General features: G+C 38.0%; 2 protein-coding genes across 3 annotated transcripts; one reads left to right on the forward strand and one right to left on the reverse strand.

The window, feature by feature from the left end:
• Positions 1-1,019: 1,019 nt before the first annotated feature.
• NHLRC2 (NHL repeat containing 2) lies at positions 1,020-37,973 on the reverse strand. Of its 2 annotated transcripts, XM_055719668.1 has the most exons (12): positions 37,623-37,973; positions 35,459-35,611; positions 28,366-28,821; positions 25,907-26,028; positions 23,986-24,115; positions 19,751-19,837; positions 14,512-14,611; positions 13,805-14,036; positions 13,230-13,352; positions 11,961-12,170; positions 10,650-10,875; positions 1,020-9,295 (listed from the first exon to the last, which is right to left on the reverse strand). In XM_055719668.1, exons 1-12 carry the CDS (start codon positions 37,783-37,785, stop codon positions 9,030-9,032), a joined length of 2,268 nt encoding a protein of 755 aa, XP_055575643.1. In that variant the 5' UTR covers positions 37,786-37,973; the 3' UTR covers positions 1,020-9,029. The 2 variants fall into 2 exon arrangements, with proteins under 2 accessions (XP_055575643.1, XP_055575644.1); XM_055719669.1 differs by lacking the exon at positions 19,751-19,837.
• DCLRE1A (DNA cross-link repair 1A) lies at positions 36,904-59,277 on the forward strand. Its single transcript, XM_005443873.4, has 10 exons — positions 36,904-37,163; positions 37,988-39,274; positions 40,645-42,186; positions 44,097-44,230; positions 45,385-45,503; positions 47,193-47,336; positions 48,247-48,392; positions 49,458-49,612; positions 57,699-57,840; positions 58,490-59,277. Exons 2-10 carry the CDS (start codon positions 38,857-38,859, stop codon positions 58,654-58,656), a joined length of 2,967 nt encoding a protein of 988 aa, XP_005443930.2. The 5' UTR covers positions 36,904-37,163; positions 37,988-38,856; the 3' UTR covers positions 58,657-59,277.
• Positions 59,278-63,693: the final 4,416 nt, after the last annotated feature.

Here is a 63,693-nt window from a genome sequence, read left to right on the forward strand (position 1 = left end):
GCTAGCTGAGTTAGGCTTGGCAGAAGCTTTAGATGTACTCTGTAACAAAACACAGAAATTGCAAACAAGTTTGTTTGAATGTTTGTCAAATTTACACTCACTGTATCAGGCTAAGCTGATTAATCTGGATGGAATCAAAGAAAGTTAGCGGAGTTTTATAAGTAGCACGTATAAATGTTTTAAGTATTTGAACAGATGAGCAGACATAAGGAATAATCTTTAGCGAAGGAGCTAAAAACATAAAAACCGTAGCTACACTACTATTGCCGGGGCTCACCTACAGTAGATATGCCAGAAGTTTCGGCGTACAATGCTTTCATTATCATACATCATTGTATCAATAAAAACATGATAAGCAGTATAAATAAGGGATTATCTTTACAGGTACGTTGGTATCGGTCCTCAGCTGTATTGGTGAGCATGAGAAGCCTGTATTAGTACTCCGCATCCGTATGTTCTTAGTCAAAGGGGCAAAACTGTTACCAATTAAAACAATTATATATTTTTAGAAGCTGCTGTTAAAATATGGTTTACCGTAATTATTAAACAGGCACCCACATACTTCAAACTGTGGCACAGTTTAGCCACAGCAATACGGCTAACAAACAGTGCTTCCAAGTGGAGCTCATGCAGTGAGATCTATTCCAGTAGCTAAGCTTGCTCTGCGATCTCTGCAATAAACTGAAGGCTACCAAGCAGTCTGTGACTCATGCAGTAGACCATTTCTCATCTCTATGTGCAGAAGTGGAATAAAACCAGATCTCTTGTTTTCAGACCACTGAGTAACCTTGAAGCTGGGGAGTCCTCACAACTGCATGCTCTTTTACCAATCCTCAGGTCACTGAATGGCCGACTTACACTGACGACTGCAGAGCCCTGTGGGAAAGGAGGTGTGAAATGAACAGTACTTGTTAATTAAAGGATTTTTATCAAGCTGTAACCTGGCAGATGCATTTCACAACTTTTGCACCTATGTTCACATAAAGATTGACAGACAAACTCAGCCTGCAAAGAAAAGATAAAATTTTTAATGTTTATTTTTCCATGGAAAAGCTTTACAAGGAGAAAGAGGTTTCACAGGAGAAAGAGTACATTCTTTAATCACTGTTTATTTGTTGAATTGGTATCCGAGGCTGACATTTCTTCTACAGTGTATTTATTTGTTCTCATAATATTACAGGACATTTACCTTTTATTTAAAAAGGATCATAATCCATGAATATTGTTAAGAACGCTATTAGGCAATGCTGTATGTGAAGAATTTACAGTCTAAGCTTCATCAGCTTAGATGAAGTGCCTTCAGTTTTAATTCTTTGCATATTTTGTAGCAACAAATAAAACACATCTTTTAAATGTTCAGATATTTTAAAGGCTTTGCATCATACGTAACAGAAAAACAGAGGTTTAGCATCTCAAAGAGCAGACAAAAACATTCCAATGTTCACAAAGCAACAACGAAGTCCCCAAGGAAAAAAAAAATCCCCATCTTTCCCCTTAAACCATAAGGAGAAATTTATTAAGCTGATTATTAAGTGCTCAAATGTGACTTTCTTCGTTAGTATTATAGTGCTGGGATTTTTAGACATCCCAGCATCAGAACCTAAATGGAGTTACGTGGTTTCACAGCGAGAGAACCTGACCCTTCCCCTAGCTGCCTCTACACACAAGCTTCTGCCATTTAAAGGACCTTTTCTGATCTGTAGAACAGGGGAAAAACCCACCCTAAAACAAAACCCAATCCTCTACCCTTCAAATACCAAGAAGCACCATCCTCCACCTTTCAGATCAATGAACGTGTCACCTTCCATCTCACTTGTACCACGATTTCAGCAAGCCGTTTGAAATCTCCCTGCCAATTTTGTTCTGAAGCATGCAAAAGAGGTAATACTAGTTTCAGAAGTAGATTCATGAGACTGAGAAAAAAATTTTGAAGTACTTTGTAAGAAGAGTAGCTTGAACAACAAGCACCTTAATTTCAACTTAATTCAAAAACATGAAGAGGGAAAACTCTTCACAGTTTCAGAATTAGTAGAATTAAAAACCCCGGAAACTTGCAAAGCATGACTGTCAAATATCTTACTTTAATTACTACTCCAACACTTCTGTAAAGATGCACTTTCAAGGACTGTTATGGAAGGCACCGATTTTTTTTTTCCTTCAGCCATTATGATGTATAAAGAAAACACAGAATTTCTGTCGCACTGGGCTGAACTACTGGCCCTAAAGATATTTGCCACTAACCTTGGAGCACCTGGATTTCACCCAGTTGCAGTTTTACAACTACCTTGTTTTTCTTGATTAATTTATTCATAAAATAACATAGAACCATTACAAGTTTTAATGATATATGATTAATGGTACATTAATAGTAATGATTTACAGAAGTGAAAGTTTTAATGCACAACTTCTCCTTTAAAATTGAAATTGGATAGTTTTGAAGTTAAATAATCAAAACATAAAACATTCAGCAATTCTGTTCCTCCACTTAACTATCAATTCCAAATTTTTCAAATCTAGAAGCCAGTTATCTGATATAGGCAGCCCTCAGAACAGTTTCCTTGAATGTATGGTTCAAAATCAGGTATTTCAATTTAATCAGAAGCTTGAAAAACAAGCTCTTATTCTTTAAAAACATGACTGTAGAATCAAATTGGGAATCATTGTCTTGTTTTCTGTGAAGTCTGACAATGGCCAGATGATTTTAAAAGTGGAGTTTAATACTTAGTCAAAAGGGAAAATAATACAGTGCTTTTCTGAGGCGTGTTGAGTACAGACCATTAAATTAAGGTAGATTTATGAACAAAGTTTTACAAATGACATTTCTTTAGCTCAAAATTGTTAATGTTTCAAAGGAACTAGGCAAGACTTGAAAAATACTTGCAATTCTTTTGCTTAGCCATAGGGCCTGCAACTGGACAAAAAGTTCCCTGGTATGTTTGAAAGCAACAGACCAACGAAGAGATACACTAAGCAATAAGTACTTACAGCTATGCAAACAGTTCTCAACTTATAACCAAGATTTCTAGCTTTTCAGCTGCAATAAAAATGTATTACACTGATAATAATTAAGCACAATGTGCAACAAGGCAGCAAATTACATAATAGCTAAAGTATTTATCTATACTGTCAAAGTTTCCTGAAACCAAGAGCCATCAAAATCCCTGCACAGGCTACTGAAGTTTGATGGGATGCTCTGGGAGATTGAGAAACAAGGTCAGGACCTCACCGGACAGGGCCAGAGGTAAAAGTAAAAATTTTGACAGTAGCTGCATCAGTGTAAAGCTTGACGAAGCTGACCTGAGGACATCATTTTATTCTAATGCTACCTAGGATCACGGGGGAGGGTCCAGATAGGTCCTAGAATCCAGTAATTATTACCAGGTTATCTTAAGAGTACTAATGAATCAATTGATTAAAGATTTTTGCAGGAATAAGGGCAAAATTCTTGCCTTCTTTATAGAGCAAGATTTTAGAGGCCATAAATAGAAGTAGACCTAGGCAGCAGGTAACTCCAGGAAGCCAGTATGCACCAGGGTCTATCCATTTTGAGAATCATCCATTTGAGAATCAGTGTGAACACACAGTGTACCTCATCCTGAAACCCTCACCTCATCTGCATCCTTTCGGAGCGAGCTGCCAGGTAACGTTATCTTCATACGGGACAGCCCTATTGCACTTGCTGTTTTCATCCCCATCCCTAAGACAGGGGAGGGGCAAGGAGCTGGTAGAGGGAATTATCCTACTTGGATACCTCCATGGTAACAAGATACTGGCTGCATTTCATTCTTTGGGAAACTACAGGAAGAAAAAACAGACCAAAAAAAGCTAACTGAAATCCTCCATAATATTGTGACAAAGAAACTAAGATAAACTCAGAAACTCAATCATAGGTGCACTGAATCCTGAACAGCAATGAATCCTAATCCTTAATGAGAGCACTGATTTTACAAATGATAGTACAAAACCTATAAAATATAGAACACCTGCTTCTGATGGAAGACAGTAATCAATTTGGTTAAAAATACCATTTCTAAATTCATGATCTGTTGTAGAATACAAAGACAGATGTGGTCATTTAATTAAAAAAATAACCAGGTCTCACATTTTCAACAACTGTCACATCATTCTTATACTTTGTCTGCTTGGAACAGAAAAGCTCCTCTAATCCCTGATAAACCAATTTCAAGGAACATTTTAATGAATAATTCTAAATACTAAATCTTTGCTAACAAATTGGTAATTTTTAAGTGATTACATGAACAACTGAGCTGGCAAATTTGAGTAGAGAGTTACTGGGGGAATGGCTCATAAGTTGCTGGGCATGGTAAATTCTCAGGTAGCGCAGCTGCAGCCTGGAAGACACAACGTATACAGAACAATCTCTTGCACTTTATGCAAGGAAGAAAACTTACTTTTGAGTTGCATTACAAACTTGATGAACACACTTCTGTGGGAGTTTAGCTGCAAGGTGTCTTTGAGGTAAGTCTTCATGAATAACAGTGAATTAAAAAACCTGCACATCTTAAGAATGTACATACATCTCTGCTATCGGTTGCTAAACTATATGCCATTTTAAACTAGATATGTCACTCACAACTCTACAAAGTCAGACATTTAAAGCTTCCATGTATGTAGAAAACCTTGTTAGGACTCAAAAATTCAAAAGAATTTGTGGTCAATAATACAACTCTCTTTGCTAAAATAAATAATAATTAAAGGAACAGAAGGACATGCCCCTGCACGAGAAGGAAAGTCACTTCATTCTGATCATCCCCCTCCTCTGAGCAAGATGTAAGGAATGTTTTTCTTGACATTCTCATGAAAAATAGTTTTACTCATGATTTGATCTACAAGATTTGCCCACTGGAATAAAAAAGTGCATTAAGAATATATACAATGTAATGGAAGCCATATGCACCTTTTCTCAGGTTAAGCAGATAAGGCATTTACATGACACTACAAAACTACTTTCTCATGTGTTACTCATCTGGTCCGTACTTGGTTTGTATCACATTACAACAGCATTATTCAAACATAATGCTCTACATGTGGAAGACATGAAAGGCAAAACTATGAAGAATTGCATCCAGTAGAAAAGCTCAAAATGACATGCAAGAAACTAACACAAAAGGGAATCAACTAAAAATGTATGCATAAAGTATATGCCCATCAATAGGTTTACACAGTGAGCATCCCTACCCTTTCTTCAACAGAAGGAATAAACTACAGAAAGACACTACTGAATTAAAACAACATGGAGAAGCTATTAAAACAGAGTACGCTCCTTCTTCAAAATCACATTATCTTTTTCCTAGTCTAATGAAGAATATGATACTGTAATTAAATAAAATTTCTAAAAACATCTAAAGGAACTACTAAGATACCCATTCAAAACCAAAAGCTGTTCCAGAAAAGCAAACACTACAACTAAAACCTGCAAATGCCACTGAACTTGTTTCCATTAGACAATACAACCATAACCAATATTCTTTAGAGATTTGCTATAGTAATTTATCACTTTATTAATAAAAAACTTGATGCAAAACCTATTAAAGTCAGTAGAAAGACATGTTCTTAAAAAGTCTTGAAGTACATACTTCTACTGTAAGATCCAAATCTGGGAGTGCTGAGCCATACCAACCTGCTTAGAATTTTTATATCAGGAAACACTAATAAACTAAATTACCATACAAAGAGATAGCAGTCATCAATATATCTGATTTATCAAAATTTAGATTGAGTAGTAACATTTTCTGTTTTTTCTGACTCATAGTTTGAAGATGCTTTCTGGTACTTAGCTGAAATAAATTTCTGTAGCTTGTACATGCTATTCTGTTTGCCTGTCTGGTTACATTTATGGCACTTGTTGCTTTACTGTAAAAGTATCTTGTAAACCCTGGAGGAAGCAATGGAAATAGTATCCTTAAACACCATAAGCTTTAAAAAAAATATTTTTCTAATTATAGAACATTCAAATGTCTGTACACCACAACTAAAACAGAAGGAGTGACTCTGGGAATGTGTATGCTATTCCTTGGACAAACGAAACATAGCGTTAGCTTGATGATTAAAAGCCAATTGCAGTGAATACATAGACTGACCAAACAGCAGAACTCCAGTATACTTGTCAGCGAGAACTGGAGCATACTGGGAATCAGCTGCTCCTAAGATGATGAAGGAGAATGATTAGAGCAGTATCCCTGTGCGATGATATCAGGAAAAGGAGCTCTCCCTTGCAAAAGCTAAAGGGGTTATTGCCTGAAAGGGTTTAGGACTTACTGGATGCAAGGGGAAAACGTTTTGGGATGTATAGCTTTTTTTTGTAGATAATGGATTGTGTGTCATTTTGAGATAGCATCACAACTTCTGCCTCTCCTTTAGCATAAAGCCATCACAGTGCATCAGCAAGGAATGCCCTGAAACTTTGTAGAAAGAGCAATAGTAGCATAGATATAGTATACCACGCTCCACTCCCCTAGTTTATATAAGATTCAGTCATCTGAATAGGGACTTAAAAAATGAAGAAAAAACTGGCTCAAACAGATCCATTCCTGCTCTCCACTAGTAAAGCTGAAACTGTGTTTTTCCTTAAAATATAATTATTTAAACTTTGGCTACAATGATATATTTAAAGGTCCTTTACAGTTTGATCCTGGACTTGTTTGATGCTTATACAGCAGTTTTCCTACAAGCTACTATCACCCTTTCCCAATAAGCTGAGAGTGGTTCTGAGTGTGTCTAAGTATAGTAACTAGAAGTTGAAACTTGAAAACAAAAAGGATGACACTTAAACACACATTTTTGTATGTAGATTTAGAAAACGTATCTACAATACTGTATTTAAACATTACACACTATAGTTAAATAGTCAAGAATACACAGTCTTTTCCCTACAGCAATACATTAAATAAAAAGCGTCAATAAGAAAACAGATCTGTTCACTTTTTTTCCACTGAATACACGCGGAATTTGATGGTCTCATCCAACCGAGACAAACAGAATGTCATTCTAGTTGAAAATGAGAGAAAAAAATCCATCTGCTGAATTATATGTTCAAGGTAACTGTAACAGTTTGGTTTGGTATTTTGAACTTCTGAAAATAATACTTGTTTTTTTTAGCAAGCAAGGGAAAATCTGTGGGCTGTCTAGAAGCTGATCTAAGGTTTCCTGGCTACTACCCAAAGTCAAACAAACAAACAAACACATCTGAAAAAGTGAATTGTACTAAAGAGTAAAAAATTGTAAATGCCCCAACCAGTTAGTTTACTTTCATCCTTCCAATAGCATTTGAAATCTGCGAACAAAAGCAAAGCTTTTTCCTTCTTAAAAATAGAATGTGAGAATTGAGAGGGTTACCAAACGAGCTGAAACATGGAGTTAGAAAAGTTGCTTAAAAAACAAATGCAAGAGAAATAATAGCTCAGCCCTTGCCTTGCTGACAGGTGAGATAACAACCATTTCTGGTACTACAGAGAAAACTCAGAGATAGACTGGCATTTCAATGGAAGGAAAAAACACACCAGTCCATATGGTTCCCTTAAAACAAAAGCCTCTCAGGTTCATGACCAACATTTCTGTCAGCCTTTAAATAAGAAAGAGCAATAACAATCATACTGAGGATTTACTGACAGGTGTGAGGAACAATGGTGATTGTTTTTAAAAAGCCTATATATAAAAATTCTTCCACTACTGTACTTATAATATATGTGAAAACAATATCTTCAAACTTAAAACAAAATCATCTTTTCAGAACTGATCCTCACGACCAGAGCAGAGAGTCTAACCCAATTACCACTTAAGCCCTGTGGAAACTCTTCCCATGGTTCTTGCTACTTATGGCAAACTGAAGGAATTTTACTTGCAAAACACTTAACCACCAAAGACGGAGTTTTGTAATACAGTTTTAAAGCACTTTACTCAAAGAATAAGTTATCAGTTTTCTAGCAAAAACTCAGAATCTCTAAACATGAATGCAAATAATCTATTATTAAATAGACAGTTCTGGTTCAGTGGCCACTATTACAAATCAGGGGACTAACAGTGACTTCAAAAGACTCTGAATCAGACTTCAGGAGTATAATATTCTTGTTAATACTATGTATTTGCAAGACAGAAGTCTTCAGACAAGTCTTCACAAAGAAATCATAAAAGCAGGAAAGTGATTCAGCCTGCTTGAACTGGTTGACATTTAATTTTTGCAGTTTGGATATTCAACCATTATCTACCACTAACTATAAAATGTAAATTGGTATGTACCAGAAAAACTCCAGCATGATTTTGTGGTTCTTTTTTTTTTTATATATATATAAAAATATATATATACACACACACACACACATATTAGAGAGGCACAGTCTTGTTAGAAATCAGCATGAAATTCTTCTGTAGGAACCTGAACACTTTCACAGAAATTTTTTCATAAACTATGCTCTTCAAATAAGGCCATCACATCTAGTTAAGCAAAACACTCAGTCTGCATAAAATTAGAGCTGCACCTAGTTTAAGATGTATTTTCAAAATACATGTGGCATAAATGCCATTACAGAAAAATAAGCAAGACACTTCTTTTACAGCCTGGAGAAAGAAATGATTAGTTTTGACATTCTATTAAAATTTAATAAGGGCACAAAAGGAATCTGTAAGTCCAAAATATCTAGCTATTCTAACAGTGTGTACTGTGCAAAGAACTTACAGTAACATCACAAAATAACATCAACTCTTTTAAAAGGACTCTAAAAATTGTTGCTCATTGCTTAGAATGGCATACATCCAATATATTCACGATTGGCAACAGAATCTAGAGTGTTATAATATCATTGCTGCTACTGTAATGAAAAGAAATGAGGTTGCGATGATAAATTTTCATGTTAAGCTGTAGGGAACTTTACTGCATTTTACCAATCATATTACTTCTTAGCTTTGTCATAAGCTCCAGGAAAATGAAAAACAGAAAAAAAGTTATCTATCGTATTTTCTCCTACAGAAATGGTGGACAGTAAAATAAAAGTATGAAATTAGCTGGCTTTGGGTTAGTTGGTTAAAAATGTGTGTATCAGTTCAATCTGAGTCAGGCTGCCTTGGTTTGTACCACCTATCCATAAAGGCTGACTGAATGAGATTCCTTTCATCATACAGGCACTGCCACCTTTGCTGCAATAGTAGAGGCATGCTTTGATAGCCAGGATAGCTTCAGCTGACTGACAGCTCCTGGGTAACTGAAAGGGAATGATAGTTTGACAGGAAACATCCCTTATTTCTCCAGACAGACACTGTCCTTGAAGCAACCAGGTATTATCTGTAAAAGAAGAACAAGTTTTATCATTAGGATATTTAACATGTCTGAAACCTACAGAAAACACTGATTTTTACCTATATGACAACATGGACTTTCTTTCCATATGCAACGTTAGGGGAAATTTCCTTCCTGATTTTTCCAGTTGTAGACAAAAAAAAATAATTAATTTACAAATGCTTGTTTAGCACCCATTTAAAGATGGAGAGACCCATTGCTTTGCTTCAGAACTATAGGTATATATACAGTACATCTTATTTAAATGCAATGGATCTGCAATTTGTCCTGTATGCTCTTAAGAGGGTATTAAAATTTATTCTAAGTTATGCAAGCAAAACTTAAATTAACAAGCTGCTATATATTTGTATCAGAGGTCTAATACTCCAGGTAAGATATCTGCCATTAATGCATAAAACTTCAAATGAATTATGGCATCTCCAAACAGAAATGTTGGTTTTACAAGTGCGTTGCTGCAATTTAGCCATGTTCGGGCTGACTGTTACAACAGAACTTGAGTTTCCCATTTATTTAAATATTTAAGAGTACATGAACTGAAAAAAGAACAGAACAATAAATGTAACTAGCTCATTGCACTGTATTCTGTATTCTGCTGTGAGATGGATGAAGTGCTCTTTTTGGTGTTTTTCAAAAAATACCTAGAAGTTGGCTCTAGAATTTATGAGCTTGAAATGACTCGTTGAGTTTAGGTTGCTTACATTCTCCCATTTTACTAAACCTCGAAGCTATCACATATATTTTTACTTCAACAGTATTTGGAGATCCTGCAGGCCAAAAAGTGTGTTGACTCTCCTGGAAATAGTTTATTTGTACTCCAAAAATACAAAGTGGGATGACAAACCACTTTAAATCATGAGGCATATAAACAAACTGCAGTGCCTATACAGTATTTGTTCACTGCTTTTAAAAGCAGAAATACAAAAATATGAATTATAATAAAGTAGGTTCAAAGCGGTTAGGTATAAATGTACCTCAAACACTTTTTGAAAGAGACAAAAGCAAAAAAAACCCTGATTCGCTTTCAGGAATATGCTTCAGCTTCACGGTGAGCTTTCTCCCAGAAGCAGATGGTAGTGCTGGGATAAGCTGTTTGTAGAGACAGAGTGGAGGGGGCAAGCATCTACAGGGGGATCAGTGCCTTTGCAAGCCCTCACTGGCAGCTTGTTCCAAGAAAGTTAAAAAAACAAACCAACATGCAGCATGTATTAATTCAAGCAAAAAAGATGCTATCAGGCATTTTGTTTTGCTTTTTCAATCTTAGTACTCCAGCTGTTAAATGTATCAACTCCAGATAACATGTAATGCATCACAAGGTCAAATGGGAACCAGGACACTTTACCTTCTGCTGTGATAAACCAGGAATTGGGTGCTTCTTCATTCAGTTTTGAATCTGGAGGAAGAGTCAACTTTAATAAAAACTGAATTGTCTGGCCAGGAGCTACAGTTAGTGAAGGAAGTTGAACATTTGGTGCAGATTTAGGCAGTTTTGGAAGGTTTGTTATTTTATCCTTTTGCACAGGCAGGTTGTCTGGAACATCGCATGCTTCTGGATGCAGGATAGGCAGCTATCAGCAGAAACCAAACAAAATATTTATTTTTATTTGTACTGAAAGCAAACAGGCTTTCACAATGTAATCACTATTCCAAAGCTGACATGGACTAGGAAAACTAACACATGATAATATGGCTACAGGACTAAAACTTTCTGACAGTGCAACAACACAATGACAAAGAAAAATGACAAAATTATTTTTTAAAATGAAAAAGATAAAACTGATTAATCCAAATAAAATAAGATCTACTATTAAAACCATAAAATCCGTAAGTACTTTAAAGTATCCTTTAATTTTAAATTTTAACAGTTACATTGTATTTTAAAATAAAATTTCTTCTAATCTGGCAGTGAACTGTGTGTTTTGGTAATAAAATCTAAGATTTTAACCATGCAGACTGAACAGTAAAGGATAATTTAACAGAAGAGCCACCAACATGTTATATGATATGAAAATTTAAACACACAAGAAGATCATGTACTATTAAATGCAAGAGACGCACAAGATGACAGTTGGACCATTATGTCATATATATGTGTGTGTATATATATATAGGAAAACATTAAGACATGGTGCCATCATAAGACAGACAGGAGCACAAATTTGGTTTGCCTTCATGTTTATAAGCAAATACAGTAGTGCTCAGTTATGACAGGGGTTTTGATATGACAACTTGGCAGCCCGCTATGTATTTTGCTTTAAGTCACTGACCTCCCAAAATCACATCTTACAGCTTAACTACAGGACTTGGCAATTGATTTCAACTTCCACTTGTTACAAAGTGCTCATGGAATGCTTTTCATACTGAAAAACTGGGCCGTATTTTTTAATAACTCATATTTTTCTATTATTCTTTTCTAGAGGATCATTACTTTCTGTTTTCATGCAAAAGTTGCCTTTCCAAAGACTAAGGCTTTCAACAACTCTGCTAACAGGCAACATTTATTTGCATCATCACAAAACATTCTGTGACTTTAGCTACTCTGTCTACCCAAAAAGTGTATTACTATATGATTTTTATACCACTTGCCAAAGCCTGCAATAGTAATTTATATCAAGAAACACTACCATCAGCCTGTTCGATAAGTATTACTTGCCATGGAAAGAATTTTCGTTTCCAAATCCAACACTTTGATCTGATGATTATTCGTGTCTGCAACATACATCAAGCCGCCACTTTCTTCAACACACAAACCTCCTGGTTCATTAAAAGTTGACTGTGTAAAGCTCGAACCAATAATGTTGCTTGCCTCTCCTGTGCCTGCCAGGGTAGCACAGTTCTTCATCTTGGGATCTACAACCTTTATCTAAGATAAACAAAGACACAAAAAAATTTTTTTCTGAAAAAATCCTACCAGGACTTAGAAGTTCTGCATTATCTTATGCTCCACATTTTCAGAAGCCAGCACTAACCTTGAGTACCCAAGTGTGTGTCCTAGAAGCCAAATTATCATACTGTACCAAATTACATGTCCCACCTTCACCCCTCCCCATTCTCTGCTGGACTTTACTTCTTCCTTTGGTCTTTGTTCAGTGCTCCCTTTCGTAATTTTGAAGGTACCTACCCCTCTGGTATAAAAGTATGATGATTGGCTTGTTTCTCTAATGTTTGTTGCCCTTCTAGAAACATTTGCAATATAGTAAGAGCATAACAAAACCAGTAAGCTAACTTATAATTTTTTTTCTAAAAACAGATGATTTTTTTTCCTTAAAGTAATAGCAAAAAAGTTTAATGTTCTATGCAATACCTGAAACAAAGTTTCATTTGCTACATGAATTTTAGTAAGCACTTAGTGTTATATTCTTTATTCTTCAAATTAAAACATATTACTTTTAATGCATTCAATTGATGTACAGTTAACAACCTTTTAGACATGAAAGCTTCTATAACATCGCATAAGAGCAATCACAAAAACAATCTCTCTTATCTCAGAGTTCCATGGAGGCAACCCACAATACTTCCCAAACCCTGGGTGGCCTTTTTAAGGGAAACCCAAGTCCTCTTGTTCTCCCAGTTTTACCAAACCTGCAGTATTCCTGACTAAACACTTCTAGCTTTTTTGCTCTAGTTCAGCATCTTCGGGAAAACATAAGGAAAGGGTCTTTAGTCTGAATTGTAACTTGGCACTTTAAATTCACCTTTCCCAAGGGACCATTATATCAACACAAAAGCACGTGACATCAAAACAGTGGTAAAGAGAAGGACCTGTAAGGATGGAAGGGAAGAAAAAGAACCTACAAAGAACCCGTATAATTTGTTTCCTCAGCTTAACTGAATCAAACACAATCTTTCCACGTTCCAAAAATAATCCTTCACAGTAGTAAGAACTGTAAAGCCTGCATATAACAAGCTACTATATGCTTACCTTATGATTATAGGAATCTGCCACATAGAGCAGTTTTCTTTTCTTGTCCCATGTTACTCCTAAGGGATGCTGCAGCTTTGCATTTATGCCTGCTCCATCCACATCACCAAAGGCAAACAAATTCTGGAAAAGGATTTTATTAAACTAATTCATTACTCAATGCTGACATGAATTTAAATGACTGTAATTAAATGGAAATTCACTGACTTAGAAAAAAATTTAAAAAATCAAGACAATTTCAAAATAAGAACACTGAAAACCAGGACGTGTGGATGCTAACCATGGAAATGGAAACTCTCACATTTAAGTTATCAATATGAATCCAGCTGACTTTAATGACCACACAATGCCGAATCAAGTTAGCTATTTTAAAAAGAAGTGATTTATTATCTGAGAAGCAACAATCTGCACTACAACCTGAGCGTCACAACTGGCACACATTTGCATTCCAAGCAGTGAAGTTAAGAAATTGATGGCCACGGAAACTGATTTACCCTCTCACCCCAAAAGTGGTTCCTCCAGGTCAGGCTTGAGGAATATTAGTAGGGCAGTGTGGGGAAGTTTGAAGTGATTACCAAAGGATCTCTCTCTCCTCCTACAAGGTGCTTCACCGCTCCGTCTTTCAGAGAGATGGTTCGCACAGTGCTGCTCTCACTATCCGCTACAAAAAGGCAGTTCCATGGTTCCTCAGAAGCCAGACAGAGCCCCGAAGGCTGTGCAAAGCCTGCCTTATGTGGGTACGCATTGTTTCTGTTCTCTTCATTTCCACTCCCAGCAAATCGAAGGCAGACTCCTTTCTTTAAATCACTACAGGAAAATAGTAACCCAAGTTCAAGAATGAGTTTGAAATACTTAAAAGACTTTAGGCATAAACAGAAGCTACAAGACAAGCACTTGGGAGTTATAAAACCAACTATAGGGCAGCACAAGGAATGATTCAATGCCTTTGTGCTAACTTTTATTTCACTTTAGTGTATCATTCATCACCAGGCAATTCAGCAAATGGAATGAAAAGTATCATTCAATTATATGAATGTACCTACCAAGTCATAGTTTTATAGCATAAGTAGTATCTTTATTTTATTTAACAGATGTGGGAAAAAGTAGGCAGACTTTAAAGGACACACACCTTTTAAGTCTGAACAGAAGCAGAAAGCTTCAAGCTAAGTACAGTAGAGAAAAAATATTTTCAGTGTAATTTGATTATCTCTCTCTTTGGGGTTTGAAAGCTGTTTATCAAGACAAACAGCAATTTCACATGTCTCTCATTACAGTTGCTTACCTTCCCTTCGGTAGTTTTCCACCTTCCAACATCAGTGCCCATACCTGATGAATGCCTGCCATTGCTATCCATAAAACGTCATCTTCCTGGGTCCCTGAAACTTTTAAAAATGAACGTATAAAAACATGAAAAAAAACCACTTTGGGCATGCTTCATAAAACAAAGACATAAACAAATCAATCTTGCTGTTCTACCTACTCCAGCTCACCTTTTGCCATGGGGAAGAAAAAAACCCCACAAATTCAACCAAAAAACAGAGCAAGAGAAGGAGAGAGAATGTCTTCCATCTACCAAAAACCTTGATATTTTTCTCCTGTTCTCTTCCCAAGTACACAAAAACTGTGGTTTTGATACTCCTACCTGATAAAAGGGCATACTTCCAATGGGATTTGCTGTTTGCAACTTTTTGCTATTGGGCCCATGTTTCACCTGTTGGTTTTGGATTCATACCAGCCAACAAATATGTATGTATCTTTGCTAAGCATGGTTTTGGGGGGGTGGGGGACGTGTGGTTTGTTTTGTGGTTTTCTACTATGCTAGTGACAAAATTAGATATTCCAAAAAACTACTGGCAGCTGTTTAGAGGTTTTGAGAGAAATAACCATGGCAGTATCATTGTACATTATATAGAAAGGACATAACGTTTTTAAGATAAGGGTAACTGATGCTTGCATTTCATGTAGATTTATGCTCTGGAAAGCAACAACTGCTGTTTATTCAAACATTAGATGCAATGTGGGCAATTACTCATTTCCCCTTCCACTAACCATGCAGTTTTCACGTTGTTCTCCCTATGCACATGTACATGTGGTATCACAAACACAAGATGCAGATCTGCAGAACAGTGATCTTCTGATCAAGAAGTGTCCAAGTACGTGTCAAGCATCTAGGTTTTTCAACTCCACAGATAAAACTACTATCCACCAATCCAAATCTAGAAATTACATGAAGCTTTCCCAGATAATACTTCACAAATATAATTATGCAAATGGAAAGCAAAAAATGTGTAAGTGTTCTATAGCTTTAAACATATCATATTACAGCACAAGAACACATAAGACAAATTGTGAAAGACAATTAAAAAAAACCACCACCCCCCAAATCCAGAAGAAATTTATTTTAGCCTTTTCTGAAAATCTTAAGCAACAGAAAGTTGGTATTTAAAAACTGCATTAAAATGGCAACACTGTTGTTTTCCTAACACCATACTAATCTATGCACACTGTATACAACTGTCCCATCTAGTCAGAGACAACATTAAAATGTTTTTCTGAACGAATGTATCAGGTTTTGGAGTAACTGTTAGGCACTCATCAGAAAAATACCTTCAAATTGCTCACAGGAAGTTTTTATTCACAAGAACTTATAAAATATTATGCATCTCATAGCTGCCCCTGCAAATGATCTGATGGATACCTCCTCCCCATATTCTGGAATTTTAAAATGAAAGCAATTTTATGTAAAATGCTCACAATCACTCTAAACCTGAGAAGTTAGTCCAAATCAGTATTCCTAAAATTAAATTAACACCATTCCCCTACCTGAGATCCTGCTGTTCTTCTTCTAATCCTAAACCTTTCCTTCATTACACACTGCAAGGGGGGGAAAAAAGTATCCTTCTGTCTCCAGATTCAATTTCTCATACTGTGAGCCCTCTTCATAGTAGTACTGGTATCATTTTAACAGTTCGCCTTCAGCCTTTTCTGCTTCTTGGATCAAGATAAAGGTTTCCAACACCGTGATCAAAGGAACTCTGCTGACTCTCTCCTGCACCTCCACGTGGCTCCATATTTTTAAACAAACTAGAGCTCCAAGAACAAAAGTTAAATTGCCAAAGCACCTAAGAGTTCTTGCTTTGCAAATTTGCAAATGAGTTTGAAAACACACATTTTATGAGTCACCAGAGATGTTACCAAAGTACTGGCAATGCCAAAAATACCTGGAATCACCTCTGCTTAGAGCTTGTTTCTAAGAGATTTAAATTGAGAAAATGGCCTATGAAATCATTTCACTACTTCCTATAGAGTACATGTTCCGGTTCAGGATTTTGTTTCCGTGATGCATATCTTGCACTTTCCAGATGCTACTATTCTGAGTATCCCAGACTGAATAATGCTAAAACCATGGTCAGTTCAGAAAGTGAGCTTTTTATCTTGCTATGCTGTGCAGTTCATTCTGAGGGATCACAAAAAGTGCTTTGTTAATTATTTAATATTCACTTCATCCACCAATGAAGTGAAGGAGTAAGACTTGAACTGAGCACTTTAGAAAAATGGGTTCCATTCACCTATCCGATTCTCTAATTCTACCCACTGAAAACTCCCTTGGTGACAGCTACATACTGAAAAATTGAAAAGGTTTCTTACTCTAATTCTGCACACTGAAAGGCTTATCAAATATGAGACACAGGAAAGAAGTATCAATATTAATTTCAAATTTTACTGCATATGTAAGATCAATAAAGAGAAGATCCTTTCTTCAACTAACAGAACAAGACAGGAAAAACAAGGAAGACCTCCATAACCATCATAAATTTTAATGCTACTTAAATATTTTCTACCAGATGGCAATTAGAACAAAGAGAATGGATGCAAGCATGGGAACAGCACAAGCACGCTGAATTGTGGAAAATATATCAGAACTTTAATAAAAATCAAAACCAGAAAAGTAAAAACAATGCCTATAGTTGCACAGTCAAGGTATTTTATCACACAACGGTCCTGACACTACAGAGTTTAATGCTTTACGTTCTGGAACAAAAGACAGAAAAAACTCTTCTTTAAGGACAGAACAGTTTGAGGACATGTCACCACTGTCATCCTTGTACTGTTCTCAGAGGAGAAGGGGCCAGGCAGAACCAGCATGCTAAAATTATGGTAATACCATCATTATCATAACTGCTTATCATCCCTGAATGGAAAAGATTATTTTAAAATAATTTAGTATGAAACAACATAAAAGAACAAAGCAATTCTTTTTACATTTATTCAATTAAGCAGCGCATTCCAACCTATCTCAAGCTGTTTTAAAAACCCAGTGTAGTTTCTCCTTATTAGGGTATGTGCATTCTTATCTTTAGTGCTGCCTCTATCAAAGCAAAGTATAGCTTGCAAATGTGACATACTTCTGTTATAAAGATCCCCTAATAATGAAATAGAGCTCTGAATGCACTGGCATTTTGTATTATACAGTGCTTCAGTTATTATACAATGACTCACTTCCTGAATCTGCCTCTGCTATGTACCTACGTTTTAAGAATACACAGTCCTGTTTGTACACATACACAACTTTAAACAATTCAGTAATACTTTTAACCATTAGCTGCCTGTCAATCTGAACACACAGAAAAGTATTTCACACCAGTCAACAGCAAAATGTATTTGAAGAGATTCCATTCCCAGGACTACCAACACTTGCAGCTTCCTTGTCTGGGGACTGCATGCTTACTCCCAGTCCGGGAATTAAAAGCCTGGGAATCACGTTATATTTTGTGGCTGGCACCACTGACATTTTCTAAATAGACTGAAGTTTGAAAATATTATTCTTGCCTACTAATTTTGTCTTTAAAAAAAATAACAAGGAAGAGGTCTGTTGGTACACTCATCCTCTGAAAAAACACTGGAGGCAAAAAGGGCTATACAATATGCCCTCCGGTTTACAGACAGGCACGCTGCCTATGTACACATGTGAATGTGAGTTTTGCCTTCACTTAAGTCAGTGGAAGTTTAGCCAATTAAATCCAAACCTGATAGAAAAGCTACAGAATCATCACTCTTCCCCAGTGAGACAGAGATAGCAAAGCCTCAAAGGTATGCTTTAGCACCCTAAGTCTGGACTGTCACAAGTACACATCATTCTTTTCAGAGGAATAAAAGTTAATTTTCTTCTTTTTTCCCTATGCTACCTGGCGCTCTTTCACATAGTGTTGCATTGTGAAAACAGGATAACCCTTTATGAAACAAAATGCTTCTGGAATTTTCCTCATTAGTTAACACACCTCCCCCCTCATCAAGGGAAATCCTTGGACATAGATACCAAGGGGCTATCATACAATGGGAGGTAATAGGGAGCATGACTATAATTAAGTATTTTCCCTTTCTTTCCTGAGTTTTCTGATTCAGGCTTTCTGACTGTCATGGCAGCAAATACTTTAAAAAAGATCCAAAGTAATAGCATTTATTAACGTGAAAGAACTATTTAATGTCAGGATACATCACTATAACTAAAAAGCTAAGTCTGGTTATGTGTTTTATTCATTCCTATTTAAGCACAGTAAACGCATACACTTGGGAGTACTTCAGCACCGCAGTTTCCCCTGATCCCCAAAACCCACATTCCATATTTGAAAGCACTTCTAGCATCAAAATGAGAACAGTTAAAAACTGTTATGTTAGGATATGTGAAGATTTCAGTTAAATCTATTTGTGTCTCTCTGTGATTCAGCCAACAGTATGAAGCTGGCTGACCCACTCAGACAATATACAGAGGAACAGCGTGCTTCAGAAGTCCTCCCAAAGCAAGACGAGGTAACGTCCTGCTTCACTGCAGTCCTTCACTGTAACTTCTGAATATCTTATTTCTCAAGAGACTTTTTCTCCTTAAGCAGTTCTAACACAGGAGTAAAATCCTGTAATAAGTCTTCCACTTCAGCTCTATCTTTAATGAAGAAGTTATTTTTCTTTGAAATTTCAAATTTCTTCAATAAAAAATAATGGCCATTTACAAGTATATTTAGGATATAGTTCAAGAAGAAAAGACAGACAATGCTGTTTGATGTCAATGTCATCGCTAACATGATCTTCTGTGGAACTGAACTTGTGTGAGGGCAGACAGCTCAAAGCTCAATGAGGTAGCTTTGAGGAACTGCTAAAGAGATGAGAATGCCTTTTGCATTCCAAGTAAGTTTACATTGCTACATCATGCAGTCATACTACATATGCCACATATGTTTACAGCAACTCAGATTCTGAGTTGTCCAGAAAAACAATTCCTAATTAATCCCCGATGATCACAAAAGCAGGTCTTTTATCTTCAGCTACTACCAAGGAATATTCTTCACAGGACAGTGGAGGCTACAGCTTCAATGCCAGAATGAGACCAGACTAGAAGGAAAAAGAAGAGTAACGTGTAGAAAGCACACGCTCAAGATACAGACAGTTCAGACAAAAACTGTTCATATATGGTCTGAGCTCTCTCAGGAAGTTCTAACTGCTTATTGCTGAAGTGATTATTGCTTTACCTTTTTGTAGAGTTAGGGAAGAATCACCATGGATAATTGAAAAAGAAAAAGTGCTTCCTCTGGAATGCAGTGGTACTACAAAACACTCTAGAAGAAACATGGAGAGGGGGAAAAAAAAATCTTACATACTTTTTCCTTAAAAGGGATATAAAAATTGTACCAGTATGATAAGGTACTGTACTTTCATTTAAATAATATCTACGTAAAACCTAAATTGACGTAAAAATTTCCAATGAGTTTACTGAAAGCATGGTCAATACTGTACTTGGGAGTTTCTATAAATAGATTACAATCATGCATTTTAAGACCAGATTTTGGAATGTGAAACACACAGTTATGTCACCAAGCACAGGTCATTGTCCCGTTCCTTCCAGCAAGAATGCAGCTATCAAGAACATTTCACGCTCAGATCAACTGTGCATTAAGTATCACTTGCTTTCAACACCCACTGCATAAAAATAGAAGGGGACAACAGAGAAAACTAAAAAAGCACACAGCAATTTAATAAAGTATTTTTAAGCTGCTGGCCCTCCCACTGTATTTCCTGCACAATCTGTGTCAATGCAAATTTCAGCACCAGCTTTAACGAAGCCAGAATTTAATCCATGGAGTTCATTCAAGAATTTTGAAGGGGGAGGGTAAAACACAAGCTCAGCGGCCACAACTAAGGAAATAAAAGAGATGACAAGGAAGAATACTGCCTGCCTGAATCCCACCATGTGTTTTGTCTCCATTAACTCCCCTACCTTAGAGACATTTGTGCCAACATTCTTTTAAATGGTATTTCACAATCACTTAGCCTCTTTGCCTCAGGCTTCACATCTGTATAAAATGGGGAAAGAAAAGCCTATTATCTCACAGAATACTATGAGGATGCTTAAAAGCATGCTACTTTGTAGTATCTGTTCTGAGTATTAACTTATCTCTGCCCTCATAAACTTTTTTCTCTATATTTTTAATTTCACAACAAACTATACATTAGCATTTAAAAATGCAAACAATGAAGTTTTTAAATTGATCAATACATACTCTAAACTGTATGTAGGAGTAAACTCAAGAAATATAAATGATACAGAATTTTTTTTTCTCTTAAGAGGTAGCCTTTCCTTTTGAGACTTTGAAAAAGGTCAGCATAAGCTGTTCAATACTATCTAGTGTAGTACATAAACAGCTTAAACTTCTTTTTTTTTCCTCTCTTTCATGTTCTGGATAGCATGGCTTTGGACATTGAAAAGAAAATCACAGAAGGATCACTTGTTTAAAATCCATAAATCCATCTCCTGAAAAGAAAAAATGCCTCTTGTACACAGTTTAAGTTACACAGATCTGAGGAAAATGGGAAAGTGTGATGGTATTTCCCATATGCCACACCAGTTAACAAAAAACTCATAGATTTTGTAATAATGAACCAAAGTTTTTGAAGCATACGTTACCTCCTGCAACTTGCACAGAGATACATACAAGCATACAGTAAAAATGGGCACTGCTGTATGGATGTGAACAAAAGTAATTTTTGAAACTCTCATCAATTACTCCATTCATCCAAAGGCATAGACATCGACATACCAGTTTTAATATACGGACAACAGGGTAGCTACTTGTAGAACAGCACATCGAGGATCACCAACAGAAGGCTGGGTCTCTGCCCAGGACAGTGAAGATTCCCTACAACACTGTGCTCTGCATGCATTTACTGAACAACAAATGCATCCCATGATATACTGGATAGTAACAGAAGATCCTACCAGGCTCAAGCAATTTGCAGTAACAATACAATCTGACAAGCTCTGCTGCAGTGTTGGCAAACTATTTTGATGTCTGGTAACAAACTTTAAGAAGTGACTGCAGCTCATGACAGCGTCTATGCTGTAAACACACTGCAGAGACAGTCCTGGTTCCTTGTGCTCTGGGACAAATTCCTGTTAGCATTCTACTAACTATAACCTTCCATTTTGACAACTCTCTCTGGATACAGTTTTCTAAAGAGTTTTATATAGCTATTACAGTAACTTCCATTTTTCCTAGCTTACTTTACTTACACAAAACCATAATGAACAAAATCTTCCAAAGAAACTGAAAGCCCACCCTCCCCCTACACTCACCCCCCCATTTTATGTATTTGGCCTATTATCCTCTCAAAGAAGGAATTCAAATTGATTTAATCTCTTCATAACTGACAGGTTGTGTTGTATTTTGTAGAGATCTAAAGAGACAGCTGACTGGTAGGTTCTAATTTGAATATGAAAAAATCTATACTGGTCTGGCCAGAGTGCATTCAGAAGATCTGATTTTCATGTAAATACTTATAAAAATTCAGCAGTGTTGAACGGTGCAGATGACTAATCCTCTACAGGTGACTAATTCAGTGATTACTATGTTCATGTTGATAACAATCATATCAATTAACATTTAACAAGCAGAGCTCTCAAAAATATAAAGTATCAACAGATACTCAACTAATGGCAGAAGCAGATGAAAGCATCATGAAAAATGAAAAGTAAAATTATAGGATATTTTGAATAGTTCTGTTAATCAGCTTAAGTTTCTGAAGCACTGATGAGTTATTAGTCTCCTCCTTTGCTGATCTGTGAAACAGCTCTGCAATAACATCCCATGAAGATCAGCTTGCTGGTTCAAGACACCTTGAAAACTATGCCATCTAGTCACACAACGGTCTACTGGCTCACAAAAGGAAAATCAGATTGGATAAAGTTCAGCAGAAGTCACACCTTCATTAACAGCAACTCACACCCAGTGAGATTCTCTTTCAGGTCCTCTTTCTCTTACAAGTGGGATTCTATACGCTTAACACAGATTGTAAGGGTCATTAACAAAGCCTTTGAAAAAAGTGCCTTTTTTTGTTTGTTTGTTTATTGATGTTGTTGTAGAAGACATGTTACTAAAACTGTTAAATCTAAAAATTGTTGCTGGTTGCTTATTTAAGTCATCAAGGCTGCTGGTGGTACACTATCTATACTGACAATGTATTTGTACCAGAAGACTTTTATGCAATCAGCATTTCTGAACTAGCTTCAGGTTCCCTTAAAATTAATCCGAGTGTGTTTTCCTCCTTTGTAACTGATCCAAGACTGTAAGAAATGCTTCCAGGTCACTAAAATGTTTTAATTTACTAATCTTGCAAGCATCTCTCATTTAAAGATATTAGACTTAAATAGTGCTACTTCCCCCCACCATTCATCTGCAGATTCAAGAAATCTCAATACTGGAAGTCAATTTTTATGCCTGAAATACTGACCCAAGGGTTTTACACCACATTAAAGCACTGTTCTGTCATTGCTAAGAAACTGGCACCCACAGATTCTGAATCAGGGGTCCTCAAACTTTTTAACCAGGGGGCCGGCGCGCGGATGCAGTGGCAGGCAGTCATCTGCAGCTGCTTGGTTTCCCCTGCAACCCCTGGTGGGGGGGTCGGGGGTGTCTGTAAATACTGGGGGCCGGATTGAGGACCCTGGGGGGCGGTATCCAGCCCGCGGGCCGTAGTTTGAGGACCCCTGTTCTAAATTATACTGAAATGGAAACACGAGAAAATAGAGTATCAATTCACAGTTAGTAACAGTTGAAAGCACGGCAGTTATGCGATGTCAAGCTCAGGTGTGTTAAGTGAATCAGGAAAGCAAGCTACTTAAATCCTCAGAAGCCGATTCTTGCACCCTATTATTCAAAGATTTAATTTTTATCCCTTCATGCTTGCAAGGTTTTTTCTTAGGTATTCCTCTCCTATCTGATCAACTCTGTCATAATGTAGAGTCTAATGATTTCATGTCACCTAAACAGGAATAAACAGACATCTTCAACTAAAATTATTTTTATTTCCTAAATTCAAATATTTACAAGTGGTTAGACATGTCTGTATAGTCAAGGAAAGGAACTTCTAGACAAAGCTCACTTCCTGTAAAACATAGCTGCTTCTTAAGTGATTCTGGCATTAAGCACCGGCCTAACAAAAGCAATCACAATTGCCTTCTGTATTTGGACCAGTTACATAACTTGATGGAAGAAAAATTCTTTTGTAGCAAGTAACAGTCCACATTTTTTCGGGATCCAAAGCAGAACTGCAGTTATCACTTGCAAATGAAATCACTGTTTTTCAGACTCGGTTGTAAAGTAAACCTGTACTTTTTCGTATCTCAGACTATCACCAAAACAGGAAAACATCTAGTAAACAGTCATGCATGTGTAAATATGAGATGTTAAAAGCTCAACTGATACAATACTTGAATTTCCAAAGACCACATCCCACGGAGAGCTGATAGGCTGTTCTTCTGCTTTTGCTCCACCTTCCTTATCAACACCTTGTATCCCAATGCCTGCAACCGTGGTCACCACCTCTAATTCCAGGTCAATCTACAAGAAGCAAAATTATATACACTGAATGTACAAAATTAACTTGACTGCAATTACAGATAATTCAAGCTAATATCAAAACCGGAGATTTTTTGCTGATAAATAAAGAACAAATTTCAGGTATTTGTTTATGTAGGAAAATAATTAATTTTACCACAACGCTTCCCGATGTGTTGGTGGAGGGGAAGGGGGAAGCAGCAATTAGCGTGAAAAACATGTGCCTGGAATTTTCTTCCACATGCAACAAACATTAACACTGCCCTGTAAAGGTTTGCTGAGCTGTTGTAGAAGAAAGCATCAAAATTTTCTAGAAAAATACTCAGACAATGGATGTGGATGTTTTATTTTAAACTTCTACAGGAATACAACATAAAAATTCAACTAGTGTAACACTATCATCCATTTCTAAATAACCTGTATAAAACATTATTTTTGCAGTTCATTTCATGCCCTAGAGTAAATGTTTATATTTTATTTCATTTCTGCAACCTAAATCCCCTCTGCTTACTTTCTAAGTGACTTCCAATACCTCTCATGAATTTATCGTGAAGCTCATGTAAAAAGGGAGTCTTTCACACACAAAATTTTATAATCTGTAGCTAGACTCTTTTTGCAAGGCCCATGGCCTGCACAAACATTTGAAAGTATGTCCTGTAGCTGTTGTATTACTTTAATTCTTGGATACCCTCATGGCACATTCAATGAGAGGGAATTATCATGAAAAATGCTGAAGCAGTACGACCCAGATCTTCACACGTTTCTGTGCTGTCTTTGCTACCTGCAACACTTCATTTCCTGCAGTCCTTAGGCTACAGTGATGAGGATGACTAAGATAATGACCTAGATGCAAACTACTCATTTTTAGTAACAATGTTTCTTTACCAACAGGGAGCTTGGGTCCTTTCCAGAATAAGACCTGGTAGCCAGCTACAGTGAATACAGTGCAGGGACTTTGTGGACTAGTGCCTTTAAATAAAACACAATGAACATGGCTGACAGTACAAAGGCATGTTAACAGTACAAATTAGGGAAGGATGTACTTCCTCTGATCACAATTCAGACATACTGGTGAGGATCTGAGTACAAAATCTTTTCTGAGACGCATAAAATACTTAATAATGAGGCACTATTATGTTGCTTCAACAAACAACTTCCCATTGCTCTAAATCTGACCTAATCAAATGTAAGATCCAATGACTATATAATCTGAAGCATAACACTCTTACATGATAAGACCTTGCAAACATTTAATCAAAAAAAATCCATATGCAGAGAATTCTGATATTAAAGCAGGTAACTGTACTTTAGATACCCAAACAGCTAACAGAAGTTTAGATATTCACTGAACCATCACAGTACAATAACTTTAGATAAGAATCTGATAGTACTGGAAGTAAAACAAAAACATTTTTTACTTCCAGTACTAAGAATAGATGTTTCTCGTAACAGGAAAGTAAGAGTCACCAGAAAAAAAAAAAAAAAAAAGAAAAATCAGTTATGCTAGAACAAGTAGTGCATATCATATTAATATGAAAGGAAGCACAAAAGTATATGCAGCCCTTTAAAAAACAAACTGTGCAACAGCATTTGTTTATAAGATATTGGGCCAAATTTCCTTCCTGATGTTGAGGGTATTTGGAAAGTGGTCAATTTTCAACAGCATTTATTTATAAGATATTGGGCCAAATTTCCTTCCTGATGTTGAGGGTATTTGGAGAGTAGTCAGTTTTCACCTGTGTAAGTAGAATAAGGTATGAGATTAAATGCTGAAGTTCATTACGGAAAATATACCTTTCTAATTAGGTGATTTTCTGTATCAGCTACATAAATAACATTATTTTTTATAGCAATCCCTTGTGGTGAGTTGAAAGCTGCCTCTGAAAACCTTCCATCTCTCCTTCCACTGTTTGGACCTATAAATGAAACAAAGCAAACTTGAAAGTAATTGTAGAAAAGAAAAATATTATAAAGTGCATACATTTAAACCCATAAGAGAATTACATATTCTAAGAGATGCTTTCACAGCACCTTCTAGAGTTTACATTATTAATACTTTGTGTAGTCTCATTTTAGTCACTGTGGTATGTAATTACAATAGACTGGTACTATGAAGTTTTGAACTCATTCTCCACAACTCCTCTGCTTCTTCAACCTCATCTTCCAAAGAGAAGTCTTAATAGGGGTCTAAACTGTTCCTGTTCCCTTGCACTAAAGGTCAACAGCAACAACAGAAGACAGAAAAGAAAAATTACATCTTTTTTTTTATTCCCAACTACATCAAAGCAAGCCAGCAGGAAAAACTTCAATTTCCGAAGTTCAACTCCATTTCAATGGTTTAGATTTTGATGTAATCACAAATTAAACTAATATTTGATTAGCAGCCTTTTTTCATTAATAATTATGAAAAAGATGACATAGAACTAATTACAGAAAAGAACAGTGAGAATGATGAAGTGAGTCTTCTGCACAGAACAACCAAGAAATAGAAAGGAACATGACGTGAATATAACAGTATGAAGGTAAGCATATTTCAGAGGGAGTAACATTTAAAGTCATTAACAGTACGTGTCAGCAGAAGACATTTAGATATGAGTTATGTGTGCATCATGATTTATGATGCAAATATAGTAATTTCAACCTTTGTGTATGCCCACATTTATTACTGTATTATCAACTTCATTACATTATCTTCTGCCCACTGAATCATTCAACTGAGTCACTGAAATACACAGACTTTTACACCTACTGTCAGAAGACAATTTAGATCTTACAACCACAAAGGACTGAGGTGCTGGTGTGTCAGATTCCAGTACCTCCCCTTGTAAGCGTTAGGGTGCACATCCCCAGGGAAGGGAATAGCACAGAGTGCCACAGAAAGGAGGGGTACCAGTTCAGAGGTTAGGACACTTCCCTCTGAATTGCTGTTTGATGACTATCCCAGAACACTAAAGGGTAGCTTGTCAGCAGAAACCTCATCTCACATATCAAACAGAAACCAAATTCTCACACTTCTGTCATAAGAAATCCTGTCTGCACTTCCCATAGGAGAAGGGTCTTAAGAGTAATGCCTGTATCAGGTTAACTTGTATAATTTGTCTATCCAATGCACTGTTACTTCAAATAGCGAGAAAGTTTCTTCCTTTATTTAAACAGCAGTGCCATTGATATTTTTATCAAGTTTGTAGGATCCTGTCATGGCACAGGCATCGGCCAATACCATACTAAGTAATACAGGACACTTCTGTGTACAGCTTCTGATTCTGAGACATAAATGAACCGCTGGTTTCAAAGATCTGGGGATTCAACCACTTCCTAAATCTGTTTACTACAGTTGCTCGTAAGTGGACTATCCTAACAGCTATGTACTTGGTGCATTAAGATGTAACTTTCACCACTGTACCAATATAAAAAAAGAACAAGTCTGAAAGTTTCATTTATGAAAGAATAAAGCATGCAAATTTTCTTGATTTACATTGTAAAACAGAGAGTAATTTTACAAAAACAGTTAAAGAGTTTTTTAAAGCCTAAATGTTACTAACAAACTTTGTAACAAATGTAACTAAATTTAAAACACTTAACTTTCACTGTTTTCATAACTTGTTTATATGGTACACCTTGTGTGTGAGAACACAGGCCTTTTCATATATACTAAGGCAACTTCATTTTCAGGTGCCTATGTACCAGTTTAATGCCACTGTTCTTAATAATTCTCCCCTTCTCTAAAAACCAGAAGGGAATCCTATAGAAGAATGTTCTTCATCAAGAGAAACCCAAAAACCAAACAATGACCAAATGAAAAAAAACACACCAAAACCCTCCCCACATACCACCACAATTCAACATTCATTTCTTCTATTTGAAAGGCAGGCACTACTTTCTCTTTTCTTTTCCCTACCTTGTTGCTGGATGTTATGTATGTCCTTCAATCTAAACCCATTTGCAACTCTTTCAGAAGAATACAAAATGTATTTTTTGTAATTCATATTGGATATCACATGATAATACAAACTTTAGTCAACAGAACAAAGCCGAAAAATTAGACATCTCAATCAACTGCATTAAGAGTCTCCCACTGACGGTACTATATATACTATATACCCCTCACATCCAGTAAAAGTGATTTTAGTAGAAAAATAATAATCTGGCAATGCTCATAAACTGCTAGGTCCTCTAAGAGAAGAATCAGCCTAGTAGGCCCAGCAAACATACTCTAAACTAAAATTACTGTAATAATATTAATATACCCTTACCTCCAATAGTGTGTAGAATTTGTCCATTTTTTTGAGTAACCAAAATTCTATGATGTCCAGTGTCTGCTATTACAAGCCTTTCTCCTGAATTATCTACGGTCACTTTGCCAGGAAACAGCAGAGGAGAAGGTGGGAGGGAATCTCTGTATAGCTTTATTCCAATGCTGTTATCTTTGATTTGTCCCCTCTCCTTGTAGAATTTCAGCGTCATAGAAGTAAATAAAAACAACTTCTCTCTGTGTCCCTCTCCAACAAGGGAAAACAGCATATTTCCACGAGGCCCGAGAATGACCAGAGTTGGCCAGCAGGACACTTCTAGTTCATGCCACAGTGTTGCATCTGCATCATTTACTACAGGGTGGACAATATTATACCTCAAAACGGCACTTTTAATGTTATCCAGAACTTTTTCATTGGGGAATTTTGCTGAGTGGACACCAACAATAATAAGACCATCTGAAAGGAAAAATAAAGTCATGCATTGAAACATATTTGTATTTGAATAAAAAAAAGTAGTAAAAATGAGGCACAGTGATCTCACAATATGACTGACTGCTTTCCAGAAGGAGAAGACCTGAACAAACAAAAAGGAATTACATCGCAGTAGGAGCACAGATAGCTAGGTGTACAGAATACCAAAACTCTGAAATATTATTTCAGTAAAATTACTGAACTTGAGGACCATTACTTCCCCAGCTGGTTGAGATCTAGTATGTCATAAATTGTTCTTAGCTCCTGAACCTCTACATTCTAAGGTAGAAAATACATTAAAAATAATTTTGGGTAAGTTGTAGCAGGTCAACTGATACTTTCATTTTTTCCAGATGTTTATGATACCTTTTTGTCCTTTGATTCTTATACACAGCTATGGTGTTGTAGGAAATGAATTCTTTTCAACAGTTAACTAGGAATCACAAGTAAACACTGAACTCTCGAAGTCCCAAGTTACCTTGGCATATCTAACTCCAGATAAGCAGTGAAAAAGTATAAACTCTGAAATCATTACAGTATTCTAGATTTCAAATAAAAAGGCAGCACTGACAACTAAGACAAAATGACAAATACCACTTGTTACAAACCAGGCAGGCTTGAACCCTTTTTCTCACACACACACCACACCCAAAAAACCCCAAACCCACCAAAACAAAAACAACAAAAAAACCCCCACAAAAACCAGAAAGAAAGAAAAAAAAGTCAGGAAAAGAGGAGGATTAAATCATTGATTTTTGCCCCTCCCCTTAAAATGTTTAACTTCATTTCTGTATTTGGTTAATAATGAAGAGTTTAGGTTTTCCCACAGCATGGATAATTGCACTTGAAATCCTGGTATGAAGGAATAAGTATAATGTAACATAATTCTGCTTATATACACTGCATACATAATACCAACCTTAAAATTGATCAAACACACATAATTGTGAGCTTCCTTGAATTGTTTGCTTATTTTCTTAGTTTTACAAAATTCAAACACAGAAATAAAAATCTATGGCTCAGACTTCAGCTGCTTTTCCCTTGTGATAAGAAATAAATCTACTTCCACCCCATTTAGACTATTATGTAAACAGCCCCTTCCTATGCAACAAAAAAAGAATGAAGAGCCTGCCTTCAGTCAGGCTGCTTTTCAGTACTTTCTAGGAGCAAAAATACAAGAAAGAAACCCCCCAAAGGGATCTGCATCCTTTTTCAGGGCTTTAAATTATGTTTCACTAGTATAATCTCCAACAAATGAAGTAAACTGCATATCACATCAATACCATACTTCATCTCACTTTGTATTTAAAAAATACTATTAACCATAAGCATAATCTTGTCATAGTCAAAGCAACTTGTCAATTGTAACTGAAGTAAGAAAGGTAACAACAGTACCCATGCAGTCGTAGAAAGCTGCAATAATTTTAAACCACAACTATTAATCTAATGGAAATCCTTAGACACTAACCTTACTACTTATCCAAAAATCAATCATGTTTCTGGATAGTGCAAGTATTTTGTAACCACAAATAACAACTGGGGCCTTTCTACCTTTGTCCAAGTGAAAGTTCTAAATTTTCACATGACCTTTTGTGTTACTTTGAGGATAGGAGTGAAATTAAATGGGCAAGGAAAATATCCTTAGAGTAGACACCCAATTTGAGTTAATTTTGCTGCAGTATTAGAAATTATTTTGACACAACAAAAAAAAAATAGTTTCTCTTTTTTTTTTTTTCACCCAGTCAAGTGGGGAAAAGTATTTATACATTTATTTAGCATTTATAAATGCTTTTATCAGTAGCATTCAATTATCTGTGGCATTTCCTTCCTTCCCACATCACCAATGTCTACAGGTAGATTCCTTACAGTACCATATTTTTCCAGTAATACCAAAAAGCGAAGACTTGGAGTCTGTACAGGGTGGCATGGTGGCAAACTACTCCAATTCTAATGATGCTTATACTCCACAATATGAGTGTAGATCCTTGAAGAACTTCAAAAGGTTCTTAAATCAGAATAATTCGTGCTCAAATACTCACTGCAATGCAAAACACTATATTGTGCTCCTACAGACAAAATAGGCTTTGTTGAAAAGCTACTGAAGTTAGATAAGCAGGATATACTCTAGTTATAAAGGGTAAAGGCAGATGTGCAATGTGCATCTCTAAGTAAGCAAGTTATGTTATTTGGTGCTTACTCTAATATTGTTACGCTTTACCCTAAACAACAGCCAATGGAAATAGCCCTTCTCAAAGGAAACTCATCTGGAAAAGGCAATTCTTTAAATAAATGTTTTCTCAGCAAAGTTTTAAGAAGACTTGAGAGTATGAACTGTTTCAGCTCCTTGTAGTAGCAGAAACAATTTTTAGAAGGCAATTTTGTTCTCATTCAAATATAGCTATTTGTTACAACAGGAAGAGACTTCATCAGTTTATCACGAATCGAACCAGAACATAATCTAAATGTCTTCAGTCACCTTGCTAACAAATTTATTTCTCATCTTCTAGCTTCTCATAGTTGCTAGAACAGTACTCCTCTTTACTCTAGTTTTTCTCTCTTTACTTTTCCAGTTGCAATTATCAAAATCCAGAATTAGTTCCCTGAGAAGGAAAGCCACCCACAGATAACTTTTTGCAGCTTGCATAATGCACCTTTCTCCTAATAAAAGAAAATAAATTTATTTATTTAGCAGTCTAACATTTTCATTTTTAATCCACACGAAGTGTACTTTTTTCCACAATAAGTCCACATATTTTATTTCATTTAGCATCAATTGTTACATGCCACACAACAATTCATTCTAAACGGGAAGTTTACACATCAGATCATTACTGTTATTTGGCATTTACCACCTAATCCATTAAATGGCTTAACTATTTGTAAAACTTCAAGCAAATATGTAAAAATAAGATGCTTTTGTAGAACAGTCCAAAAGCCCTGCAGTTGCAGTCAGTGGAGTTTGCCATTGCAAGAACAGTGAAACCTGTCCTCTGTCAGTGAGGGCCTGAACCAGGGCCCCAAAAGTAACAACTACAACAACTGCGCCCGAGGACATGGTTTGGAATGAAATGTGGTGTTTAATTTCATGCTTTTTCTCCTACCTTCACAGTAGAGGTGCAATCTGGCTAGCTGGACATCTATGTTCTACCCTCACCTCTGGTTTTGTGGTAGAAATGTAAGAAAGGCAAATATTTCAGGTCTTAAATAGTTGTACTATTTGAGCTCGGATGAGTTTGTTTCCTTCTAAAAAAAATAATTTAATCTCAAGTTGTCTTTTTATTCAGTTACAGAGAAACAGAAAACTATTTTTTTCTTTTAGCCCTTCTCCTCAACCATAAAACAGTTAATGGAGAAGAACACCATCTTCAATGTGACAACAGGAAAGGGTAAATAAAGTGCTGCACAATGAAAGACTTGGTTGAATATAACAATTTCACAAATATAGAATTTTAAAAATCACTCTGATACAGCCTTTATCAATCCTATAGGTGCAGCATGATTCAATATCAGACAGCTGAAGTTGTAGCATCATTAATTGTTTAACTCCAAACAGCAGGTCAAATATTTTAACTGTAACAGGATCAGCAGCAGTGCCTATGTTTGCCTTTCAAAAATACCATTAAAGCTAGAAAGACAATTCTATACTTAACACCTAAACAGCACAAGTAAATTAAAACATTCTCTCATGAAGAAAACTCTTGTGGAAACAGACGGATGCTATACTGAGATAAAAGAATATGCACACCGTTTAAAACACTTTCTTTGAAGGATTGTAACAGAGCACAACACTGGATTTAAGCCAAGCTATTTCTGAATATTAAAAAGCACTCCCTCTTATAGAAGTCATTTCTGGACTGCTGATAACATGAACTGAATATGCACTGGGTTTTAAAATAACTTTCTGAATGCCACTTGAAATACAGAAATAGCACCACTGAAGATAGCAGTGAGAACATATCAGATAAAGATGTTAGGTGACATTTGATCCTATGGAAAGCAGTCTTCATTCTGAAACAGACCACCTGAAGTTCCAGACAACAGAACTATGTACATATGTACAATGATACATATAATGGTTTAGGATCACCCTAAAACTACAGTTCCTGGTGTTCAGACTTCTCGTGTCTGATGATCACACTGCTGAAGTTGCAACAGGCTCCATCTAAAAGGGCATTTGAACCACATAAGAAAAGTAATCAAGAGTACCAAAAATGTAAGTACACAACTTACAATCAAAAAAAGACATTATGTCAATATTGAGGTTTGTTCTTAGCTCTGCAGAAAAGTATAGGCAACATTCCTTCAAACATTCAATTAAAGATCCAAATGCATTATGAGAAAGATGCTTTGTCAGAGTTAAGATGCCTGTTTTCATCCTGACATTAATTGTCTGCTAGGTCAGCACCCTCTATCACTTCTATGGCATGGTAAATATATACATGAAATGTGTAAATAAATATCAAAGTGATTAAAACAGAATGAAACTGCAGAATAAGGCTGAATACCAAGATACCTGCACTAATATATCTAGACATTCTTAAAGCACTTTTTGATATGGCTGACATCCTTTCTACTTTAGCTTTATTCTTCAACTTCTATTTTTTGCAAGTTTCTCAAGTCAACAACTCTCCCCTTCTCTTTCTCCTAGTGATTAGGAAATCACATTTGCCTTTGGTGAAGAAGATGCACATTGACATAAGACCATCTACTGAAGGATTTCCCTATGGCTTAAAAAACCACAACCCTTACTGCCTTGATATATCATACATATTATTGTAATGCTAACATTTACACATTTAGCACAGCAGAGAAAGATTAAATAATCTGACAATCAAAACATGAAAACAGCAGAAAACAACCAAAAGGTTGTCTATAGTTATAAAAAGAATATTTTTCTTTTTTGTTTGAACCGTCAAGCACCTTAATCTCTTCCTGAATCTGACCGCTATCCTGTTTCCTAATGGATTAAATTTAAGATTAATGCTGTACACACCTGCTCTTCTTTCCTTTTACCTCCACTCACCCCAAGTATCTTTTTTCTTACACTGGTCCCTGTAGGAAGAGGATAGCTCAAATCCAAAAAGAACTTGTAAGAATAGCTCAAATGCAAAAAGAATTTATCACCTATCAGCAAAGTACTTTCTTTAAGTAATAACTCCTATGACAGGAAGTTTAATACAAGTCAAACAAAACCTCTATCTCCAAGTGGACCTTCAGTTCAGTCCTGAGTGCTGCAGCCTCTTCTACAACAGTATAGAGATGGTCAAATACTTCAAAGAGAAAGCTTGTGGGGAAAGGTTGTTAAAATGAGTATTTTGTTGTCAACTGATTTAACAGCTTTGTCTTAAAAAACAGATTAAGGATATGACAGGTATATTAATACAGTAACACTATAACAAAAATGTTTATAATTTAAAGGTATTAATTCTATGAACGTCAATGTAAGCTTCTGAAATCTCAACCTAGCCCTTCTTCCCAGTATGCCTGATATCCACCACAGTCCACTTACCATTTGCTAACCATCTTCCACTTAAAACTGCCTCCTTCTCAAAAAAATGCCATGAGTTTTTCGTTATTAAAGATCTTCATATCTGAAATATTTTACCAGATCTCAAATTTCTCCAATCAGCTACACTTTCCAAAGTAGAAAAATTTCTTTATGTGAGTCTCCTGTAAGGCACTATGTAAACCTAGCACGTATGTGAACTATTTAAAGAACCTGAAATTTCAAAGACATTGTAATTTCTTTTTCTAGTGAGAGAAGGTAACACATGAAAACAAATGCTGCCAAAATTAAACCCCTTCAGAAATGCCAATAGAGAATCAGAGACTTAAACATTGTAAGATAATGTTATTTACTACATATACATTATATTTAATACAATATTTTTAGGGCTGAAAATAACACTGTTCTTCATCTCACTATTCAGTCTATTAAAATATCCAAGATAAGTGAGTAGCTGATACATTCTGCGCAAGACCACAGCTTATCTCTGACAAGTCATCATGGTGACAAGAGACTGCATTCTAAATAGTAATTACCCTGCATTTTTATTCACTCAGAGAGAGATAGATTTCATCTCAGATGTGACTTTAAAGAGTTTAATTCCCTCTCTAGAACACAGAACTATTACTGGTATATAACATGATGCCAATACCAAAGAAATCCTAAACCAAGCTTACATATATTGCCATTTCAGTTAGAACAGAAAAAAACAAGTAATCTTAATGATATCCATCCTACCACCTTTACTATATTCTTCTCAGAATTGGTTCCTAGGTCAAGCGTAGATGGTTACATACAATTCTGAGCCCATATCTTACATCCTTGTGTAGCTTTTTGCTAATAGCTTTATTCATTAGGATATCAGATTTGGGCTTTAAGCGCATAACCTGTTTCTTTAATTACATGGACACAACAGATACCTTATTTAACCCCATTTAAAAATGTGATGGCAGTATACACAGGCACCTTTTTTAGGCTGCTTAAAAGATTAGAAGACATTTTTAGGTTCCCCTGAAATTTTGCCAACTGTTTAGTAACCAGCAACAAAGTGACTCAGCTACTCTGCCTGCAACACTGCCAGGAAATTCTATTCTAAGTAAGCCAAAGCACTTTTACCTTTATCAGAGTACTGGTGCTCTAATGCGTGGAGATCAGGCAGCAGGTGCAAGCAATTGATGCAGCAGTAAGTAAAGAAATCCAACACCACAACTTTTCCACAAAGGTCTTTGTGAAGAGAAATAGGACCTTCAGTGTTTAACCACTGTAGATCTGGAATTCAGAAAACAGCGATAACCAGTTAAGGGAAGGGCAACATACATAAATTACATACCACCATACAATGTTCCTGGTACATTTAACTTAAAAAACCTAAACTTCAACATCTCTTTCTATGTAGGTAGAAAAGCAAACCAAAAGCCTTATATTTATCCAAGCCACCCTTATGTTCCACAATTCTTCATAATTAGTAAACAAAAATAAATATTAACAAGATTTACTGTGATACTGAAAGTACAGTTTATATATTTAAATAGGCACCTCTTAGTTGAAAGAATATACAAGCCTCAGAACAATTATCATACATTTTAAAACATTATCTACATTATTCAACCCCTAACAATCGAAAACAATTGATTTTTTAAAATTCATATAAAACCTAGTGAATTAAAAAAACCTGTTAAACTCTTAATGATTTTTCCAACAGTTTTGTAAAGAGATGACTGAAATAATTTTGTGTTTATAGTTTTGATCTTGATTTTCAAAGTTTGCAATGACATTTAAACGAATTCTATTAGATGGGAAGAAGTACAACCTTTTCAGATATACCTGATACTACTACTGGTCATTTATTTTAACCACTTTATATGAGACACGAAAGCATTCTTCTCTCACTGGTAACTGCTGTTCCTCTACTTTTAGCAACTGACATCAAGACAAGAAATAAATATCCTAGAATACAGCCTGCTGTTATCACTTAACATTTCTGGAAAAAATGGGGCAAAAAAAGATAGTCGATACAGTGCAAAGCTTTGAAGGCCTTTTTTTTAAACAGTATACGCTGAGTAATCTAAATATCCTCAAAACTTCCACTCTGTCAGTTTCAGTAAACTAAGCTCTTACTGCCCCAGGAGGAGTTACTGCTGCTGAAGTCAGCAGAAAGCTTGTCTGTGGAGGACTGATGTCTATGTCCATGTATTTATAAACAGATACACACACATTCAGATTTGGAGACAATAATGAGAATAATTCATCAAGTATGTGTGTTATTTCCACAGTATAACTGCTTTACTGTTTACTTTTTGAAAGAAAAGAATAGGTAATTTCTTTTGCAGCATTTCTCTTTTTCACTAGAATTAAAATATTTTATATAAAAACACACTGCAAATGAAAAATATTGGCTACTTATTTCAGCTCTTTTTAGAGAGAAAATAAGGCTTGACAGAACACAGGAAGTGAAAAAAAGCGAATGACAGAAGTGAAAATTGAATCCAGGGGTCCAAATCTAGACAGAAAGAGGATTCACTTTGCTCCATTGATGAAGTCAGCATTCATTCCCATGATACACATATGATTTTAACCCTGAAGTTTACCTCCTGAGGTCTCTTGTCTTGCAGTCAGATGTGAGCTCCCACAGCTGCAGAGTCTCACCAAGTTCAAAAGGACCCTGAGCAGGGCTTGTAAGACCTTACAAGACTTAACCTTTGATTTCACACTTAGCAGAAGAGAAAAGGAAGTGTGAAAGGGAGATGGGCACTCCACTGGAGCATGATGACATCCCCAGCACAGTCTGTGTTACCAGCAACATGAAAACTGACAAGCACAGGTAAGTCATGGGGAGAGAGAGCTGGGAAACAGTCTAAACAGCCGCAGCAAAAAGAGGGGAGCTCAGGAGAAAGCTGCAGGACTTGGTAAGGTTCCCACTACAGATGGGACAGGCTTTATACATATTAAAAAAAAGTAAATTAATGAAGCTAGCAGAGATTTAGCACAGGCTTTAAAAAACGGGGTTTTGCAACGAGTAGCAGGGGGACCACTTATAAAGGGGCTCTTTTTTTCTTGTCCTTCGCTCCTGGTGCTTTCAGCAGTGACATTTCCTGTAAGTAGAAGCGCCTTTTAAAGAAGCGGCTCAGGGGGCCGGTAACCCGGACCTCGCAGGCCGCGGAACTCCCCGGACAGCGCCACAGGGGAGCGCCAGCACTCAGCCGCCCCCGGGGGGAGCCCGCAGCCGCCGCCCGGCCGCGCTCCGCCGCGGGGCCTGGCCCGCTCGGGCCCCGCCACCCACCTCCGCCGAGCTCGGGCACCGCTAGGTCCCGCTCCCGGCTGTCCATCTTCTTCAGGTACTGGTAGACCAGGTTCTCCTTCTCCTGGGCTGTGTCGGCGTCCAGCAGGGCGTACTCCAGCTGGGTCTGGGCGGGCAGCAGCCCCGCCAGGCCCCCCGCCGCCATGACGCCTCCCGGCCCAGCCCGCGGCCGGGGCGGCTGGCTGTTTACCGCCCTGCCGCTTCACCGCCGCACATTCGGCACCGCCCGCAACGCGAGGGAGAAAATGCAATAAAAAAACCCCAACCAAACAAAACCTAAGCACAAATACAAATAACTCGTCTGCCTTAAACAGGGACCTTCTCATTCATTTCGTGTTTTTACATAGCTTTGATATTGACAGAAGCATATTCGTGACGAGGATCCCCAGTGGCGATTCCGGCTCGGCAGATTCCGCACAGCCAGCTTTTTCCCGCCCAGTTACTTTGTAAGCGGAACAAACGTGAAAATCGAGCAGTTTCGGGACAAAATCCAAACAAGGCTCCAATAATTTAAACGGTGGGATTTTTTCGGGGCGAGAATGCTGTGAGAGAAGCGGAAAACGGAGCGACAGCCGCGGTGACGAAGCTGCGGAAGCGAATGCGGAGGCGAACGGCTGAGGAGAGGCGCCCGTCCGCGACCCTCGGTAGCGGCGGGAGGCTGCGGGAGAGCCCGGGGAGGCGGCCGCCTTCGGTGCCTGCGGCGGGCGGGGGCGCCGGCGGCGGGGAGCGCAGCCCCGTGTCGGCCTTCCCCGAGCGGAGATTCCCGGCAGCCATCCCTTAGCTCAGCTCGTCCTTGTTTTCTTTTAAAATCCTCCTGCTTCGGAGCAGCGAGGTGGCCGTCAGGGGAGCCGGGCTAACTGGGCATCCCCTTCCGAGGCCGGGCCGGGCGCTGAGGAGAGGGGTAGCTGGAGGACATGGCGCACCGTGCAAGTCTTCCTGCATCTTGCAGACTCAGGTTTTGTGTAACAGGAGTAATTAGAAATATTCAGAGAGACGGTCATTAAATTATTTTGAGGATAGGATCCACCATGCTTCTGTCCCATCGCAGACATCGCAGACAGTTTGGTTTGCGGCCCAGTATTGCTGTTTTGAAATGGAGTTCAGGTGCTTTTCATCAGGTAGGGAAGGGGCGAGGGAAGAGAGAAGGTACTAGTGGAAGGAAAGGTAGATTTGTGAACTTTTGCATTAAAGAAAGGAGAATATTTATTGTGTTGCCATGTCTGAAGATGCTTTATTGGAAGAGGACATTTGGGAGTACAAATCCATTAGGAAGCGAAAGCATCAGGGTAATTCAGAGAGCATCTCTACACCTGTGCAGAAAGTAAGTGATGGCAAGTGTGGGCCAAAAAGAAAGAGAAATAGAAAAAAACCCCAAACTATAGAAAAAACGGATACGCTTCAGAAAACTGAGCATAGATCAAGGCCAAATCAGGATGTAGATCAGTGTAAAGATGACAGTAGTGTGCACTCCCAGGAAAGCGTGAGTAGCCTGACGGAGCAGAGCTCACAAAATACAAAGCCTGTTCATGACGGATACTGTCCCAGCTGCCAGATGCCTTTCTCTTTGCTATTGGTCCAGACACCCCGGTGGCATGTTGCTGAATGTTTGGATACTCCAGGATCTATTGAAAAAGGTATGAGTAAAGTAAGAAAAAAACCTTTGGAGAAGAGTTAAAGGCTTCTCACATAATGTTGCTGTAAACCTTGGTTTTTTTTATTTAGTTCAATGTTTGAGATAGTAGTTGGTATGTTTTTTAGAATTGATCATTGATCATTGATCAGTATTTTCGTATGAGGGTTATGGTTCTTTGTGAAGAACATGGAAATCTGACATGAAAATCTCTATTGGAATCTAATCTCAATCTAATCTTTGTAATCTAATCTAATCTTTGTAGAGCAGTCATAACAATTCATGGTGGTTTATCAAGCTACAGTTTTAGTAGTTTGTTGAAGGTGCATATTTCCCATTTTACAATAATGGAACCTGTTTCAGTTACTAAGTCAGTGTCAGAAAAAAACCCTCCTCCAGTTAAGAGGCTGCTACTTTTGATACTCCATTTCTTTTTGCTTAGGTATACATCTCATTATCCTGTATCCATTTTGCTGTGTGATTTGTCTATGGACAGTTGAGAGCTGAAATCAGTCTGTTATGCTAATTTACTTGAAAAGTTAGCCCCTGGTCCAGTATGCGTTAGAAATTTCATAAAGAATTATACATGAACATTCCTGTATCATAAGACAACGCAGATTTATTTTGAGTTCTGTATGAGAGGAATAAAGCTTATTAGCATTCCAGCTGATAGTTTCATGTGGGGAAATACCATGTCTGAACAGAGCCAGGTATCCAATTTATGTTCTTAATCTCATGACTTTCGAAAAACAGAAAACTTACAGTCAGGAAGTTTGAGTAAAGGCTGTTCAAGGTAACACAGTCACTTCCTTTTTAGCTTTGTAACTTTCCTTTGTAACTTTCAGAACAATGAAATGTGAGTTCTTTAATCCCAATTTTGGCGGTGGTTTTAACTTAAGACAGATATGTTAACACCTCATTTCCATCTCTTCCTCCCATAATTAACAGATGAAAAATCCTTCTTACTTGATTTATGCATTCATCTTAAAATCCTACTGGCCACCTTTGCTGCTGCTCTGAGCTCATTGCTTGCATGTGAGACAGTTCTACTAAACCAGAAGCCATACCATTACATTAGCACAGCACTGAAACAGAGTTACTGTTATTGTTAGAGGGCTGTATTAATTCAGGCATAGTGCTGTATTAGCAGCAGCTGTTTGGTTTTAGGTTGGAAGCATTCTCACATCTGGCCAGCTCAGGGCAGGAAGTCTTGGTGGCTTGAAAATTACTTTTTACTGGTGCTGTCTGTCTTCCAATAGCTGCACTCATAACAAAACGTTTTAAAATTGTCATGTGTGATTTTTATTTTCATAATTATGCCAACTGTATTTGCAAAGATATTAACATTACTTCTTTGTTTAACTCTTCTCATAGAGTGTCCTGATGGTTTACTGTGCAATTCCACAATTCCATCCCACTACAAGCGTTATAGCCATTTTCTACTTGCAGCAAGCAGGGCAGGAGATTATCTTGTAAACTCTTCAGCAAACACTTTGGAGAGCAAGATGACATGTTCTACTGCTGCAAAGCCCAGCTGTTCCCCAAGTCACCTAGCGGAAATCTCACAGAATGAGAAATCATCTAATACTGTAAAAAATTCCCTGAATGACTGTACATTGATGGTACAATGTTCACCACAAATGAAATCTTTAAATATCAGTGAAAGTACTTCCTCTTTTGTGGATGTTCAAAAGTCTCAACAGACATTTCAGCTTACACAGACCACAGATAATAGTTGTAAATTTGAATTTTATGACTTTGCATCCTCTCAAGAAAGTGAAAGAGGAGAAGATCTGTGTAGTCAGAAAGATACAAACCAGCCAAGTCTACTACAGTCAAAAGCAGACTTCAGTGACTGTGAAATTTCTTATTCTCCACTGAGTACTTTTGAGGAAAGTGAAGGGGAAACTGAGGAAGAGGAGAAGAAGGTAAAAATATCACAAAAATTATTCAAAGTCTGGAACTCTGAAGATGAAGAATCTAATTCTGTGGTGTTTAAAACTTTTGATGGACTTCTCTTACAGCAGAAGCCTCAGCATGAGCATACTAAAATGGGAAGCTTCATAACTGAAAAAAAACACTGTGAGGAAGTAAATACATTGAACCATCTAGATCATAGCATAAAACCTGTTACTCAGAGTCACGTGAGCACCAAGTCATGTGTAAATAATCAGCATCAGCAAGAGGCTGTAGCCAATGGATCTTCTTTTCCTTTTAATTGTGAGGAGGTTAAACAGCCAGAATTGATTTCCTCTGCTGCTAAAGCAGGTAACATAGGGTCAGAAGATACTGCTGCTTGTGCTTTGGAGTCTGTATGTGTGAGTTTTACTGAAACATCATCACTGCTAGTCAGGGAAGATGCTGGTTCTCTTCTGACACAGAAATGTAATGTTTTGAAGGACCCAAGCAACATTTTAACTAATACAGGTGAAACTACTGCCAATGCAACGGCTCTCCAGGAGAGTTTGCAGTCAGTAGTGGAGAAAGAAGGAAATCTTAATACAGCTGCTGTGTGCTTTCCCAGCCCTATCTCTAAAACAGTCCCATCTCGTTCTTTAGGAAGTATGAATGCCAAATCCAGTCCTGCCAAAGAACTCAAACAAATGGACATTGGTGTTTTCTTTGGGTTAAAACCCAAAGTGAAAGAGGAGAGCAAAGGAGAGACGTGTTTGAGTGAGGGAAAGCAGATACCAAGTTCAGTAACTCCCAATGGAAAGCGGCCCAAACAGCAAAAAAGGAAAGCTGAAGGGTCTGTGGAAGATGTAGAAGCAGTTACAGAAAGTTCAAGTAAGAGTGGAGCCTTTGCAGATATAAGTTCTGGTGGCCGGCAGAGGTGGAGAAAAAAATTGAAAGAATTGTCTCCTACAGGTGAAGGAACAAGAAAAAAACACTGCCCTTTCTACAAGAAAATACCAGGTAAGAGGTAACTGTTGCTTGTAGAGGTTAACTAATTTTGAGTTGATTGTTGTAATTGTTTTTTCTTAATTTTAGACTTCAGTATTCTTCATTCTTCATCTTTTAGACTGCAGCTCATAATGAATTTTCTTCCCTCCATCTAAGTTGAGAAAATCTTGTGTAGGTGCAGATCTGCAGAAGAAGGTGATTGAAGAACCAGAGTCAGCAATGGCTGAAAATAGTGAAATAAGTAGGAAAATTATTTCAAGGACTCGGTTCTGAACAGGGGAAAAAAGATTAGCAGTTTTAAAAGATGAGTCTACTTTCTTAAGTGATGTTGAATATATCTCTTGGTAATATTCACTCCTAATTCCTGAATTTAATCTTTTACATCGTTTCAGTTGTGCCTAAAAATAGAGCTGTCAATAGAAATTATTTCCTTACACTACGTTAAAAGAATTAAGTTTAATTTTGCATTTGAAATTCAATAGTATTAGAAATACAATTTACTACAACTGTGAAAACCAAGAAATTAAAATCAATTAGAAGAGTTTAGTTAAGGAAATACCCAAGAATTTCTCAGAATCTCCTCAAAGCAGTTAGATCAATTACAGAGTGATGGATCAACGGCTTAAAAAGCTTCAGATCCTCACAGTTCCCTTTACCACTAAGAGACTGCCTTAGCTTTGGTAGATATTTGAGGAGGCCAAATAGAAATATGTTAGTGATCCTGAGTGCCAAACTGCTACTTGAAGAGTGACCTGTAAGTTTTTGTGGGGCTACACCAGTATTGTGGGTTCCATGGGCTTAGTGAATTTTCCATATATAATACATTTGAAGAGCAGACTCCTATGCCTACAATGCAATATTAAAGTTGCTTTGTTATTATCTATATTATCTTTGTTCTGAATTTTGTTATAACACTTGAAGTATATTTGACTGCATTTTCTGTCTTGCTAATGATGTGTATTTATCCTGGTGGCCTAGTATGATTCAGCTTCCCTGCAGTTTTGAGTCTGGTCCCTCTCAAACACTTTGGGATTTTTTGGTTGGTGAATTTTTTTTTGATTAGCAGAGTGATGTGGTTTTTGGAGTTACAAATACTTAAAGTTCTAGACTCAAGTAAGTAGAACTACTTCTAGTTGTCCTAGAAGATCTGGGAAATTTATGTAACATGAAAAATATTTGCATGCCATGAGGTGAATCAGTTCTACGTGCTATTTCATGGTTTTAAGGAAGTACAACCCAATGTGAAAGGACCATTTGTCAGTATGTTTGCATTTTTAAAAAATTACATTTGCAGAGAAAAGGACTATCTTGTATACAGCTGTCTTTATGCAACTTCTTTATACAAACAGCACCTCACTGAAAGCATACAGTGGCAAATCAGTCACATTTCATCTCAGAAGATATATTTGAAGACCCCAGATTGCTTGCTTAATGATTATATGGTAGCATGTTTTAAGAGGAATTTGATATGTAGAATAATTGAAAAATTGCAGTTTGATTGTAAAATGCATTTTGTTAAGCTGTAGCTACCTGTGTTATTTTGTGCTAAGATGTTGGTATTAGATTTTAATCTACATGAAGTTTCAAAAGTATCAGCTGGATGCACGTAAGTGTGGGCTTTTTGCTTAACCAGTTGCCATCTGTGTAGGGTGGCAGCTGATCAACAGGTATTTGGGAGGCCTATGAAGGTATTTGTGTGTGCACACTTTGTTAAATTTTTATTTTAATAAGTAAAAATCTTTTTTGTGACTGACATACGCAAACCTTGTTCATCTTTAAATGGCTTCTTCAACTGTATGCCCTGGAACTGTATTTCCTTTTAATTTGGAAGAAAGAAAAAAGAACAAAAGGAACATCTACTTAGAAACTGGTTCTGAACTATTGATGTCTGCTGACTGGCTTCTCTTCCCTTTTTGCTGTAGGAACTGGTTTTACAGTTGACGCCTTCCGGTATGGAGAAATTGAAGGCTGCACAGCGTATTTTCTTACTCATTTTCACTCTGATCACTATTGTGGGCTATCAAAAAACTTCATGTTTCCAATCTACTGTAACAAGGTACGTTTTTCCAAGATTACTATCAAATCCATGCACAACTATAATCACTTTTATACTGCTGAAAGTAAAGAGAAGATCAGAGGTTCCATTGTTGGGTCAGTTAAGCACAGTGGCTCTGTATAGCAAAATCTGGGTTTCCCTTCTAAGAACTTCTTAGCCTGGTTTGACTGATGAAGAAGATTAGTGAAACTTCCCTGTCTAGATACCATTAAAATATTCAGGTTTAAAAGAATGTCTAGAGGTCATACAGACTGATCTCCTGTACAGCACAGGTTTAATTTCAAAGTTAGATCAGACTGCAGAGAGCCTTTGTCGGTCAAATTTTGAAAATGGGACAGATTCCACTACTTCCTTGCAATCTCTTGCAGTGCTTACCCACTGAAATTTTTTCCTAATATACAGTTGAAATGTCCCTTTTTGCAACTTGAGATTGCATCTTGCTCTCTCTGTGTGCATCATGGAGAAGAATCTGGCTCCGTCTTCTCTATAACTCTGTTCAAGTGATGGAAGTCTGAAATTCCCCTTAAGCCATCTCTTCTCCACATGAAGTAAGTGGAGTCGTTTTAGCCTGGTCCTGTGTGTTCTGTGCTTCAGGCTGCTGAATGGCCAAGACTGCCATTAGCTATTGTATGTCTAACAAACTTTTCTTTATTCATAACATGGTAGGGCACCTTGCCTAATCAATCCATCCAGAACCTGCATCAAAAAACCTATTTCTGATTTACTCTTTAAGTCTTCTGGAATGCCTGTGTCCCATGTTGCCCTTCCAGTAGTTGTTGGGGTGACTGCAGTCCGCTGGGACAAGATCCAGATCCTGTGACCTGGAAACTTCAGTTGTTGAAAGAAGGCTTTACCCAATTCCTCTGCTTGGCAGTCTGCAACAGATGTTGTTCCCCCTTGTTTGCCTCCTCTCTGATTCCAATCTGAAACCTGTTCACAGGCTTTTCAAAATTTGCTTTTTTAAGACAGTTTTTTTTCAGTTTGCTTTTTGAGAGACGACATGCAAATGAAAGGCTTGATTATACCCCAGATCTCATAGTTTCTCTCTAAGAGACAGTCTGGCTTTGAGAGCCTTTGTTTCTAAAATAAACAAAGGCCTTTTTTTTTTTTTAGACTTTGTTCCTATTCCATATTAAATCCTTTCCCTGTTACAGATAACTGGCAACCTGGTGAAGAGCAAACTTCGAGTCAAAGAGCAATATGTCCACGTGCTGCCTATGGACACAGAATGTATAGTGAATGGGATCAAAGTGGTGTTGCTTGATGCCAATCAGTATGTATCATTGCATTTTTTGTGGAATATTTGTATGTGTAGAATATTGAAGATAAATAGCTGTACAGATACAGTTAATGTTTTAATGATTTTCAGGTTTCAGTGGATCTGAAGAACTAAGGATGAAAATACTTGACATTCTTGAATTGGCTTAGTAACATGCATTTTCACTTCAGAAGTGAATTAGGCATGTAGGAGCTTAAACTTCTTGCAAGTAGTTAGCTTTTGAAATAGGTGAGTTATCTTTGAAAATGAAACTTAGTCTTTTTTGATAATTTTAGTTTAACTTTATTATGCTTGGTTTTAATGAGTCCATAGTATTCACCACATATAGCTCCATAATTTTTAAGCTTGTGGAGAGGTTGAATGATTTTTCTAGTTATCTGGACAGTAGTTTTTGGTGTCTAGTTGGGAACATCCTGGATTTGATTATCTAGGTTTCTGTGGCTTCAACTGAAGTTAGTGAAATCTTCAGGTAAAGAGGTACTTTGAAACCTGGGACGTACAAAACCTAGCCAACGTTCTGAAAATTGTATTTTAAAGAAAAGCCTGTTGAAATCTGGAACAAGTCTTCCACTGGATTCTGTGATGAAGGGTGAGATTCTTGTCTGTTACACTGACACTATATGCTAACGATGGATTTAAAGTTCAGTAACACCTGATTTCCAGCCCTGTGTTCTTGCTGTTTTGCCTCTTGGTACCTTATTTGTCTATGGGCTAGAGGAAAAATCCTTTCCCTATATATTGAAATGCAGGACTGTGTCTCAGTTGGTTTGAGTATTACTCATTGTAGGATTTGTTTATAGTTAGATCAGATTCCATTAAGTCCTTTGAGAACCATTTCTGGGAATGAAGGAAGCCTTGTTGCTTATGTAATCTGGACACTTCTCATTTTTCCTGTTTGTCTCTCCGATCCTCTACTTCAATTTAAAAGGCATATAAACCTTAGGTACAAGGTTCGACTTCTTGCAGAGTTCACCAATTCTGTCATTTTATCTCTGATTCATGCCAGTTTTTTCCTTTTTTGAGATTTCATTTACCCTTTACAGATGATTCATGTCCAAAATAGTCCCACTCTGGTTTTCCAGTCTGAGCTCTTGCCCTTCAGACAACTTTGGCAAGGAACTGCAGAAGGTGCAATGAATTCACTGTGGCCAGTAGGAGAATTGTATTTATAATCAGGGAATTCAGGATGGAGGATAATGTTTAAAATCTGGAAATAGAATTTAAAAGGAAATGCTTCAGTAAGTCCTGTAGGAATGAAGATGCATCTGTAATAATACAGTTCTCTTTCTCCTGAGTAAGAATGCTGCTTCTCTTTGGTGTACTGGTTGCCCTTTGAATCGAGTAATAGAACATCAGGAATTGCAACTGAGGCAGCATCTTTGTCATATGCAGAAGACTGAGTATCCCAAAAAGACAATTAATGCTTGATTACTGTTGATGTGCTTTTTTTCTTCTCTTCATCTTGGCTGAGAACTCAAGTCTAGCTCATCCATGGCCATATAAGATTAGCTTCAGAATTCCTTTAGAAATCAAAAATTTCTAGCTAAATTAGGCTGCACAGTAGCTGTGATTTAAATGCTGCTCTGCACACCTTCCTGCTGCTGAAGAGTGGTATATCTCTGAAGGCAGTTTATCAGTATGGAGAACTAACATAATTTGTATGGGGTTTTTTGTTTATTTCAGTTGTCCAGGTGCAACAATGATCCTTTTCTGTCTACCAAGTGGAACTGTTATTCTGCACACAGGAGACTTCAGGGCAGATCCTTCTATGGAGCGCTACCCTGCTTTGGTTGGTCAACAAGTTCACACCCTTTACCTCGATACCACGTAAGTTGTGTTTAATTATGCTTTTTTCAATATAACCCTCTTTTCAGTTTAGTAAGACTTCATATGAACAAAGTAAATGTAAGCATAAATGACATTACTGTTTTAACACTTCTTAGCTCTATCTAGTATTGAATAAAATCAGATATTTATTGAAAGTCCATTTATGTCTAGCTTGTTCATCTATTATGCTGTTACATGAGAGAATAAAAGCGGGGGTGGAAAAGATGCTAAAGTATTTGCTGGGATGACATTATTTAAGTGGTATTAAATTCCGGGTGTCAGAACATTGAGTGTTCAGCTCTAAAACAAGAGGTTCATGGAACACTGGTTTGGTGTGGATTCAACTCTGTTATGAAAAGGGGTGTGGGGGAATTCAAAGACTGAAAGAATGCCGAACGGTTAAATCAGTTGTGCAGGTTTTCATTAGACCTTTCTCTGACTCATGTATATAAAATTGTTTTTCTGTGTGCGATGACTAATGCCCAGCTGCAATCTTTTTTATTTCTGTTCCATATGTTTCTCCGAATGAAAAATGCCTTATGTTGTGGTTTGTGTACATGACAAAAAATAGACATAAGGATGTAATTAGTATATGATACAAATATCTAGCTTGAAAGAGCACTTGGTATTTATAGAGAGAAAACTGCAGAATTGAGTGCCGGTATCAGACAAGTGAATAGTTGTAGAGAAAAGACTGATATAGGCAATGTAAATTTTATTGCAACAATTTCATCTGGACACCTCAGCGTTTCTAATAAATAGACTGCAAGTAGACTGAAATTATATAGAAGGATTACATCTTTTTCACTGCTTTGTTATTGTATGCGTGCAGTTTTGAGGGCATTCGTGGTAAATTCAGTTGTCTTGTATCTTATGTAACAAAGTGGTATGTCTTGTTTCCATGCCCCAGATACTGTAGTCCTGAATACACTTTTCCCTCTCAACAAGAGGTTGTCCAGTTTGCTGTCAATACTGCTTTTGAGACGGTGACTTTAAACCCACGTACTCTAGTTGTCTGTGGCACCTATTCCATTGGAAAAGAAAAAGTGTTTTTGGGTATGTAAAAGAAGTATACTGGATCAAATAACTAAATAAATATCTTAAGTCAGTGTTAAAAGGTCTTTTTCTTGGAGATCTAAAGGGTCGCTTAGTCTTGCTGGCCAGATACTGTGTAAAGAAATGAAATATATTTAATAATCCTGCGGCTAGCTTTTTAGTTTTCTAATCAATAAGTTAACTTTCTGAAAGAAGTATTTTTCTGTCATATTTACAAAACCCCTTGAATATACAGAAGGCCAGTTTAGATGCTAAATGAATTAACCTATTTAATTGATTGTGGTAAGAAAATTGCTAATGGCAATTAAAAAAAAAAACATAAATGAGGTCTTTATGACATTTTTGGTGTTAATAATTTCATGTTGTTAAGAAACAGCAAAAAGATATAATTATTCTTTAACTTCTATTTTGGTAACAGTTTTTCCTTCCAGGCTTATATTGTGTATTTTCCTAAATATTTATAGTAATCAGTTTTAATGAAATCAATTTTAACAAAGCATTCCCCAAACCAAAATCCTTCTTTTCTGACTTCATGCAAATTTTGTGTGCTATGCTTCACTCAGTTACAGCATTAAGAACCAAAATGATTGCCCACACGTATATTCTGGAGCATGCAGCCATGTGCCATTTATGCTTTTGAGTGTATTAAAGTCATTAATACAAGACTTACTTTCACTGAAATATAGTGTGAGCTTTAATGTGAGCTGTTTGTCGCATATTCCAAAAACTGCACATTTCTGGCATCTTTAAAATAAATAAATACCAGTCACCTTGGTAAAATTCTGCCAAAGAAATATGACTTGGGATGTATCAAAAGTATTTCTATTCTCCTTCTTTTTCCAATTGTCATTCACAATTCTGCCACTAAAATGTATGAGCCAGAGATTTTTAACAGCTGTTAATTTTTTTAATTTTAGGGAATATGAAACATTGTATCCTGTTGAATATGAATTTTTTTCAGTAGTGAAAATGATCCAGTGCACTGATTAGGAATATCTCCAAAATGGGCAGAAAAATGAACTCTTACAATTTCTTTATGTGATTTCTTTCTGATTACTCCTAAAGCAATTGCTGAAGTTCTGGGCTCGAAAGCGAGTATGTCTCGTGATAAGTACAAAACACTGCAGTGCTTGGAATCAGCAGCTGTTAATTCCCTTATCACTGTGAACTGGGATGGTACTTTGCTTCACATTCTTCCCATGATGCAAATTAATTTTAAGGTAAGTTCAGAAAATATACTCTGTCGATTAACCCACCACCTGCATCTTACTCTTGGCTCCTGCCAACCAGTGTTGTGTGTGGTGCTTTTTAACCTCTTGTCAGAACATATTTATTTAGTAGAGTTTTGACATGTAGCAATACATTGAAAATAAAATGCAATTAAACATTAATAACTGTCTCCAAACATGATACACAGAAAGTGTAATTTCACTTCAATGCGGTGCTTGTACAAGATAAGATGAGGTTTGTTCAAAGGCTTACCCTTTGCGGGCCCTTTTGAAGTAGATTTATGTAATGACTTCAGGATCTGTCCTATTAGCAATTAATATATTGTGACATGGAGTCCCTGTTTTCAGCCTGTCTTTTACCTAGTATGATGTAGGAAAAGACTAAAAGGATTTTCTGCCTCCGAGTCCCTGTTTTGAGGCAGCCCATGAACACGGCCAACTTCCAAACTGGTATTTGATAAAAAAGGAATGGGTTTCTCTGTGTTCTTCTCGGTTCAATTTCCATGTATTTATAATCGTATTTTCATCTTTCAAAAGAATATTCTCTGTCCTTCTGTGCTGATGATTCACATGGGGATAAGGATGCATGAAAATCAATGAAAACTCACACACTGAATGAACTGGACACCTCATACATACATGCCTTAGTTTTTGCAGACACAATCTTCTCCAATATTTGTAGCAAAAGCAAATAAACCAGTTTATTTTAAGACAATGTTTCATCCAAGTTGACGTCAAATGCACATTTCAGTTGAGATTTGAGACAGTTGGTTTTTGTGGGAATTTTTTAGTTAGGAAAGGTGACTGATTCCTGGGGGGAAAGAAGGTTTTTCTAAATAGACTACAAAATACAGAATGGCATTAAGGCAAAGCAGCAGGCTTTAGATTAAAGGTAACCTGGAAGAAAGAAAAAAACAGTGGTCATATGCCTTACAGACTTGGATTTGTTTTCCTGCTTTACTTCAGGCCTGCTGTGCCATCTCAAGCAAATCCTTCAGAGCAAGCTGGTATTTAGCTCCAGGACCAGTCGTGGTCAGGGTTGACCTAAAAAGGAGAAAAAGAGGATATATGGTTTGGATGAGAGCTGCGGGAGGTGGAACTTAATACCTTAATGTTTTAACAATGTTCTATAATCTTTTCCACGGTGTGGCCGAAACTGAGTAATGGAAATGTGTATGGATTTGTTTTTAATGTGTTGTGTTGTTTTAAACAGTAATATATTTTAGTATTAGTTTCTTCTGCAGGTTTTTGGTTGTTATGTGATTCTCTGTCATGTGTCTCAGCACGTATGGTGTACTCGCATAGCTGGACTTTCAGGCAGAGGGTGTGGTTATACCACAAGGACGTCTAGACAGTCTTACTTCTAGAGAGGGGCAATTGTATCATGTGCAGGGTCTTGTCTCTGAGAATAGGAGGTTCTAGATAAATCCACAGCATGCCAGAAGGGATGCCTGTACCCTGGAAAGGGCCAGGAAAGATTAAAGGCACAGTGATCTAGTGGACGAAAGTCCAAGTGTAATGGCTGTGTACTATGATGGGAATTTGATTTCACCTGTGAAGTTGTTGGAATGTGGTCTCATGCTGTCATTAGTAACTTTGTGTCCATCTAAGGTAGACATGCTAGGTAGACTTCCAGAGTGCTAAAGGTCCAGTGAAGCCGGTAGCTAGATGAATGCCTGAGTGGAACGTAGTATCAGTAAAATGTGGAGAATGTTAAATGCTTAAAAATGAGATCATGTGATACCTTGTTTCTGCTCCAGCAGCATCAGTAAACATGAACTCAGACAAGGCAATATTGTAAAGAATAAATTACCTGTTCACTTGCAATCTCATTTTAGTTAAAGAATGATAAATGATATCATCCTGTTTTTACAGACCATGTAAATGTTGATGCCATCATCTATCTCTAGTTGCATGTTTTTGTTTTGTGCTGGATTATACAGGTTTTGTCCTGAATTACTGGCTCATTACTGGGAATGCCAGAATTTTTTGATGATCCTCATCCCTAAGTGCAGTGCCTTTGTTACCTTCTGGGTCTCTCCTACCTCTTTGGTTTTATTTGATCCCTGGTCCGCTCAAAAACACAATCATAATTCTTAATCTTAGAATGGTTTGGGTTGGAAGGGACCTTGAAGGTCATCTAGTTCCAGCCCCCTTGCCATAGGCAGGGACACCTTCTACTAGACCAGGTTGCTCCAAGCTCCATCCAACCTGGCCTTGAACACTGCCAGGGATGGGGCATCCACAGCTTCTCTGGGCAGCCTGTTCCAGTGCCTCATCACCTGCACAGCAAAAAATTTCTTCCTAATATCTAACCTAAATCTACCCTCTCTGTTTAAAGCCATTCCTCCTTGTTCTATCACTACATGCCCTTGTAAAAAGTCCCTCTCCAGCTTTCCTGTAGCCCCCTTTAGGTACTGGGAGGCTGCTGTAAGGTCTTCCCAGAGGCTTCTCCTCTCCAGGCTGAACAACGCCAACTCTCCCAGCCTGTCTTCATAGGAGAGAAGCTCCATCCCTCTGATCATCTTCATGGCCCTCCTCTGGGCTTGCTCCAACAGGTCCATGTCCTTCTTACGTTGGAGGCTGTGGGGGTCTCATGAGATCAGAATAGAGGGGCAGAATCACCTCCCTCAACCTGCTCGTCATGTTTCTTATGATGCAGCCCAGGATACAGTTGGCTTTCTGGGCTGTGAGCGCACATTGCTGGGTCACGTTGAGCTTCTTGTCTACCAGCACCCCCAAATCCTTCTCCTCAGGGCCGCTCTCGATCCATTCTCCACCCAGCCTGTATCTGTGCTTGGGATTGCCCCGACCCAGGTGCAGGACCTTGCACTTGGCCTTGTTGAACTTCATGCGGTGTGAACAGGCCCACCCCTCAAGCCTGTCAAGGTCCCTCTGGATGGCCTCCCGTCCCTCCAGTGGGTCAACTGTACCACTCAGCTTGATGTCAGTGGAAAATTTGCTGAGGGTGCACTTGATTCCAGGATCCATATCGCCAATAAAGATGTTGCACAGCACTGGTCCCAATACAGACCCCTGAGGAATGTCACTTGTCTCCACTTGGACATCAAGCTGTTCCCCACATCTCTTTGAGTGCGACCATCCAGCCATTTCCTTACCCACCGAGTGGTCCACTGGTCAAATCCATGTCTCTCCAGTTTAGAGACAAGGATGTTGTGTGGGACAGTTTCAGATGCTTTACACAAGTCCGGGTAGATGACGTGTCATCTTCCCTCATCTGTCAGCACTGTATCCCCGTTGTAAGAGGTCACCTCTTTATTTTCCATGTGCCTTAGCATAGTTTCCAGGAGGATCTACTCCATTATCTTGCCGGACATGGAGGTGAGATTGGCCAGCCTGTAGTTCCCCAGGTCTTCCTTATTTCCCTTTTTAAAAACAGGGGTTACATTTCCCCTTTTCCCGTCCATGGGAACTTCACCAGACTGCCGTGACTTCTCAGATATGATGGCTGGTGGCCTAGCCACTTCATCCACCATTTCCCTCAGGACCTGTGGGCACATCTTATTATGTCCTATGGATTTGAGCATCTTCAGATTCCTCAGGTGGTCTCTAATCTGATCTTCTGTAGCGGATGGTTCTTTATTCTTCCAGTCCCCTGCCTTTGCCTTCTGCAGCTTGGGCAGTGTGGCTGGAGCACTTGTTGGTGAAGACTGAGGCAAGAAAGTCTGAGTACCTCAGCTTTCTCCATATCCCAGGTAACCTAGTCTTCTGTTTCCTTCTGGATATGGCCCATATTTTGCCTAACTTCCTTTTATCACTGATGTACCTATAGAAGCTTTTCTTTCTGTCTGTGACATTGCTGGCCAGATTTAATTCTATCAGGGCCTTAGTTTTCCTAACCTGATTCCTGGCTGCTTGGGCAATTTCTCTGTATTTCTCCCAGGGTACCTGTCCTTGCTTCCACCCTCTATAAGCTTCCTTTTTGTGTTTGTTTTTTTCCAGGAGCTCCTTGTTCATCCATGCAGGCCTCCTGGCGTATTTTCCTGACTTCCTCTTTGTTGGCAGGCATTGTTCCTGTGCTTGGAGGAGGTGGTCCTGGAATATTCACCAACTCTCATGGGCACCTCTTCTCTCCAGGGCTTTAGCCCATGATACTCTACCAGGCAGATCCCTGAAGAGGCCATTAATTTGGGCTCATTTCCTGCTTGTGTAGTTTCAGTTGCGAACCTACAAATCCATGAAATCCTTACGGGAGTATTTTCAGTCAAAAGCTCAGATTCAGTCCTTATTTAGTAAATTGAGTACATCTGTGATCTTGTACATCAATTGTCTGTTTAGCAGAATGCAAATAACCAAACCTTGATGATATGTTATAGTACTGTACAGTTTTTTTTCCCTGTTATGTTCTTTACTAATAGAAGAAATGTCTGTGCTCCATCCTTCATAGTTCTAAGGACTGTATGCATGATTCTTCTGTTTATTGTTATTGAAAAACTTTTCTGGTCTGTTTCTAGATAAAGAACAACAAAAAAAGCTGCCTAAGCTACATGTGCTTACAACTGTAGCCTGGTGTCATTAACTGTTGATAAAATTGCAGCTGCCCGAGGAAAGCTTCCATGTTTCCAGAGCTGACTGCTCCCAAGACTAAATCTGGATGCTCAGAGCTTTCCTTTTTACTGGAGTAGAAAGGAAATGAGTTCTTGGTTTTCAGAAGTTCCTGCATATACTTCCTTGTTCACAGGCTTTCTGCAGTGACCAGGGGCTTTTATTTTTCCTGATCATTGAGTCTCCAGATTGCTGGAAAATGTAAACAGCTTTTAATAAAATTGGTATTTTTTAAAACGCATATTCAGGAATTTTAGAAGTATTTTTGAGGTCTATGTTGTGAATATTTTTTCCTTTTGGTGGCATCGTCCAGCTGTTTAATTCCAGTTTTGGGGCTATCCAAAATCTGCTTTTCTCCATGTTGATTTTCAGGAGTAATATCAAGCATGTTTTCTTTTCATTTTGGAGTCAGCTCTTTGTTCATGTGTGATTTATAAACGCTGTATTGATTCAGCAGAGTGTGTCATTCACCTAAAAGCCCCAGGTGCTTAGAAAATACAGAAACCGCTCTCTGTCTTTCCCCTAGTTACCAAAATTTAAAGACTAATATTGGTACCTTGTGCCTAGAAATGAAGCAAGCAAAAATGAATAGTGACCATAGTTGTGTTAAATCCACTATGAAAAACAGGTGGATCCGTGCATGAGGTTTTTGGCAGTTGGAAAGATGGTTTTTGTAAACCCACAACATCCTCAGAATATGTGCTATACCCTAGATTTTCACTTGGCCAAAGACTTGGTGATGGTAGTGTATGGTACATTTCCCTTTTCTGTGTGAGATGTCTTGTGTCAAGATGTCAAGATGTGCATGTTTCTGTACACATGCAGCCACAGTGAGGGAAACTGCTACTTGGCTTGAATGTTTCCATTACTTTTTATCTTCAAATGTTTATTTGAATATTGAATTCTGGGCAATTTTCTATTGCTGCATGAGGAGTTGTGTCACTGTCTCAAAAACCTGTTGAAAACCAAGTTCAAATCTGAGAACAAAGCGTATCTGTAGTGTTTTATAAATTCATATAGATGGTCTCAGTCTGTAGTTAGGATGAAAGCAGTCCCATTCATAATGTTGGATATCTGGCCAGATGCGACTAGATGTGATGTATTTTTCCAAGCCTTATGACTGCCCCCTTGAAAAGAACCAGTGTTTGAAATGAGTGCTTGGCCAAGATGTGTCAAGCCGGAAGGGTAAAACTAGAAATGACAAGCCAGAGGCAATCAGAGGCAGTGAAAATGCAGTGGCAGAGGAATATGCTTTTGGTGGTGTTACATTGCTGTTGGATTGGGTGAGGTTCTTTTTCTTCATTTTTTCCTATGTGTCATTCTGGCTTTGAGTTTGTTTTTTAGGAGTTGATATCAAATTTTCTTTAGGTACTGCCTGGGTCAAAAGTGAGATGACATGCTGCAGATTCATGTTTTGGATATTCTTAACGGATAACATGCACATAAATTTAAAAACTAAAAATATTCATACTTTTTATATATGTGGGTTTTAGTTAAAATATTATAAAAATAAAACATGAATTGCTGCAATGTTGCTAGTGGATTTGAAATATGAAAAGGAAAGATTAAAAAAAAAAATAATCAAGGGAATGTGGTACTTTGCTGTAATACTTGGTTTTACTCCAGTAAAATACGAGGTTTGATGTATGTACTGATGAGGAGCTGTTCTTGAATAAGCCAAATGAGTTTAAGTGATGTTAGGGCTGATTGTAAATGAACTATTTAATCACATTTGAGTCTTCTCCTACCTTACAGAATCTGTTTGCATGTGCCGCTGACTGTAGCGACAGTGTAGATAACAGGCTGTCATGGTGATTGAAGGAGGCTGATTTAGCAATGAAATATATTTTCCATTTTAGAAGGATGATGGTTTAGAACAATGTTGGCTAAAGCAATAACAGAGGAAATTGTAATGTGTATTTAAAGTGGACTTGTTATGAATAAACACTGTAGTAATTTGTTTTGTGGAAAGAGGCCATCTTTTCTAAAATGTGAGCGTGATTCTTTTGCAACAGCTAAAAACTGAGGCTTCTGCCACTTGAATATCTGCACCTCTTTTATGTTAATTAGCTCAGTAACGTCTTGTCCTAACATTGAGGTGAGATTTTTCAAAAGTGCCTGTGATTGGAATGGACAAATAATTTTTTTATGAGATTGAAATTGCATCCTTAATCGAAATATTGCACACTTGACTTGCACCAACTTTGAAAGCAGATTAGCGTTGCTTAATATAATAATCATTATATCTGAAGTACTTGTATTTAGATCCCTTTAGAGCAAGGGGAGCATGGATGTGAATTATTACCTGTGTTAATTTTCCCAAAATGAAATGTGAAGGAGAATTAGACTGCTACAGTTACATCTTTAATCTAGTGAGGACTGAACATTTGCAGTGTATTAACAGTCATGGCAGCTAGCCATAATTCCTGTTGCTGAATGAAATGTGTGTTGTGGTAGGGTTTTTTTGTTGTTCTTTTATGTGCCTAGTTTGATGGATTCTGTATGTTGCTACTGGACATTGTACTGAAGGTGCTATTAAGTGTGACAGGCAGCCTTCCGCTTCCGTGCTTAATAATTTTCAAGTGTCTGACAGGTTACTTAGTGTTCTATCACAGCCTGTCTATCCCCCTCTCCTCAGCTTTTTTTAATCAATCTTTATTTTGTATTCCTTTTCCTGCTGCTGATAGGAGGTTTATGATTTTGAGTTCTAAAATCTTGTGGGGCTTTCAAATGGAGAATGTGCCTTTAAGATTTTATACGGGACACGTGAAATTGATTTTCTGTTTTTGGTTTGAAATAATACTGACTTCATTTCATCCAGGAATAGGATTGTACATTCCTTATCCTTCCCTCTCATCCCTTTTGTGATCCTAGCTTAAACAGCATTGAAAGCTAACTTCGCCAACTTGGAAACTCTTTCAAGTTAATTTTTTTTTTTAGAGTGAAGAGATGAGAGGTTGTTTCCTTTCCTATCACGAATGGAGATGTGGTAAAACATGATTTAGTGCTCAGAGCAATACCTGACTCACGCATTGGCTTGCTGCGATTTTTTGGGTAGCTTAATTAACTCTTGAGTGCTTCAGGGTATAAGCAGATGTCAGGATCTCGGTGGCACTTCAGCTAGATGATTTTGCACTAAATCAGGCTTTTGCAATCTTTTATCACCACTCAGCTGCAAGAGTGCTGACCTCTAGCTGAGAGGAGGCAGTGAATGGCTTGGAGAGCAAGATCTATAAGGTGATGTTATTTGTACCTTATGTGTTTTGATCTGTAATGCATAGCTCTTAATATGTGCTTATTCCGATGGAGCAATTGAGATCCTAAGGTACAAGGTGCTCTGCAAATGTGAATATCATTAATAATTTAAAGGCAGATGGTACTTAAAATAAAAAAGTTAATATCAAAACATGAAAATAAAATTTCGTCTGCAGTCTCTCCGTCATGAAATGTCCAACCTTTAGACTAAAGAGCTATTTAGGGGGATTAAGTATGCGCTATATTCTTTTCACAGGGCTTGCAAGATCATTTGAATAAGTTTTCTGAGAATTTTGATCAAGTTCTGGCTTTCAAACCTACGGGGTGGACCTACTCTGATTCATGCCTTTCTCTGGTGGACATCAAACCTCAGACAAGAGGAAAGATCACTATATATGGTATGAGGGGTAAAGATTTGGTGCATTTAATTTTTTGTGGATGCTTTTCATATTTTTATTCTGGAAACTCCTACTGTTCTTTGTAACCAAAGCTTTTTCTGATAACTCGATGAGAAACTGAGCAGATGGTCTCTCCAGGAGAGAGCTGTGAACTGAGTAATCAAGAGCACTGTAAATGCAGATTTTATCGTACATTTTGCTCCTGTCCTCTTCATGCAAATAAAGGCTTTTATCTGATCTAGGTAGAGAATTCAGGGGTGAAGTCTTGGCCTGACTGGTGTGGTGGCAGTGCAGTTCCAGAGCCAAGATTTCATTCCATACCTTACTCATTTGTGAGAAGCTGTGGGTCTTGGTCTTCCTCTTCCTCTCTGTTCTTTTCGGTGGGTGGAGTTGAATACCTTAACATTGATTTAACCAAATGCTTGGTGTTGCTCAGTTTGCTCTGATTAATGACTTGATAACTTAACGCAAGATAATGTTTCCAGAAAGAAAATCTGGGGTTTCATTTCACCTTGGCTATAAACTTAAGGTTTCAAATATGAATTTAAAAAAATACTGCCTAAAGTACTTCTTAGCTGGAAGGCCTGCAAAAGTATTTTGGCAAGAAGCTAAGTAGACTGACAGATTGCTGTGATTTGTTTCATTTCAGGGATTCCTTACAGTGAACACAGCAGTTACCTGGAAATGAAACGTTTCGTTCAATGGTTGAAGCCACAGAAAATCATCCCCACTGTAAATGTTGGTGACTGGAGAGCCAGAAGCTTGATGGAGAAGCATTTTAGAGACTGGATGATTGAGGGCAGTAGGCGTAAATAAATATAAAGAAGAAAGTGTATTTCAAAGGAGGTAGGCTGAAGTGGGAATTGCAAGTTCCTGTGAGTTTCATTTGACTCCTTTTTCCATGCAGCTTTCTTTAGGGAGGACTAAGCTGCCATTCTCCTGAGAAAGCTGAATTTGGAGCCGGGGGCAGGAAACGGCACCTTGCTTCTTCATCCACCTACTACTTATTTTTCCCATAACTTCATAATTTTTTTTCAAATGCGTGTTTCAGGTTATTTTTATCTTACTGCTTTTTCCTCATTCTTAATTTTCTTCAGATTATGGAAATGCCCAGATGTATAATGCTGGGGAAGAAACTGCCTCCAGGTTAATCATTTCTGAAAAGAAGTTACTGTAATAAATGAGATGTTATTAAGCTTATGTCACATGCTGTCAATCCAAGCTTCAGAGAAGCTCATTTCCTGAGGCAGAACTGGCTATTGTGATTTAAATCTTATAAACAAGATTTACCTTGTGAGAGAAGGTTGGTTCGGCACCTTGCAGCATACATACTTCAGAGAATGATTTTTATAAAAGACACTGCTACCTATATTCTGCTTAAGATTTTATGCTTTTTTTAAATTTTTGTTTTTAAATAAAGAATGTACATGAAGCCTGTGTGTTCTTCCTGAGCAAAATTAATTCCTTTTCAGTATCGTAGTTGCTAATCTGAGAAACCTGTGAGTAATACCTTTGGTGAATGTGCTGTATGTGTTGCTTGTGTAGGATTGCTCTTGCATCCTGGTAATGCAAATTCCCAACATACGGTCAAAGCACAGGGCTGTTTCCTCTCCGTGTAGTCCTTTTCAATGCATTTGGGTTTGCAGGGTTGCGTATAACATGCGTACAACTTGTATGCAGGTTTGTTGCTTGAATTCTGGAAATGCAAGAAAGGCAAATAGTAGTACTGGCAGGAGAAAGGTAAGTTTCACTTTGCGTTTTCCCCCCTGAATCTTAACCCAGATTATTAGTGCTGCTTTTTCTGTACCTGCTTGGTATTTATGATGCTGAAGTATGTAGTTCCATGCAGGCACATTAGTATAATTTTAAGCACTAAAATAAAAACTGTTCCAAACTTCCAGAACTTAAAAAGTTGTATCGTGTGTAAAGAATCATCCCCCAACCTGTGAAACAGCTCATCTGAAATCTTCAGTGCCATTTTTTTGTTGGAAAAGTTTCTTTAATATCAGTGTAAGTATAGACAGATATTTGTCTTTGCGTGACAAGCTCTGTAATGTGAAGTCAATGCATTTTTTCTGTCTCCTGAGAGAAATAACTGATGGAAACTGATGGAAAAAGGTTCTTTTACTGATTCACAATTATTTCAGTATACATTCACTGAAATACAGCATTGTTAACTGTGTCTGTTTAGATTTAGCAGTTAAAGGAGTCTGAAGTTTTTCTTTCACATAGCGCATTATGCTAGCTAGCTACCACAGGAGCTGTTAACTGTCTTGGATTGGCATGCTCATTCCTAGGATTCCACTCCTTTTTGGCGTAGGTGTGTGAAAAAGTATATTTTACAGCCCTTGCAAATACCAAACCTGAATTAATGCCTTGTACAAGTCAGAGCAAATTCGGGGATTCTTTTTGGCTTGCAAATGCTCCTTGCAGTTGAATCATTAAGGCATTATGCATGGGGTTTTGGCCTTTCGAGTCTTTTTCCTGATTAATGTTGCACCAGGTATTAGGGGCTGGAATAAACACCCCAAAGTCAAAATCTTAAATCACAACTCTGACATCTTGTTTCTGTGGTTGCACTTTCAAGAATGAGTATTCCTACAGAGAACGTGTGTGGGCTGTCAACATGCCAATGCTGTTACAGGTTTGTGATTCCATTAGTTGGCCTGCATGTAGGTGCTAACACAGCACCCAGATAATCTGGTGTTCTGCGCAGCTGGGAGGTGCGAGACACCTGTTGCCTCTCTGTGCTTGTTGCTTCCTGCTGTCTGTTTCTACCCTGGTACCCAGAGTGAAGGGTTGGGGCTTTTTTTCTTTGAAAAGCAAACTTGTTTTTGAAACTAACCGCAAAACCGATGTATCTTGGAAGACACTGACATTGGCATCTGCTGGACTGACCCAGTTAATCCTGCCCTGATTTGGAGCAGATGGTGATAGGCGCGCTCCAGTCAGCAGAGCAGAAGGACTTTTGTGCTGTGTCTGTTTCCAGTTGCCTGCTCTGCTGTAGGTATTTCTGCGTCAGCCTGCTGGTTGCTTTCATTCCTCTTTCTGGTTTGTATTTGCACTTCTATCAGCTGTTTTTTGTGGGCAGACTCGGATTCTGCAACTTTTCATCCACCTTCATGTGAGGAGATCTGCATGTTACCCAGTCACTTGGCCTCTGTTGTAGGGAAAAAAGTATTTTCAGAATCCAAACTTAGGAAGAAATGAATAATTTCGTTCTTGTTGTGAAGGAAGATGATCAATAACAGGATTAGATTGCTTAGGAGGACGTATAAGCAGATGTGGAAAACCATTTAACTAAAGGATTTGGGGGGAAGATTTATAGCAGGACCTTGTCTCTTCCCTCGTCTTGGTTGTTCCAAGGGATGGCTCTGATGGCAGCACGTTAAGTCTTTTGGGGAGCACAGACCTATTGTAAACCTGATCCCAGCGTTACTGCGCAGGTGTGATTGACGAGGACTTAGGGAGCGACTCTACTTTTCTGTGATGGAGGGAATTGTTTTTTCAGTCTTTTGGCAGTGTTGGCCTTCTAGATGCATGAGAGCAAGCATTCGTTATTTTGGTCTGGAGTGGTGGCTCTAACTACAGCAAAGGTGCCACTGGATCAAAGTCAGCAGATGGGGACGTTTGGTCTCCTGCACTATAGAAAGACTAGACCAGAGTCCCCTGGACGGTGTGGGGGGATGTGTCACATACTGATGCAAACAACAGCAAATTTTGCTACAGCAAGATGGGCCTGTGAACGTCATAGAGGCTCTTCCCGTTTGTCTAGTGCTGACAGACTCGGGGCAGAAGGCGAAGCACACCAAAGGGGCAGCTGTAACACTCGCTTGATCCGCGCCCAGAACGGTTTTCAAAGCCAGCCACTCTAAAGAATCACTTTGTATTTCCCATCAGGACTCCTGCTCTGATTACATATCGCCCCAATAGGCAGATAAATGAGCTAAAAGCAACGCTGTTTGAAAAGGGGAGGGGGAGGGGAAAGGGGAGAGGAGGAAAGCGGCTTGCTCGCTGTGCTGACTCAGGCAATGGGTTTCAGGCGGGCTGCGATAAATGAAGGCAGCTACCTGCACCAATGGTCCACGATGCCACCGAGGAGGTTTCTGGGGAGGCAAGTCTGAAGACACTGCAGAATAAAAGCATACAGACAATTAAAGGGAGCTTCAAGGTGCCAGATATTTCATTAAACCTTGATGTGAAACAGTGATTGATAGTAACTTGGAGTGGAGTAAGGAACTGAGATGCCATTGGGATGGTTAAAGCGTTTCTCTTACCTGATCAACCCTGTACTCGTATGTGCTTAGTAAGGGCTATTAAGGTAAACCGGTATTTAAATTTGTTTTTAAGACAGCATGACTTCAGATACATCTTTAAAGGAGTTCAGGACTGATTTTTACTGAGACCATGTTTTGAATTTGAAGACTGCTTAGGGGGAATCACGTGGGAGACTTGTTACCACGTGCGGGTAAAAATGCAGTTATTGCCTTGATGCGTTTTCTGTGTCTGGATAATTTCTGGCAAGTTCTCTTTGGTAGGGGGGACAAATAGCAGGTGAGTTTTGAGAACAAGAGAATGCAGCCCAAACTTTCCCACCCTCCCTTAGCTGCAGAAAAGTATCTGCTTCTCATTTCAGAATCAAAACAAATCGGAGCATCTCTTTCAAGGGTGGGGCACAGGCTGCTTTGTGTCTTTAGGGTTTGTCATGAAATAATGAAATTTGAAATTTTATTTGATAGCTACCCTTCCAACTCAAATGTATTTGCAAAACACTCAGTGTTTGTAAAACACACAGTATTAGTATCTGGGGGAAATGTGACAGGGATGAATGAAATCCAGAAGAATCGTTGAAAGTTTCTCGGTACAAATGCTAAAAATTAGAGCTCTTGTACTTAAGTTTCACTGTTGGTTCAGGTTATGAATGTGCGTTTGTACACATTTGGAGTGCCGAATTTAATGCTCTCCCTGGAAGTGCACAGGAAAGCTGGAAGGAGCTTACAGCCTGCTGACAAAAGAAGGGACAAGATGGGCTGTCCCTGTTTGCAGATAAGGAAGGCAGCACAGCAAAGCTCGCTGCCCTCGCACCGAATGTGACCCAGCTCTACCTGCTGCCTGCGGTGGAGGAGCTGTAGCTCGCCGAGGCAGTGCCCTGCACCGCCTGGATGCTTTCTGCTCTGAACCTTTACCCACTGTTGTACAATGGCACCTTGTTATCAAGTCGCCAGCAAATACTTTGGCAGGGAAGAGGCTTTTCCACTCTGTCACATCTGCTCTGGTATCTCAGAGCAGATAGTGACTTGTTTGTGCCAGTTTCCAATAAGTACTTACATAAAACAGTTTTTAAAACCTCTAAGCTTGCCTGTTTGGCATTGGAATTTAACTTTATTCACCTTTCCTTCTGTATGTTGTATTGGTTGATAAGGATGGAAGAGGAAAAAAGGTCACCATCTCAGGAAAAAGGTACCAGCAGTGCGCCCGAGGAAAAGGTGACACAAGGACACAAAAGTGAACAAGGGTGACCTCAGAGGTGAGTTCAGCAAGATCAGGGCTGGCCTTGAGGTTCTACAGTTACTGACTCCTGCTGCCTCCCACCCACCCCAGCTGCCCCCTGCCTTCCTCTGTGCAGAGCGACGATTTCGGTGAGCTGTGTTGTGAAAGGCAAGATTTATTTTTTTCTGTTTGCTACAGTGATGTGTCAGCTCCTAGCAGAGACCTCCCCGAATGCAGCGCTGCCAGCAGCAGGTCCTAACCCACTTTTCAGCTCCTGTTCTAGACAGGAGATGGATTGGGGCGTTTATCCCAGCAGGAGAAAGACAGGTTGGATTTCACTTGCTTCTGAAGCTGCGTTATTTG

This window comes from Falco cherrug, chromosome 9 (genome assembly GCF_023634085.1).
Source record: "Falco cherrug isolate bFalChe1 chromosome 9, bFalChe1.pri, whole genome shotgun sequence".
Lineage (NCBI taxonomy): Eukaryota > Metazoa > Chordata > Aves > Falconiformes > Falconidae > Falco > Falco cherrug.

What these genes read in the sequence shown, in the direction of transcription:
- NHLRC2 (XM_055719668.1), bottom strand. Translation starts at nt 37,785, where the DNA reads ATGGCGGCGGGGGGCCTGGCGGGGCTGCTGCCCGCCCAGACCCAGCTG. An exon ending in GGAAAACTACCGAAGGGAAG is followed by an intron (nt 14,037 to 14,511) that starts GTAAGCAACTGT and finishes ATTTTCCTGTAG; the next exon opens with TGATTTAAAGAAAGGAGTCT. An exon ending in GAGGAGAGAGAGATCCTTTG is followed by an intron (nt 13,353 to 13,804) that starts GTAATCACTTCA and finishes ATCCTTTTCCAG; the next exon opens with AATTTGTTTGCCTTTGGTGA.
- DCLRE1A (XM_005443873.4), top strand. Translation starts at nt 38,857, where the DNA reads ATGTCTGAAGATGCTTTATTGGAAGAGGACATTTGGGAGTACAAATCC. An exon ending in GTGTTGCTTGATGCCAATCA is followed by an intron (nt 45,504 to 47,192) that starts GTATGTATCATT and finishes TGTTTATTTCAG; the next exon opens with TTGTCCAGGTGCAACAATGA. An exon ending in AGGAAAGATCACTATATATG is followed by an intron (nt 57,841 to 58,489) that starts GTATGAGGGGTA and finishes GTTTCATTTCAG; the next exon opens with GGATTCCTTACAGTGAACAC.